The 72,089-nt window shown below is 39.9% G+C and overlaps 1 protein-coding gene across 1 annotated transcript; it reads right to left on the bottom strand.

Moving 5' to 3' along the window:
- Positions 1-13,701: 13,701 nt before the first annotated feature.
- On the bottom strand, positions 13,702-63,496 carry prdm5 (PR domain containing 5). The gene is made up of 16 exons (XM_017423575.3): positions 63,218-63,496; positions 61,387-61,470; positions 58,064-58,186; positions 55,357-55,522; positions 55,069-55,246; positions 54,168-54,260; positions 53,921-54,042; positions 52,246-52,325; positions 49,295-49,379; positions 49,047-49,204; positions 48,515-48,608; positions 43,612-43,772; positions 40,289-40,382; positions 26,468-26,553; positions 20,001-20,105; positions 13,702-16,312 (listed from the first exon to the last, which is right to left on the bottom strand). Exons 1-16 carry the CDS (start codon positions 63,314-63,316, stop codon positions 16,148-16,150), a joined length of 1,893 nt encoding a protein of 630 aa, XP_017279064.1. The 5' UTR covers positions 63,317-63,496; the 3' UTR covers positions 13,702-16,147.
- Positions 63,497-72,089: the final 8,593 nt, after the last annotated feature.

Here is a 72,089-nt window from a genome sequence, read left to right as displayed (position 1 = left end):
CCCACTGAGGCTTAAGTCCATACTGTTTATTAAAGTCTGTTTGACGCTGGGCTGCGATTGTTAGCGAATAACTACAGACATAAAATTTAAGAAATAATGCAAATTTTCACTTGGAATCACACTGAACTGAGTGTCCCAAGGACTCAGTGTAAGTTCAGAGTTCTGCCAATACACACAAAAAATACAGGCTGTCAACCATCTTCACTAACAGCACTGCTGACTGAACCAATGCCCTTCCCTCGCCCTGAGAATGACTCCACACTGGCCTCATCGTTTGACATGCTGCCCTTCCTGATGAATGTTCGTCTGCTGGTCAAGGTGGTCCCACGCTTTCATCAGGTCCTCAGCAGGCTGGCAGACAGCCGGAGGGAGAGGCACGAGCATCTCTGCTGCCTCTGCACTGGATGATAAAACAACCGCCCCATCGTGTCACCGAGCAGGAGATAAAACCAGGCTCCTCTTCACAGATCATACATCAACATTAGACCATCTGACGCCAGGAAGCAGCAGAGCATGCTGGGAAGATGACATACCTAGAAAGATAGATCTCTCTAATCTGATGAATGTGCACATAAATTTTCTAGGGATGGATTTAGGCACATGCCTGAGAAGTCGCTTTCAATTTACCTGAGATGTAGGAATTGTTCCCCCCCTTGGCACATTTACATACTGAGTCTATTTTAAATTTTGTTTGACACCAGCATCCAGCTAAGAATTAAAAAAAGGCGTTATATATCTTGTCTGTATTAACCTTGGTGGAATTTATCAAAGGGTGTGTGAGTGTGTGACATATCTGGACTTCACTAAACCTCTGGGACCTGAGACAGCCTGACAAGTACATATATAGCTGCATCCCTCATCACATTCTTCTTCTGGGAATCAAAATGCATCACGTTTTTCTCTCATGCTGCATGTGCACATCTCTTTAGGATCGACCGGTTGGTGATATTTCAGGAGACCTTGATCATCCTGGGGATGTCTTTAAAGGTCTTCATCTTCTGCTTCAGTGTACACACACACACACACACACACACCGTCATTTCTGTTCTCTCCGCAGGATGCCAGAGACACACACGACAGCTCTCACTCACGGACACTTACGCCGAGCTTGATCCTTCATTGAGCCGAGCGGTTTCCAGTCGCGGCCTGACAAACACTTGACATCAGCATCTCATTGTATCACTCCACAGTTCCTCCTCGTGTTCTCAACCTTTCAGACCTGATTATTCCTGATTGTTCTGTTATACTCGGAGCATACCGGAGCCACCTGTCATCCCTCTCGCCACTTAACTAAATGTGGTTTTCATCTCCTGGACATGGTTTTGATCTCTCCTCTGAGCTGAACTGCCTTCTCCCGTTTCCACAGCGCATACACTGGCTTGCAAAGAGGAACTGTTTATTTGAAGAACTGGAACTCACACCGTCTCAACAAGCTCCCAGTCAAGTGCACCGCAAGCTTTAATTGCTGTGTTTTCAAATGAGGCTCAATTAAAATGAATGACTTTCATTAAACTGGTATTAAGGGACAGATGCCTCCACTATAGCAGGGTGAACATGCAGTGAGAAGAGGGGGGAGAGCAGGAGCACTTGTCCAGACTTACAAGTGCCTGAATAAACAGCTCTGCAGGTTTTTCTTTCTTTTGCCCCCTTTGAGCGAAGCCCCACTGCGACTGCCATCTAGATTACAACCACCTGGCTGGGCGTCCCGCTCACCCCCCACCCCAAACATTTTAATCATGGATGAAATTCATTTATATGTTGCGATAATTGTTCCTAATTGTTTCTTTGAAGGAGAGTGAGGCCAGCCGCATCTGGTTGACATATGGCTTGTGAGAGCAACTTTGTGCCCAGCAGGAAACCGTGGGCCCGATCGGATCTCCACTGTGGCTCGAGCCGTACTTCTGAGTCAACAATTCGCCTGGACAAGGTCCCTTTCTCCATATGTGCTTGAGTGGATGTGTTTCTTCACATTAGGAATTTATTAGTGACAACTTGTTCACCCTGGTTCCCTCCTGATCCTCGCGCCTGACCCACATACCAGCTTCTCAACTTTGGAACAATCACAAAAGGGGAAAAATAAGTTTATGAAAAACTTAAAAGTCTCTGAGAAAAGTTTTGGATGATGCCCAAAATTCCAACATCACTTACAATAATCCAAGCAAAAAAATAATGCCTACATTTTGATGTATAAACTTTATAAAGACGTAAAAAACAAAAACAAGATAAAAAGAAATGCCAGAGCTTCTGTCAGTCGTTCATTATGGTCAACATTGTAACCATACACCTGCATTTCTCACTCACTGACAGCAAACAGGCAGTCTGAAAAGTAAGCCTCAAACAAACTAAAAAAGGTATCTTTAAAATTCTTGAACAGTGAAGGGCAGGGCAGAAGACTCTGGTGGTCACAGAGGATTTTTTTATGTTTCTACAGTACGTTATTTAGGAGATATGACAAGTTTCATTTCTAGTTTTGAAAAATATATATTTTGAGTTAAAATAAAAGTAAAATCAATGAAACTTGGATGTGCTCTTGTAAATTTTCACCCCAGTAATCTGAACCCTGGGTTAAACATACCTATACATTATTACAATTTCAAAATGCCAGTTCAGTCATGTAAAGTGTAATTTCTTGTGACTTGATTAAATGTGTGACTTTTTAAACTTTGAAATATATCTCTTTTGTGAAATAACCGAAAGAGGGCTGGGCTTTCTCTCTGTTTTTGCAAAAACTGCATTGTTGTCTATGAGGAAGGTTCTTGCAGTGTTATTTTAAGTGAATTATGTCTACAATGCATGACAAATTGTTACCAAAAGTCATGGCACACTATTAACAATCAAGATATGCATTTCCATGTATAATTTGCATGTTATTTAAAAGCTGTGGGGCTTGATGGACAAAGGCTGCGACAAAATAGCAATAAGGGTGCTTTAGTGCAGAAGCCTTGAAGCACCCTCAATAAATGTTTGTAAATTTCATTCCCATCTCATAACTCTGCAAACCATTGCTCTTGGTAAAATATAAAAAACAGACTCTTTGTAATTCCCATCTTGTCTCTAAACTAGTATTCTTGTTGGCTATTCATAGACAATAAGAAATATTAATGTTCTTTGCTCAACCTTAGCTTTATATCACACAAAACACTGTCACTGAACATTTTAGTCCAGGTATTAAGGGACTAAGATAAGTTCCTAAAGACAAGCTCATAAATACACAGCTTTTAAATGACTAAATGATCCATGTGCTGCATTTGAGTGTGTTTTGTGTCCACACACACCCACAGAGACATACTCTGATGTTGTTACTGAAACATGCATATAAATTATAAACTTTCGATTTGTCTCAAAGGCTACTATTGAAAGAATGATTATTTTTCTCTCTCCTGAAGTGATATTCTTGCTCACACCTTGAGCCTGTCAGTCAGTAAACCCCCACCCTCTCAACATCCCCACCTTGTCATTGATTGTCGTTGATGCTGACATGTCACATCTGGAAGCTCTTCTCAACATGTGCGGCGAAGACATTTCTCTGCTCGCTCGCTCTCTTTCTCATGAGGCCTGACTGAGAAGCTCCAGTAATGACATGCATAAAGGAGACTTGAGATGTCCACATAACAGCTCTGGACTGATGACTCCGACACATTGCTCCACCTGCTGTAACGGGATCGATTTCCTTTAACAATGGGAGGAATAGGAGGAGATCAAAATGGGAGCCATTTGCTGGAAGTCCCAAAATCTTTAACACCTCGTTTGGTGTGAAAGGTCAAAAAAGTGAAAGTCGTTGACAAGGATGAGAGGCTTTCTGTCATAGCATGTTAGCATCAACTATAGGCTAACCCTGAAATCTGTGAGATGTGTTTTAGGGCCTTGTTAGCTCAGCAGGCAGCACAGAGTCACTTCAAGCCGGTTTCCTGTGGAAAATATAGGCTAAGTGTGCTGCTGTGTTACAGACAAGGGTGTTTCCTTGGCAGGAGGAGAGAATGAAATAATCATTAATATGTCTAAAGGGTAAATGATGTCATACACAGTGAATATGTGTTGCTGTAAGGCAAAAAGACAGACACTTTGGGCTATAGTGTTTCACATGCACATGTTACACACTGGGATCTATATGTTGCTCACAAACAGCAGAGTGTAACACCCACACTCAAACACACAAAACATCTGCGGCCCGGTTTGATGAAGGTCGGGATGATCTGCTTCCAGTTAGGTTGCACACGGTTCCTGTTCGGCGAGTGTACAAAGAAGTGGATCCAATTTCAGGACATGCTTTTAATGAAACTCAAACTGAAACGCGTTTCTGATTGGAGAACAAAGGCAGAGAATCAAAAGCTGTTACAGAGGTAACCTGGGTTAAAGCGTGCTCCTAACTCCAAACACCAGCCCTTCACAAAAGACAAACTTCAAACAAGGCCTCGTTAAAGCATCCTGTGCCCGAAACGCCGCCAAACAGCCTGACAAAATAGCCAGACTTCATGCGTTTGCTTTCTAGAGTTACAGTTTGTTTTGAAAAGCCTCTGACATAAAGATAAACTCCAATTCAGTTTGCTTATGACTTTCAGGGATGTGATCGGGGCAAAAGCTGGGACTACTGAACCCTTGAAACACTTTGAAGACAAGAAACAGGAAAAATAGCATTTGAATGACCCAAAACTTCCTAAAACAACATACATATCATGATGTAAAAATTTATTTTAGGTGAAAACAGTTGCCCAGATGCGCTAAGAACTTATTTATCTGGAGTTTATTTTAAACCTGATTAAAGTGTTTACAGGAAATATTTGAAGGGGGATTATTTTAAACATTATGTTGTATTTAACATGTCATAGCCACAACATTCTGGTTTAGAAATACTCACTTTTCTACCTTAGTTTAACATAAGACCACTGAAAATACAAATCTCACTGAACAGTTGTGTATCCTAAGTCCACTCTTCCCATCAGGCCACAGGGCAGGTCAATTACTTCTCCCACAGAGGTGGTCATGTGCCCACCCTGTTTCCTCCCAGCTCAACCTGCACCTGCAGCTGGTTGTGTCCCGACTTCAGGGAAAGAAAACAAACACAGTAAATAACAGCCCCTCTGCCTAATGGAGCTTAAGAGCGGTCTCGCTCATTTACCATAAGTAGGAATGTTTAAAACGACTGTGAGCACAATGGCTCCCAACGGCTTTGGAGCGTCTACTTATAGTGTACATGAGTTACCTTTGATAATATCAGCTTGAACTGGGAGGTAGGTGGAACAGGAGCAGCTGTAAAGGTTTGACGAAGAGGTTAAATATACGAGTTGCCCACATTTGCCAGGAGAAACAAGCAGAAAGTCCTACACAAACATCAGTGTGTGCTACTGAGGCACAGAGACTGAGAGCAGCAGCATCAAAGGCTCCTTCAACGACATGAAGGTAAACTGTCTCAGCCCAATGCAAGCTGAAACTTGAGAATGTAAAGGAGTGTTTTCTGACTCACCATCTGGTTGAGAAAAGCCTTTTGTCCCCTTTGTACAGATACTGTCTTAAAAAGACAATACTTCTTCACTATAATGGCAAACAAAGGTGTTACTCTCAGTGTTACAGTCTGCCTTGATTTTCATTGCATTGAACAGCAGCTAGATTTCACCCCGCCTCCATTTCACTCTGCAGACAGCATTTTATTATAACAAGGATGTAATTTATGAGAATCTGAAGGCCCAGACTACACTATAACTTAGATCGGACCCAGTCATTCTTCAGCGTGACAGGCCTGGGCTCCTGGAATTATGGGACTGAGGCTGATGTCTGACAGAGCCCCGCTCGGAGGAACAGGTATCTGTGCTTCCCTATTTTATCCACTTTCAACAAGTGAGCATGAACACAGGCACCTATAAATCTTTGTTTCTGATGACAACCGAGAAGCAAGGAGGCAGAGCATGCACTGATGTAGTACATGTGTGCCATCTTTTCCCCCCTTCTTTAATGAAATATAGTATGAATCACTGAGCTCTCTACTGGCTTCTGCATAGATTTAGTACATCAGCAGGGTTGGGGCAAACTTGGCATTCCTAATTTGTTAATTAACAGTTTCCTTGTTCAAATATTTACCATTTAACATTAGCGTATTGTTTTATCATGCATCAGCACAGACATTGCCAGCAAATGATTAATGATTAGCATGTTTGTTCTTTGTTCTTGTTCAAAAGGATGATTCAGAGAAGTTGGGTTTCGTGGAAAGGTAATGAACAATTAATTTCTTACCTGTTGTAGATAGTTCTTTGATTAGCCTCAGTTTGGAGACCACATTTTTTAAAGTAGCATTAAATTATAAAATGTATTCTGTTACTGAAACCAGCCACTAGGGAGCACAAGTCAGTGTATCTCTTGTGCTGGTCACAAGCCCGGGGAAATTGTGAGGGTTCCTTCAGAACAGCATCCAGCATAAAACATTTTGCCAAAACAAACATGCAAGTTCATCCAAACGACATCATACCAAAGCAGCCGAGGCCCAGGTTAACCATAACTGCCACTGTTTCTGTTGACAAACGGGGTGCCGGCTGAATTTGTGTTACTGTTAGTTGAAAACCACAAGGAAGGAAACATGCCAGAAAACAGAGGAAAAAGAGGAAAGGCAAGAGTGTAGGACTGAGTGTAGAAACTCTAAACATAGGGACAATGACAGGCAAAGGTATAGAGCTGGCTGACATGATGCAGACGAGGAAGGTAGATGCATTATGTGTACAAGAAACCAAGTGGAAGGGCAGCAAGGCTCGCAGTATTGGGGCAGGGTTTAAACTCTCTTCCTATTCATGGTGTAGATAGAAATAGAAATGGAGTAAGGGTGGTCCTGAATGAGGGGTTAGCAAAAAATGTAGTTGAGGTGAAAAGATTGTCAGACAGGGTAATGTATCTGAAGGTCTTATGTTCAATGTTGTCAGTGGTTATGGTCCACAGGTTGGATGGGATGTCGAAGAGAAAGAGAAATTCTGGAAGGATCTCGATGAAGTGATAGAGAGCATTCCCAGGGAGGAGAGAGTGGTGATTGGAGTGGATCTGAATGGACATGGTGGTGAAGGAAACAGTGGAGATGATGAAAGGATGGGCAGGTTTGGTGTCAAGGAAAGGAACCAGGAAGGACAGATGGTGGTGGATTTTGCCAAGAAGATGGAAATGGCTGTAGTCCACACCTATTTCCAAAATAGGGAGAAACACAGGGTGACCTATAGGAGTGGAGGCAGGAGTACACAAGTACATTCTGTGTAGAAGAGGTAACCTGAGGGAGATTGTGGACTGTAAGGTTGTGGCTGGGGAGAGTGTGGCCAGACAGCATTGGATGGTGGTGTGTAAGATGAATGTTGTGGTGAAGAAGAGTAAAAGAGTAAAGACAGTGAAGAGGACCAAATGGTGGAAATTGAGGAAGAATGTTGTGAGGAGTTCAGAAAGGAGCTGTTGAAGGATCTGGGTGGTACAAAAGAGCTCGCAGATGACTGGGCTACTACAGCCACAGTGATTAGAGAGACAGGTAGGAAGGTACTTGGTGTGTCATCTAGACAGAGAAAAGATTATAAGGAAACCTGGTGTTGGATTAGTGAAGTGCAGGAAGTTATCCAGAGGAAGAGGTTAACCAGGAAGAAATGGGACAGCGAGAGGACTGGAGAGAGTAGGCAAGAATATAGGGAGATAAAACATAGGACAAAGAGGGAGGTAGCAAAGGCCAAACAGGAGGCATATGATGATTTGTACAAGAGGCTAGATACTAAGGAAGGAGAGGACTTGTATCGACTGGCAAGATGATGTACAGAGTTGTTGTATCATCTACAGGGGATTTAAGTTGATGAGCCACTCGATGAAGATCTGGGAGAGAGTTGTGGAAGCTAGACTTAGACAAGAGGTGACTATTCGTAAGCAGCATGGTTTTATGCTCAGAATAAGCACCACAGATGCCATCTTTGTTTTGAGGATGCTGATGGAGAAGTACAGAGAGGGTCAGAAAGAACTTCATTATGTCTTTGTGGATTTAGAAAAACCATACGATAGGGTGCTGAAGAAGGAGCTGTGGTGTTGTATGAGGACATCTGGAGTATCTTAGGCTGGTGCAGGACATGTATGAGGACAGCAGGACAATGTGCTGTAGGAGTGGCAAATAGCTTTAAGGTGAAAGTAGGAGTGCATCAAGTATCGGCTTTGAACCCGTTTTTGTTTGCTCTGGTGATGGACAGACTAACAGATGAGGTCAGGCAGCAATCTCTGTGGACTATGGAGTGTGGTAAAGAGGTGAAGAAGAGAGTCCAGGCAGGATGGAGTAGATGGAGAAACATTTCAGGAGTGATTTGTGACAAAAGGGGGACAGAAATTGTCAAAGGGAAGATTTCCAAGACAGCGGACTGACAAAAAAGACAGAGACAGAACTGGAAGTGGCAGAGCTGAAGATGTTGAGGTTCTCCTTGGGAGGGACAAGGATGGACAGGATTCGGAATGAGGTCATCAGAGGTACAGAACAGGTTGAAGGACTGAGAGATAAAGTTAGAGAGGTCAGACTGAGATGGTTTGGACATGTGCAGAGGAAGGACAGGGGGTATATTGGTAGAAGGATGTTAGAGATAAATCTGCCAGGAAAAAGACAAAGAGGAGATATATGGATGCAGTTAGAGAGGACATGGAGGTAGTTGGAGTGAGGACAGAGGACGCAGAGGACAGAGTTAGATGGAGGAGAATTTGCTGCGGAGACCCCTGAAAAGGGAACAGCTGAAAGAAGAAAAAGAGTGTGAAATCTGCATAAATTAATCCACTTCAGGTTTAAAAAAAAGACCCAAAAATTCATTTAAAGCAATAACAAGCAGCAACATGCACTTTTTTAAACAACCCTGTTTGCATGTATGCATAAACGTATTGCATGCATTTATTCAGGCTACTGAGAGTTTTTGTTTATCCAGCACAGTAGCCAAATAGGTGTGGGAGTGAAATGGCCATCTTTTATCCAGGAGACCTTGATGATCTTTCCACACTGCCCTTTCTGTCAAAGGCAGAAGAGAGGAAGAGAGAGTGAGCAGACAGACATCCGCGCTTGTTGTTTCGTGTCTGTAGGTAGTGTTGGCTGAGTGGTGTGTGTGTGTGTGTGTGATTGTGCATGAGGATATGGTCACAGTCAACAGGACTGGAACAATAGATTCATTGCATTTGTTTGACCAATAACTTCCTGTGGAAGATAGATGTGTTTTGGCCTGAGCAGCTGTTCTCTTTGACAACAGTCGCTCCCCTCACATGATGTCCTGTATGGTAAAGGGGAATTATCATTCAGAGCATGCCTGCCTATATATGTGCGAGTGAGTGTGTGGCCTGGGTGGCCAATTCACAGGGTCCAGACAGAAGCCCCAAACCCAGAAGGGACCACAGACACTGGAGGCCTTTTCCCCACAAAGTTTGTATCCTTGTGCGAGTTTGTCTCTGCATGTGTGTTTGTTCACTGGAGCGAAACCCAAATCAGCACATGAAAGGTGTGTATCTCAGTGTTGCTTCTCCCGCTGCTCTGACAGGAAACAGACGCTGGCTGCGGTGTTTGGTTTCTCCAAGCTCTCACACAGGACTCAATTTCAAACATGCTGCAAAATTCAAAACAGAAATCAAGCAGAAGTGGGGAGACAAAAGGGCCAATGTTATGTCACTACTTATATTCAATTCCAGTGATTGCTCACTTCTGTTCCAAAATCCACCAATGTGGCATGATTGAAAACAATAAAAGAAAAGTGCTGCATCTTTTTTAGTTTTTTCACGCAGCAAAGCTTTTTATTTATTTCATATGTTTCTGAATATTTTTAATGACTTAATCTCACCGCACTTAAGCTTTTCGGGGAAAATCCTCCTGTTATTGCGCTTCGTGTGTGTTCTCAACGGCTTTAACCCCGGTCCTCCAGCCCTGTGGGAGTTTAGTGTCATTTGTGTTGCACCAAGAAACACAAAGATTATTAGGGGTAAGACAATACAAGGGAGGGGGAGGATGAGCCACTGTCTGACCGAAGTGAAAAGAGAGGAATTATGTCGTATCTCTCACTTCATTCGCACAAATGTTTTGGCAAGACCTGCTGAGTTGTTTCAGTCAACGCTAATCACCTGAGATTAAATCCCTGAGCAGCTCCCTGGAAGAAAAGAAAGAACCAGAAAGACATGCCTGGCTGCAGGATGAGGTGTTCTTCTTCAACTTTTTAAATATTCACAAACTCATGAAAAGAACGGGCCGAGTTTGGTTTTTGGCAGCTCATCATGGATGTCTCCTCCTTCGTGGATCACGTTAAACCTCGGCAAAAAGTCCGAATCTTATTAGATTTTCTGTTTTGTTGAATGTTTTCTGCCAAGTTGAATTTTTTGCTTCAGTGGATGACATTGAACACAGCGGCAGTGTCGGAGGATAATGTAGGATATGTTGCTGTAACCCAAGCAGGGCCACGTAACGAGACTCCCACTTGTGAGTCTGTGCTGCCCAGCACACTGACACACGCTTTTATTAAACGAGTATTAGCCCCTCTGTCCTGCAAATCTCCTGTTTCTTCATAGTCAGGAAAAATTTAGGATTGTTGTTCATTTCCACAGACTTTAGCTATTCAGAGGGGGTTTCTTTTTGTCCGAGTGTTTTCTGTCAAGCAATTTGCATTTGATTATTATTAAATTCTCATCAGGATTCTGGGTAAAAATATTATATTTTCCAAGTGTTTCAATCGTGGTGTACAAGCAAACAAACAGCAGATAGTGTGGTTTGCCATGATCATAATTTATTCTAATTCAAAAAGTAGTTCTACTGTTTTAAAGTGAGGTCACATGAAGTATGTATGGGTAGTCAGTATCTTTAGACAGTGGTCAGAGCGAGCTCAGCTTGGATAATTGGGGCAAAGTTCGCATCAGGAGTGAAGCTAACCATACTAAGAGCAAAATGTAAATATCTGCCATCTAATACATTACTGAGTGAACAGCTTTGCATTCTCATGACTTTTGCATGAGACAGTTTTTAACTTTGCCACTATTTTTACAATCAACCAGTATCCATGTGACAACAATAGAGACAGCTAATACCCTACAGCTGATCAGTTCTTCCTCTGTAGAATCTGACTCATGCAGATACCCTTGAATGCACATTTGTATATTTCCCACTCTGCATTGTTAAAGTGGAATTGGCACCACATTTAACCCATGGAAAACCAAAGCAGAGAAGACAAAATATGAACCAAATTGTACTTTATGATTTGCATAATGAAGAAAAATTCTACGTATATTAACAATAAAACCTAATTAGATGGTAAAATCGTGTTAAAATTTTTAATTGCTTGAAGCAAATATTTAAAGCAGGTGATGACCTGACAGTACTATTCATGACAGTCTTCCTTTCTAATCTCTTTACAAGGGTCCTTAAACTGATAAATATTTTAAGTAAAATTATACAGTAAAATGAGTAATCTTTAGGCACATGAGGGCAGTAGAAACAAACTGTTATCCCTCACATAATCATACTTTGCTGCTTATATTTACATCTTGCAAACAAGTATAAACAAAGGGTCATATTAGAGTTAAATTCACAACTTTCTTGCGAGTCCAGTATGTTCATACGTGTAGCCTCTGAATGGAGGTCAAAGGGGACGACCTGTCAGTTTAGCAGGTAAACTTTCCTCTAGGTGCACCAGCTGATTTTTGATTGGATCTCTTCATTTGTCTCTTGCTGGAAAAGTAACATTTAAAAGTTTTTAAGGAACTGATCTGCAGAAGAACAGTCTGAGAATGAAAACACACACAAAAACAAAAAACTAAAGTTAGGGATTATAATACCAGGAACTAAAATGATTTAATAAACAGAATTTAATGTTTTGTTTTTTATTATTATTATTTAGAGCTACCTTTGCCATATATAGCTGTTTTAAATCAAATCTGAAGACTTTTCTATTTGCTGCTGCTTTTCCTTAAAACTGACTCACACTGTTCTAATCTGTTATTTCATTTTACTTACTTTTTATTTACTGTTTTATCTAAGTTGTTTATCTTGTTTCTAATAAAATGTATCTGTTAGCTGGCTTTTGATACTCTTAGTTAGCTTTACAGTACCTTTATTTTACTTATCTTAGTTTTTACCACGTATAGGCCTTTTATTAAACTATTAAAATGTTTTTAACTCTTAGCTGGCCATCGGTACCCTTAGTTAGCCTTTGGTATCTAAAATTCAGCTTTTATCACGTCTCATTAGCTGAGGTTTTTAAATCCTAGTCTAGTTTATGTTCACTTTCATTATATCCTACTTTGGTTTTCTTCAGTTTATTTATATTTTTAGTTTATTTTTAGTTTGATTTATTTTAGATAAGTTTTACTCTGTATTTTTATGTAACCTTGTATTGGGTGTGTGTTTTCATGGCTTCTGTTCGGCTGACATTTTTAAACTCTAGTTTAGTTTATGTTATATCGTAGTTTGGTTCTCCTCAACTTATCTTTGGTTTATCTTTAGTACGACTTAGTCTAATTTAGTGTCTCGTGTTTTAGATATGTTTAGCTCTATATCTTCGATATCGTTGTGTGTGTTTTATGACTCTGTACATTTATGTTCGCATGTTGTACAGCACTTTGTACTGCCCTGTTGCTGAAAAGTGCTATATAAATAAATTTGACTTTGACTGACTGCACATTGTCATAACACAGAGTTAACCTAGAAATGTTTTTAATGCTACTTTTTCAAAACTGAATTTTTATGTAGCTAGCTAAGTAAGATGTTATGCATGAGTAAAAAAAGAAATAAATCACAATAAATATTGTGTTATCTTCATAAAATAGTGTAAGATGGAGATAAGGAGAACATATGTGCTGCTCATGTTTCTATTTCCTCCTGATGCAATAATGCCTGTCTACCTAAATCAGTGCTGCTTTTGCCCGAAGTGGAGTCTGATGATCAGATAAGAACAATCTTTTAACTTACTGAGTAAGACAGACAGTAGCAAGACAGTCTTCTGAGTGTGTGTTCTTTGCAGATATATGAAAAGTTTCCAGTCCTGTTGACTTGGCCGTGTATCGGCGTCAAAGCTTTTTAGGTAACCTAAAGCCACCGTCTGCTTCCAAGGAAACACGGCTTTAATGGAATGATCTTTCCTGCCAAAAAGGTGACCCAAAACATTGAAACACACCCTGCTCCGTGGGATTAAAATTCCCCTGCATGGCACTCTCTGCTGGGCACACACGCTCCACATTTCTCTGGTTCATGGAGAGAAAGGCTACCTGTTGCCTCGCAACACCGGCCAAACACAGGGGTCAGACAAGCGTGCCTGTGTCATTCCTAACGTGACGGTGGCTTGCCATAAACCCGGGCTGGTGTGGTAATGATACTCCTGTGCGGTGGGCGGGGCTGGCCTTCAGCTCTTTGGACGCTGGTCGGAGCTCAGTCTGGCCCGCATTCACAAACGGGGAGGCAACACAGGAAACTGGGGCTTCCAGTAAAAACATGTAATTAGAAACAGATTGACTGGGAGCTCTGGCATGATACACCCATCGAAAAGAGAGAGACACATGAGGGCTGGGATGCACGCGGGGTTTTGAGACAGGAGTGATTGAAGTGAAAGGCAGTAACAATGGGTCACTGGGAAAATCCCATGATAAAATCAAATGCAGCGAGACCAAAATGAGACAGCAAAGAGGCATGAATGGTGACAGATTCTGATAAAACCTACAAAAAGCAGAGTTGCAATTGGAAGCAGGGACATCTTAACACCCAATCAGACCTGTCAGTCACTTCAGTTTAATATGTGGTCAACAAGCATGCTACAGTGCTTCATATCCCTGCTTGTGCTTACAAAGTGCAGGATAGATGTCAATGTGCTTAAGAGGGGGTGAATATTGTTGGAGAAGCAGGAGGCCGGTACCAGCTCAGCAGGCAAAAAGGACCCCTCAGCAGATCCAGGTGGATCAGGCCGTGCCCTCCAGAGATCAGATCCGATGCTAACAGGATCCCAAAGACATGCTGCAGTTTTTGTTTCTGAGCTCACGTGTTTTCGAACGCGAAGAGCAGAAATGAGTTAATTGTTGAACAAACAGCACACACTCAAAAAGAAAGACATGCTGCAACAGTTATGTGTTTTTAGGAAGCCAAAACCACACGTGGCAAGATTTATCGAGTTTGAACAGTGGCTCGAACGATGAGAATAACTCGCAGCCCTCCCACTGAAGTCCACCGCTCGCGAAATTCTCACACAGTTCAATCCGGAGATAAAGACGAGCCGCAGTTGGGGGATGGATGTGAGAAAGAGTCTCCGCATCCACAGAGAGAAACCATCAGAGGAGCTCTTTAGTGTGTGGCTTTACAGATCAGGCGTGTGGTGACTGTGGCCTCAGAAAGAGAGAGAAAAAAAGCCTTAATTAGCCTTCATTCCCATCAGACTGCCAACCTAAAAACAGGGATCAGATTAACAAGAAATAAACGCTTTTAATCAACTCTTAAAGCCATTTTTTCCCTTCCATCCCCCCCTCTAATGTCAACAGTTCACAAACATTTAATCAGAGCAAGTGGAGGAAATGGATGTGTGGTAGGTGATGAGGTTTTATATGTTTCAAAATACAAAAGTGAGAAGTGACAGTTCACATTTTCCAGAACATACAGACAGGAAGTTAGTTTATGGGACAAATGTGTGGCAAAGAAAAATGTCCTTTGAACTCTTCTCATTTCTATACAATGAGTTCTGGTAAAAGGGAGAAAAGCTGAAGCTGCTCCTCATGAAGGAATAGTTCAAATTTTTTTAATCTTGGTTCTGTGGAAAAGTTATAAACAATAAATACCTCACCTGCTGTACAAAGCTCTTTGAACAACCTTGTTTGGAGAAACTGAGTTTAATTGCGACCAGATTGATGAGCTAACGGCTAGTCCAAAACTAAAGTGCCTTGCTGTTGTCTTAAAACAACTCCAATCTCAGAAATTTCCAAGCGTTATTTTATAAAGCCTTACATCACCATTAATTTATCAATACATGGTTATTTCTGTTTATATATCCAAGCACATATAGTGCCAGCAGAAGCAGCTAGCTGTAGCACATCCAGAGCAGCCTGGGGCACTTCCTGCAATAATATCATCATACATCTGTTAGAATAACTGTACAATGAAACCAACATTGATGAATAGATTTATAAAAAGTATTCACATGAACAACTAGTTATTTCTGAAAACTAAAGTTGTTTTCAGATAAAAGCAAACCACTTTGGTCTCGGCCTCACTTGGGTTAGCCATTAGCTTGTCACGGCATTCAGAAGTAAACGATTTCTCTTGATTGAGGTTGTTCAATGAGCTATCTACAACAGGTAAGTTATTTCTTACTCATAACCTTCACAGATCAAAGGATCTGAACTACTGCTTTAAGCTAATAATGAAGGTCCAACAGCTACAGGAACAAATCCTACTTAGAACGAAACTGAGAATGTGTCAACTTCGGATTTAATTAAATCACCGTTTCTCTATGCAGATCCAAGAAAAGCTGCCTCCAAAACACAGATGACAGTAAGTTAATACTCTCTGACAGTTATGTAAACAAAAGCTGAAAATCAGGACCTGTGTCTGATTATGTAGCTGGTTACTGTTTTCAGATCTCCAATCCTCCATCTACACATCAACAATAGCATAAATAGTGTGCGCCTAAAATAATTTAATACATGTAAAGATGTCTGACGTTTCCTAAGAACAGGTGTAATTCTTGAACAAAAACATCCTGAATGAATACAAGTAAAACTAACAAAAAGGCTTTTTGGTTTTGCTTCAATATTTGGCAACTGGCCACAGAAGTACACTGAGCTTTTCAGACAACAGAAAAAGAAGTCGAGTCGAGACTTTCTGCTCAGTAACAGTAAAATCAGGAAAAGAATGGAAGTGAAACCGAAGACATTTCTGTGAGCAGACAAAGCGGCTCCGCTGGCAGATCAAACATCTGGGAATCTGTTTGTTGAAATATCAAAAACAATGAGGAAACAGGATGACGGGGGAAAAAAAATACACATGTACAATTTATGTTTAAATTTTAACATGCTTTCCTTAATGTTTCCCATATTCTACATGCATTTACAGTTAATAACATCACTTTTGCTATCTTCCATCTGTGTATGCAGCATGTTCATACTTTACTGGTACATAAAGAACGGGACAGAACTTTATCTCTGGAATCTCATTGTTGTGCTCCTGTAACTGGCTCTAGCTCTCCGTCTCCCCGTGGACGTTCTCCATGTGTACTTTGAGGTAGTCATTCCTGGTGAACTTCTTGTGGCACAGCTGGCACTCTGCCATGGGCCGGTTGGGGTTGTGGGTCAGCTTGTGTCTGCTCAGCATCTTCTTCAAGCTGAACGACAGGTCACACACCTAAGAAAATGGGACAAACGCACATCGCAATGGGAATAATTACAATAAGTACAGAAAACTTCAAAATTTGAAGAAATTTTGACGGCTACTACCCCCCACCTAAACTGTAACTGTATAAAAATCATTAAAGTTACCACGATGCCAATTCAGTCACATAAAATACAACTTTCTGTGACTCATTTAAACCTCGAATGATGTTTCTACTGTGAAGTATGGCTCAGCTATCGAGCTCCAAAGAGGTCTGGGTTTTTTTCACTCATTTTGGCAAAAACGTTCTTGTGCATTGGAAAGTTTTTGCAACTTTATGCAGATTTTGTCTACTCTGTACAACATAGTGCAAGCAAAAATGATGCTATTCTCAACTGAGCCTCGCATATTGATATCTTCTTATGCATGAGCAGTAGCAAGACAAAAATTGTGACGGAAAAGGAACTGCTGAATAGAAAGAAGGGTGGCATTCTTACTGTACTTAAGTATAACCATAAACTTTATTTACCAAGATTTTCTGCTAACTGCAGGGTTTAGCCTTATCAGAGACACAGACAGTGATGCAAACTGATTTCTCAGTAAGACACTCCATGAGAAAAATCCACCCCCAGGACTTTAACATCCATCCTAAAAGAGTCATTCTTCACTTTACAAATGACTCCTCGCCCCCTCTATCAATCACTTAAATCCACCATGGCTGGTGTTAAGTTTTGACACAAAGCTCAGAGATTCACAGTGTGTGTCCTCCTCGCCTCCATCTGTGAATTACATTGAAAAAAATCCGACACAGTACATCTGTAGCTACTCGGCATCAAACAGAAGCTTTGAAAGAAAGCAGGAGGTCAGTGACATCAAGTGGTTTACTGTGCTGTTGCTGTACACAGCTCGGATATCTACATATCAGATCCTGTGTCAGCGCGACGTTTTGTATTTTACAGAGTGACACAGAGACTAAAGCTGACGGGAGCAGCCTCGATGTCTCGCAGATGTGACTGAATCCCTCAAAAACATTTCTGTGCTGCATCCAGAGCGCCTTCAGCTCGACTGGAAAATGTTTCTGGAAGTGAGCGATGCTTTTGTCTGACTCAAAATAAACCTCCCAAAATCAAACCCACATGTTATCTTTATTATGCCTAATGGCTCAGGGTCAAATTAATTACATGAAAGGTCTTTTTCCAAGATGACAAAAAGAATCCGGACAAATGTTTATGGTCCATATGTTTCCATGTTTATGGTTAAATAATTCCTTCTTGGTGATGCTTCATTGGGGATGAATCTCCGAGAATGTGGGTGTATTTCCTGTCTCGAAACGTACAGAGCATACATCAAAAAATTTATTATTGAGAATCTAATGTCAATTTTGTTTTGATGTCAATCTGAAAATTATAACAGTGTTTGTATTTCCTGCAATAAACTGGGTCGAAGAAAGGTTTTTAAAGTCAACCACACTGATCTCAATGAAATGAGAAATCGTTTTCCTGACTGTTCACACATTCTCAGCAAATTAACAAGCCTTTATTATTACATTCAAATGACAGAAGTATGGCAGGAAACTGTTGCAGGAATTTCTATCTTCTGTCGTCTTTTTCCAAAGGACTTATACGCTTGTGAGGTTGTCATGGTTCTTGTTACTAACTTAACGCAGTAGGTGGTTTGTTACCCAGAACCATCAGGAAAATCTTCAGTGGAAACAGTTTGGAAAAGAGTAAGCCATTTCACTAAATACTTGGCAGGCCGGTGTGTAAAATCTAATTTCTGTAGTAGCCAATTGGAAGATGAGCTGAAATATATCTCCAACGTGGAAAACCTTCAGAGTTTATCTTTGGTGCTCTATCAATGAGGAAATAACTCCACTGGTTTATCTAATATACAGCAACTGACTCTAAAACCAACCTTTTGTTGTCAGAACAGGCTATAGATTGGTTCAAGGTCTTTTACCACAAATTTATAACCTGAAGCCTGACAAGACGGGTTCTATTTAATCAGAATATGGCAAATCTTGCAAGAGTCCAGCATCCCTGCAAGGTAAACTATTTGGTCCTCAATATTTTAGCCTAAATTTGTTCAGTGGTGGTGTAATGGTACACATAATCGTACTGAACCATCTCAGTACTGATGTCAGGACTTGGTGGATGCAATTAGACAGAGAGTACATCCGTCACAGGTAATCACCGCTCTTTGCTAACTGCCACAAAGAAAACGAGAAGAGGAGCATAATGTTTAAAGCTCTCTATGCTGAAGCAAAGCAAAAAGGGTGAGTTCAGATGAAACCCAGGAGCTCAAATAAGCAGCGTTCCTCGAGATCCACAGCAAAATGCAGCCAGCGAAGAGTGGATGTATGGAAAGCCAAATGGGTCATAATTTGTACATGGAAGACGTCAAGGTAAATAACTTGCTTGCTTTGAAAGGCCCTCAGGCATCTTATAAATGCAGTTAAATATGTGCTACCTGTAGATGATCAACACACTGGCACTCACCTCGATGAGAAGCTTTGAGTGAATATTTAACATTGTATTTATTTTATATTTTCACATCTGGAGATGTCATTTCATTCTGCACTGCCTTTTATTTTGCGTCAATTTTAGATCAAATCAACAAAAACAAACACTAATCAAAAGAGCTTCTGTTCAGTTTAGAAGTTTATTCAACTTGTTGATTGACATATGACCTGCTTGACACTGTTTACAGATAAATAAGAGTAGAAAATGAATTTATTTTTTATTTATTCTCTAAATGAAGAAAATTAATCACCAGCTGAGAAAATCTAACTTGCTGTAATGACCTCTCCACGAGCAAGGTTGGTTTGTTTTACTGTCTTTGGGAAGGGCTATTGTCTGTTTAAAAAAAGTCAGGGAATAATATCATTTTCAGTTTTTTTTTTGTACCAAACCGTGATTTATACATACAGTTATACCCTTGTTGTTTACATTTTGATCAACAGAAAACATTACCAGTAAACAAATGGCTTCTAGCAAAAAAAAAAAAAAAAACACTTTAAAAAAATGAATTCATGATATCTGATATAATAATGTTCTTGGGAACAGTTTGTTACACTGAACAATGACAAAAAACAATCAAAAACCAATAATTAGCTCATGTGTCTTCTTCCAGACACATCATAACCCCCTAAAACAATAGCAGAAATATAATTGTACAGTTCTCACAAATGTGAAGCATGACTCTGAAGCCTTTTTCAGTACCTAGCAGTGGCTGATTCCTGTTTTGATTTTTGTTCCAACGCAGAGAAAAAAACAAGTTCTCTGACTTGGACTAAATGTCATCTGATTTTCAATTAAAGACCTTTCCAACCCACAGCTGTGGCTTTCTAAATTAAAAACATAAAGTCAGAATCTGCAACATGTTTCCCATTTCCTCAAATGGTGCTGAAGTGCAGCATTAAAAAAAGTTTGTTTAAACACTAACAGCTAATTCTGTTGCAACCACCCCCCCCCCTTCTTTTTGAGGATAATTATTACTCCGACAGTATTATAAGCTGAGGGTAATTTATCCCTCTGATCCTCTCAATGTGTTTATGTGAGATCAACTCACTCTGCCTCTTCAGAGAAGCAAGATCCCTATCTGCTTCCGACTGAGCTCCACGTCTGGCCTCACGCCAGAGCTCCATCACATTTCCACACACGGACGAAAACAAGCAGGAATCAAGAAGAAATGGCGGAACAGAGGCTGCGGAGGCACTCACGTCGCACTGGAAAGGCTTCTCCCCCGTGTGCGTCCTCATGTGCTCGTCCAGTCCTCTTTTCTGGCTGAAGGCCTTGTTGCACTCACTGCACTTGTAAGGCTTCTCCTGTAGTGATACACACACACACACACACACACACAAAAAGTGGATTTTAAGAGGGCACTTCATATGACAGAACTGCACAAATAAACATCACATATGGACAAAACATGGAGGGGGGAAAAAAGAGTAATGGCGCACACATGTTCACAGAAATAAACAAACAAGCACGCACAGAAGATGTGGAAGTATCCCTGTAGCGCACACACATACACACACACACATTCACTTTCACACTTGAATGGTTTCCAGCTTCACACCTCAGAGTTCTCCCTGTGTGTTGGAGAAGATATGAAATGAAAGTGTGTACAGATCCCGCGGTAGGGAAGAAATGGCCAACACTAAGGCCATCAGAAACACATGGATTCCTAAAAGGAGAAAAGAAAACATGGAACAGAAAATCTCTTTGAACATGTCTGAGTGTGCTGGCACTGCAGGGCTGAAGAATATCAATCCTCTCTCTCCACACTTCATCAGTTTACCAGAAAACCTTTCCTCTACAGCTTTTGGAGGCCTGTTTCAGTCTGTCAAAGCAGATATCTCACTGAGTGTGTTCTCACAACTGTGTGTACAGTGTGTGTGACGATAAAGAAGGTAGGCGTGTGCTGCTCAGCGCTGACACCTTAAAGACATAAAGAGAAATGAGAAGGAGATATTGAGGAGCTGGTTCCCTCGGCGGCTCTTTTCGGGAAGCTGCTTTTGACAAGTCTGGCCTGATAGCAGAGGTTCTATCCATTTTTAGGCTTAGTTGTCATGGGAACCGGGTGAATGCAGGAAGCAAGGGTCCTGGGAAAAGCACTATCATGTGGGCTGGGCAAGGAGTGCCCAATGACACAGGATACAAAAGGAGGTAAAGATCAGGTTCACTGCATGTGAGCCTGCAAGGGCCTTTAAGGATGCAACTGTTTGTGAGCGTGTGACAGAATAAAGGCCAACAATGGGAATAAAGACCCCTGTGTGTGAAAGGAAAAACCCACCCCACAGAAACAAATTCTGTCCTGATCATTGAAATGTAATTTGTTACTTAAATCCTTCGCTTCAACTGGATTTTTTTTTCTTTTTCAGTCAATGTAAAATAAAAGTAAGGTGATAAAGTTTTAGGTTCAGAAACAGATGGTTGGATTTGGGTTAAGGAGAATACCCAGAATGCATCACAGTGACCCTGGTAACATCAAACATCTGTACCTGGTGACCTTCACTCCTCAGCAGCTGTTCACCCGCTGACCTCTGACCTGACCTCTCCTGTGAGCCGGACTCCTCTGTACAAAGAGCACATCTCGAGATGTGAGGCTGGAGTCTTGTTTACTTTCTCAGATGCAGAAAATCTTCTCATGTGACATGTTTAAATATGCAGGTATTTGTAAAGCGGCATGGCAGCAGGAAGTCGCCCTCAGGCCAGTTAGAAATCAATGACGGAGCTAATGATGGAGTTAGGGGGTTTTAGAGAAGCTGGCAGTGTAACGTCAGGCAGTCAGTTTGTCAAAGAGGCTGATCCTCCAACTGCAGAATGGCTTACTGTCATATTCTATCACAAAATACCATGAATTGATCTGTTCATATTCTGGTAAATTTGAGCATCTGTAGTACACAGAAAACAACTTTATTATATGATTATACTCAAACTTTTTCTAGAGTCTTGGCCTTCAAAGATTTTTTCCATTTCCACAATATCCTGAGGTGAATTTGTGCCAGAAATTATGCAATGTCTTCTGGTACCACAATAAGATCATATTGTTTGAGGTAAAATCTCTCAGGATCAATAAGAAAATTGTCTCAATCTTTTCTGTCTGGGTTAGTGTTGTTGTTTTATTTTTTTACTTTTGTCCGGTGCCAAAGATCAGAGTATAAATTTGTCTTGTGCTTTGATTTATGAGCAAATCCTTTCAAAAATTGGAAGCATGCCCATCTGCCTCGAGCCATGTTCAAACAAGAAGACAGGAGATTTTCTGGAAAAAGTGCTCGATGTGGACTTGCTTCGCAGCGAGAGGTTCTGTGCTGGAGATGCACTCTCACGGCTCTCACCAAGATTTTGAGTAGAAAACACAGAAGGCAGGACAAGATGAACAAACACTCCCAGTGTTTAGTTAGCTCACTCCTCGAAGAAAACGGTGGATCACACTGGATGACCATTTTGTGTTGATTTCAAACACATGTAGATATAAATGTAGCTACATAATCAGAAAGCAAGTTGAAAACTCATCGATTGTTAAGTAGACTTTTAAGGATGAACACAACTAGGCTGAACTTCATGTTGTAGAACTCTACGAGTTAAACAAGTGCTTTCCTTTATTCTGGAAATGATTGTCACTGTGCAGAACAACCCACTGAAAATACTAGATTTAGGCTCCCCTGTAAAACAAATACGACCCATAACACTTTCTATGACCTCGACAAACTATAAAAACATGACTGAATTGCAGGAATTAAAAAATAAATAAATAAATAAAAAAACCTCCAGTGTGAAATCATTATGTTCCTCTCAGTACTTGTAAAACAAATTGTTCCTCACTATTTTCCACATACCTGGAGACACTATTCTGCACCCTCACTACATACATACATACAACAGTAGCGTGTTCTCATGAGGATAATGAAGCCTAGGCATAAATTCAGACTGGAAGACCTGCTTCAGCCTCACCTGCATCTAATCGCTGCGTCGAGCACCTCCACTCCAGCCTATCAGCATCAGACCGCACCTCCATCTCAGCCCATCAGCATCCGACCGCGCCTCCAGTGTCCGCCGAGGTCCAAGCGCCAAATATCTTATTCATGTCAAATAAAACCATTTATTTGCAGCTTCTCTTTGTCGTGAGTCTCTCCAGGTTGAATTATCATGTGTGCCCTGACACGACTCTCTCATATCACATCAGGATGGAGCTACGCTCTAGAAAATCCCTCATGCCAGCATGATGCTATTGAGCTTCATTGACCAAGTAACACCGGTGCTTGCAGGCCTTAACTCATGAATACACTGTCACACACACCTACCAGGACCCTGATACTTTGCCAGCTCAATAATTAACCAACACAATCTTTCTATGAAAGTTTTGTACACGCTCAAAACCATCATGAACCTGTCATGCTTTATTATTCATAATGAGCTCATTAAACACCTCACTCAGTCACCTGAGTCAGCTGGTTTTTCTTTTCTTCGCACTGGGGTTAACAACTCCAGCAGTCAAAGCATGAGAGGCGGAGTAAATGCTGAACAGGTCACCAGTTCATCCCAAGGACACAGAGACAGACGACCATTCATGCTCAACTCTCACACCTCGAGACAATTTAGAGAGGTCTAATTCTTTATTTTATTACTGAATGCAAATGTATTCCAGCAGACATACGACTGCTCCAGTTTTTGTTAATTTGTTATCCAAATCTAGAAACAGACCCATCATTACGTAGCAAGGGATATTCGGAATGCAAAGTTGTTTAAGCCTGAACTACATATGCTGTTTGAAATGATTCTGATTAATTATAAGGTAATTCCTGTAAACTGAGCTTCAAAGTTGTCAAACTATCTTTGACCTTAGGGCAAAACAATTAACAACCTGAGGACAGAAGATTGGTAAATATTTTTACAATCACTGAACCTGTAATACAAGAACATCCTCTTACAGCTGAAATTTAAAACCCATCTAACATGCAAAACAACAGCCGCTCACATCGGAATCAGATGTGGCTTTTTGATTTGCCAGTGATGTGGTTTGTGGTGTAAAACACACAAACTGCAGTCACATCCATCTCCAATCATCTGTTCATTAGCAGCGAGCTGCGGCTCCTTTGGCCAAACGACATTAGTTTTTCTCGACAGTGACTTCATCTGGTTCTGTTGTCTGTAACTGCTCAGCCCATATTTCAGAGCGCCGTGAGCAAAGGCAGATCCGGGAACATTCGGAACAAAACATCAGTCAGTTTAATCAGCAGCACAGGAGAAAATTATACCTGCCTGTTCCTACGGAGGCCCACCAACCTGAGCTGGATACCTCCACTACCAACACTGAACTCTGGACAGCTTCAAAAAAAAAGGACAGATTGTTGCAATGAGCTGTGCTGACAGGCTACAACTGTCTCAGTGAAACTGACGATGGAAATCTACTATAAAACACGTACTCAGAGTCATTCGTCAAAAGTGACACATTGACACACATGTCCAGACGCTGACAAAGAGCTCATGGAAAGTTTTGTTTTGGCTGAAAACTTCAATAAGTGAAAAAAAAAAAAAAGAAGCGGAAAAGTGTCCTCGCTCCGAAAATTAACAGACGATCAAAGAGAAAGTTTTATTTTCTCCCCCCTGAACACTGCCTCGCTTCATTTTTATTCTTACAGTTAACGTTTTCATCATACTTTTTTTTTTTTCTTTTTGCAAAGAATATTATCCTTCCTTCTTGCACGATTTATTAAAAGTAAACCCACAAATGTGATGAAGCCAACATGATCCAAGTTAAATGTATCAAATTAAGTTCCAAGCTGGAAAAAAAAATGTCTGGAAGATTTATGAGAGAACCTGCACACAAAATACATGATTAAAAAAAGAAATCATCGGGTCAGTTGGAAACCCTTTTGCTGTTTCTGTTTCTTTACCAATTCTCTTTCCTATCATTTTATCAGTATATGCATTTAGCAGATGGAATAAATTAAATCACTGTATGCACTGAAGCTCATATATCCACTGGTCAGGATTCACAACTGCTGCTCGATTTAACTCTTGAGGTCAAAAAGAATTTCATGTCAGCTGTAGTCACGGTTAACTTTCTGAGTCGTTAACTGAAAATGAAGATGAGTTTTCAGGAGTCATTTTCAGCAGAGTGTGTTTTAGTTATTCTTCTCATCTTCATAAATAAAAGGGCATATTTGTTGTCCAGAGGCAGGAGCAGAGACGTGCAAGTTCACGTCCCACAAGGACAAGCTCAAAGTTCAGCTCACACACATGAAACCTGAACTAATTCACGTTCATGGTTCAGTTTCTCACAGCTCAGAAAACAATTCAATCTAAAAATGAACTAGTTGATGTCTACCTAACATTTTTTATAAGATACTGTTTGCTCTTTTTTACATTATATGTTAGAAGAATACATTTTAATTCTCTTTGACTAGGTCAAAATGACCTTCTAGAAGAAATTGCACCCACCCCTGATTCAACGCAAAAAGTGACAGTGATGTAAAGGTTTATAAAATGGTGTATATATATATATAATTTTTAAATTACAAGTTGTTTTAGCGCATCAAAAATATGTTTTGGTCTTGCTCCTGCTCTAACAAGCTGTTAGCTTGTATCTGAAGGAACCTCTGCCTGATATTCCTGGCTGATAGATCACTGATAGTTACTTTTGCTGCAGGTAAGATATTGATTATACCACCTCAAAAGTCTCAAAGATGTTCTCTCCTCCCTTCTTCTTTATTGCGGTTCCTGCAAGTCCAGATCTGAATGCCCTCTTCATGATTGAAGCACGTTTCTCTGGGGTGTAAACAAAAGCTGGTGCGCAGGCACAACCTTGCACAAGCTTCCAGGTTTTAGAGATGTGCACTTTATTAATAAACAACGGGTCCTGACGAAGACAAATCTTTGCAAATGTATAACAGCCAGACCACACACTGCAAACATACAGCAAACAACCAGATCCTGCCCTCGAGAGCAAATATTGTGACTTTGTTCTGCATGAAGCGACCAAGCTTTGTTTTGAAAGTCCATCAGTCTACGGCAATGGTTCAGTCTGGAACAGATCATTTAATGGCACCAAAATGGGGCACAATCAGCTCAGTTAACATACTGTATGTCTCATTTAGTTCATGTTGACAGAAAATATCAATGCTGTTTATTTGAACAAGATCGTCCTCAACACAGACATTACGTTAGTGAAAAGGTCTTTACATTAAAACTGATTTGTTTTAGGCATTTCTATTTCCCATTATCTGCAACAACTGTTTATGAAGGATGGTGGAAAATAGATAGAAACCCAACAAATGCTTGAATTAGAAAATTTATGATTAGTGTAACAAGTTCATTGTTTGTTTTTTTACAGGTTATGATGATATCAATGTCAAGATGACTATTAACACTTTGATTTATTGAATTTATAAACTTTTCCTGTTAGTTTGTTCTGGTGTTAAGGTTTGCCGTTAAAGTTTTGTAATCCGTAGCTTATTCATTTTTAATTAACGTTCTGTAACAATAACCTTAACTTCAAACTCACAAATTTGATTTCATTCCTTCTCGACTCAAAGTGCAGATTTGTGCAACATGATGAAACCTTCATCAGTGTGAACCATGAAAAGTACACAGAGGAGAACGGTGGTTTATAGCAATGGAGCAAACAAAAAGAAGTGACGCTCAGTCAGTCGAATGATATCAAATAAGAAAGAAGACCTACCCGAGTGTGAGTGCGGATGTGCATCTTCAGGCCGTCGTTCTTGCTGAATGCTTTGTTACAGTAGGGGCACGGGTACGGACGCTCACCTAAAACATGAAAACCACAAAGTGTAAAACTCAAACTGCAACATGAAAATGTAAACTTCTTTTTGAAGGGATAGGTCAGATATTTTGAAGTGCTATATGTAATATATATATAATATATTTATTAGCATTTTGAAGCACCTCCATTTTGAGAAACTGAGTTTAATCCTGACCAGATCTTTGAGATAATGACTAGTCCAGATGCAGCTAGGACCAAAGTGAATTACTGGTGTCTTAGAACAACTTCAGGCTCCAAAATCTCATGAAAGGTTCGTGTGAATGTTGTTTTTTACACTTTACGCCATTCTCAGTTTCACATTACACAGTAATGTGCATGATTCAATGGTTATTTACCAGCACAAATAACTGCAGTAGCGGTGAGTTGTAGAACTTCCAGCGACAATTTCATAATATTTACGCTGAAATAACTGTGTAATGTGGAATTGAGAGAGGTGAAAAGTTTCATAAAATAGAGTTTGCATGATTCGTTATGAAGTTGTTTCAAGGCACCAGCAATGTGTTCGCACTATTTGTTCATTTCTGAGTCCAGTCAGACCTAAACTGTATTTCTCCAAACTGAGGTCCTACAAAGATCTATTGAATGTTCGTAACTTTTCTACAAAACCTCACTACAAACTGGCTGAACTATCTTTTTAAACTCACATGCAGCAAAAATTCATCAAAAAATTAAGGTGCCATGATGATTTCAACCTATTCCTCTAAAAGATGTTTCCAAAGTGCTCAAACCACTGGTGGTCAAATGGGATTTTTCTTTGGAGCCGTCCATCTCAGATTCTCACTGATTTTCCACTGCAGAAATAAACCTTTTGTGTTGGCTACAGTTCGCGGCCTGGTATCTGAACACCATTTGGCCAGCTGTTTGGAGAATTTTAGAAGCAATCTGGCCTCTCCTGGTTGGATCAAAAGCAGTCCAGCCAAAGCCTTAAAGATCCTATCTGAGCAGACGTTGCTGATGACAAAGAGAAAGTGACAAGCTGTCAGTCAAACGCGCCGCTGACACATGGATCTGTTTACTTTGTGCTGATCCAATGGGCAGATAAGAGCCACAGAGCTGATTAGTGATCTACAGAAGGTAGCCGAGGTTAACAGCCTCTAATACTGTGGTGAAATCCACCTAATAGATAATTGAGGGTCCAAGCCCGCAGAGGCAAGGAGCTAGAAACCCAGTTGAAACTGTTCCATTTTTTATTATTCTTATTCCTATTACTTTCCATTTTTAGTTTTCTTCTGTAAATAAAGGTCATACTCCAGCCCAAATCGCAAAGAGGTTTAAGATTATTTTTACATGGTGGTAACTATGGCTTGTGTATGCGGCTCACAAAAATAATCAGATGTGTCCACCCATACAGGGTGCTATCATTAGGATTTATGTCTTTTGTCAAGTAACTTTTAAACTGTAAGTTGCACAATTTAAGGCCTTATATCCATGCGTTCCCTGCACTGTGCTGAATCACATGGCATAGGCCACACCCATTTCCACTAAAAAAAAATCTTTTTTTTGCTAAGTCACAAAATTTGCAAAACCTACTTCAGACTTTTTCTCGGAGGTTTAATGGTCGAGCGCTATAAAATTCACAATGTTAATTCTAGATACCAAGCTTAATACCAGTGTCAAGGACAAGTAACTATTTTCAGAAATGTGTAAGTTATCCCTCCACAAATATCTAATGCTAGCTAGCATAAAACATATTTGGCCATATCTTCAGAACAACAATAGCTCATGAGATGAATTTTAAACCACAGGAAACTCTGAATTACTGGACCAAAATGAACAAACATTGTGCCATAGGGGTGGTATGATAATAAAAAAAATTGTCACACAAAAGTGGCTTATCGGAACTTTATCAAATTCAGCACAGACCTTCAAAACATGACTTAGAGGTCAGACCTAAAAAGTCAAATTACTTTAAAAAAAGTTGGCGTGGCCTATTGTGTCTCAAAGAAAAATCTTCACAAAATCAAACACATAGTCTAAACTGTGTGAGATTTTGAGAAGTTTTTCAAAGGAAAATTAAAGTATGCTAACTCCTGTATAACATTAGAAAACTACATGCGTCTACCTATAGGTGGTGCTACTACTATGGGCTTTAACTCATCTCCTAATCGTTGAACCTTAATGAATTTTTTGCTACATAAAACTTTGCTTTGAAAATGTAATGTTTATGCAAATCAGCAAAATGTGAAAAATCTTTAAACATTATCTCCTCTAAGAGCTTAAACCTTATCAGCATAAAACTTTATCTATAACATCTTGAGTAGTAACTTAAAAAAAGTTTTTCAGGAAAACTTGTTTTGTTTTTTTATGACCGAGTTATGTTTATGCAACTTTTAGCTAGCTCGCTATCTCCATGTACAAATGGTCATATCTTATTTATTTCAAGACATATAAACATCAAATTAATACCATAGGTCCAGTTTGTCATTCTTAATAGATGTTTTGAGTTTTATAACAACCAACCCTATGGGGCACTGTCAACCGGCAGCCCTTCGTGGTTGGATTTACAGAGAGAATGATGATCCATGCAGAGTCAGGTGGAAGTCAGAACAAGTTTTATTCTGGTGCTGTACCATCCAGCCTACCAGCATCAGGCAACAACAAAAAGAACCCCCCACAAGACATAATTACAGCCTTAAATAGTCACAGCTGATAGTGGACTAAACCATTCCTCACGGGGACATTTACCAATTTACTACTTCCATCTGTAAAATACATTTTATTAAAATACCACTATATTCCCAGTTAATTTTTATAAATATTTTATATTTTAAACCTACACCAAAGTATCATAAAACACCATAAAACTACATGCAAACCCTCCCACACACACTTTTCCATGGCCTCTCCCGGAACCTATAAAAGGTGTCTGAACCCCCGGGGAAGTATTTGTCCAAACACCCTGGAGAGGACACAGAAAAGACAGGTGAGTTTTTAACTTTTAGCACCACTACACTTCTCCTGCACTCACACTTAACATGTTTTACACAAACATTTGCTTAAGTTTCTAAACAGTAGACCTTATTTCCTCTGACTAACAATTCTTTTCTTCTCACAGACAACCACCTCACTTCTTAATGAGGAGCAGCTGTGCAGAGCCTGGAACAAAAGGCTACATGCTAATTATTAAAATTCTCAATAAATATTTAATAAATAGTTAAAACTTCTTGTGTGCAAATGGTTCTTTATGTGCAAATTCATGCTTAAAGTGCAGTGCTAAACAAGGTGCTTGTTAAAGTGCTAGTTAAAGTGCAAAGGTGCTCTTAAAGTGCTATACAGTTTATATTTATAAAAAAATAGTCCCAGTAATGAAGACCTCTTCATTACATTTCCTCCCCCTTCTCTTAAGAGGGCAGTACCTCAGTCCTCTGCTATCCTGGATAAACAGTCAGCAACCACATTGGACTTCCCTGGCCTGTACTGAACTGTGAAATCAAATGGCTGTAGAGACAGGTACCATCCAGCGATCCGAGTGTTGGCATCCCTCATGCGTCTTAACCACTGAAGGGCACGATGGTCAGTCTCTAGAATGAAGTGACGTCCCAGAAGATAATACCTGAGAGCCTCGATAGCCCACTTCATAGCCAAACATTCTTTCTCCACTGTTGAGTACCTCGTCTCTCTGTCGAGCAGCTTCCGACTCAAAAACACCACAGGCCTTCTTTCACCATCCACTTCTTGTTGAAGGACAGCTCCAAGCCCCACTCCTGAAGCGTCAGTTTGCAAGACGAATGGCTTGCTGAAATCTGGGCTGTGTAGAACCGGATGGGTACATACTGCTTCCTTGAGGTCTTTGAATGCTCGATTGCATTCTTCTGTCCAGCACACCTTGTTGGGAGCTGCATTCTTCGTTAGGTCAGTCAGTACAGCTGATCGCTCTGCAAAAGAAGGTATAAATTTCCTGTACCAGCCCACCAAACCAAGAAATCCTCTCACCCTCTTTTTTGTAGTTGGAACTGGGTAGGATTGAATTGCCTCCATCTTCCCAACTTGAGGCTTTATCTTCCCAAAACCAATAACAAAGCCCAGGTACTCCACTTCTCGCTGGCCTATTGCACACTTCTTGGGGTTAATAGTGAGCCCAGCCACTCTGATGCGGTGTAGCACCTCCTGTAGGTGAATCACATGCTCCTCCCAGGACTGGCTATACACCACAACATCATCCAGATATGCTGCAGAAAATGCTGACACATCTCTCAGTACATGATCCATTAAACGTTGAAATGTTGCTGGCGCACCCTGAAGCCCAAATGGCATGACTTTAAATTGGTACATACCAAAAGGAGTTTTGAAGGCGGTCAGCTCTCTTGCCTCTGGTGCCAAAGCCACTTGCCAGTATCCCTTGCATAGATCCAGTGTGGTAATGTAGCTTGCTGAACCGACTCTCTCCAACAGGTCATCAACCCTGGGCATTGGGTAAGGATCAAAATTGGACATAGCATTTAAATATCTGAAATCGATGCAGAATCTGAGGGAGCCGTCTCTCTTTGGTACCAGCACAATTGGGCTGCACCACTCACTGCTTGACTCCTCAATTATTCCCAAATCCAACATCAACTTTATTTCTTTTTCCAGCACTGGCACTAATCGCTCTGGTATCCGATAGCTCTTTTGACGGCTAGGTGCATCTGCTTTTACCCGAATCTGGTGTTGAACCAGTGATGTGAATCCTGGAATTTCTCGGAAGAGCTGAGGATCCAAAAGAGGATTTATATTGTCCTGCTCAAGAGGAGACAAATGAGAAAGGTCAACTGAAGCACTATCTGATATGCCAGTTGGAAAGAATCTTTCAGTCACCTCCTCATCCTTAACTGCACGCACCAACAACCCCTGGTGCACAGGCTCCTGTCGGCTGTGGAACTCTTTTAAAAGGTTGACATGAAATGTTTGATATTTCTTAGCTCTGTCTGGCATGTGCAGTTCATAAACAACTTTACCCACTTGTTTAGTGATCTCATATGGTCCATGCCATTTTGTCAGCAGCTTGTTATCGCTGGTAGGAAGCAGTAACAGTACCTTCTGTCCTGGAAAGAAGACCCTGTCTCTGGCCTTCTGGTCATACCAGGCCTTTTGATGTTGCTGAGCTGCTTTCATGTTGTCCTGCGCCGATGATGCCATTAGATTAGAACTTTTCATAATTGTGGAAATTCAAACCCTCATCCAAAGCTTAGCAAAGTTTGACCACACCCACCATAAATAAAACGCAACAACTACATATAAACAAAAAACTGACTAAGTTCAATTTTTTGCTCCATTCACTGGTATATTTTCCTACAAAAAACAATAAATTATATATCTTCCACTAATACACTTTTAGTAATTATATAATTCTAAAATAAACTCTTTTTTGACACTGAACAAAAAAAATAGCTGTCGTTTATATTGGGAAGGGACACTGTGTGAAGTAAACTAATCTTCAAACTCTTGTCAGTTTCTTGAAGACACAAATAGGCAACAAAATAATTGTGTGTGCGTGTGTGTGTGGGTGGGGGGGGGTTGTTAGGTGGCATGCGTCAAGAGGCTTGGACCCCGATGATTACTGCTTGCAGTTCTAGTGTCATATTTATTTCTGATTTGACAATCTTTTGCAAACTAATATATAACTTCCTTCAAAAACTTCTTTTGTCAAGATAATGGAAATTTGAAAAGCCTATAATGTAACTTTCTGCAGAAATGAAGATAGCACAAAAAAATTTAAACATTTCACAAAATAAACATTTATACAAATACAAATTGCTGTTCAGCCTTTCAGTACAACAATCAAATCTTCCCAGAACAATAATCTGTCTTCTGTGACTAAATGTTGAAGAGGCAGGCAAGTAATTTTATTGATGGGGGAGACGTATTGCCCTTTTAGGTAATAAGGTTAATTAGCTGTGTTTCTGTGGGATTCAAAATGCAAAGATGCTTATTAAATCAGAAAATCCATCCGGGGAAAATATGAGAAAAGTAATATTTGCCCCTACTATAAACACATTTGTGATGAGGGAACATTTCTTGTGCGTTTCTCTCTTCAGACCAAAGTGTGAGGGCCCAATCAGTGCGTGTAGTAAATATTTAGAGGGTGCTTTTTATACGATTTTATTAAAGGTCAACTCACAAAAACCCATGTTCAAGGGCTTTATCTTGACACTTTATATTTACATCTCGGAAAGCCTGTCTGTCAACAGAAAAGTTACAACAGCTGTCATGTAGCAGATATACAAGTCGACTTCTAAACCCACCCACCATAAATCCCCCTGCAGGAGCGCGAGGAAGAGCAAAGTGTCACGGAGTAATAAAACGACTAACCTCAGGTTAGTGTGGAAAGGGTTAACGTGACATATGTGGTCTGATCATACATACCGAAACATGTGCACAAGGGCAAGCCAAAAATCTGGCTGTCCCCACCCCCCATTCCCCACCATTCTGCACAGCTATAGCCTCTAGGAGGCTGATTTGTTGACAAACAGCAAAATCTGAATCCCAGATGTGTTTTAAGAAAGAGGGGAGCAAATCCTGTGTCATATGTAGCATGTGTGGTAACGGGTTAAAGCCCACTGTTGGCCTTGGGAAGTCCTGGTGAAGGCATTAGTGTGCTAATAGCACCACGACCCAGTGCGCTGCTGCACTCTGCGGCTTGGACTAACATTCATCACAGGAGTTAGTTATTGTCTGTTAATACACAGCTCAGACTACCACACCCTGCAGCTCAAGCCCCACAATAAGTACACACTTAACCTCTTCGGCTCTGAACATGTGGGTTTCATCGAGAAAAGAGAGAAAATTATTGTATTCAATATTCTGAAGAGGTCAGTCGCAAAGATGGTCACTTATAGTTCAATTGAACCACTCAAAAGTATACCCAGCTTGAATTAAATAAGCAACTCAATCTCTTAGTGAAACAGGAAATAAACAAGTGCTACTTGGAAACTGTAACATTCCTCCATCACTGCTTTCCATTATGAATATGAGAGGCTGAGGGTTACTGTAACTAGAAACCCCCCCACTTATTCTCCAGATTGGGCCAGATTGTTTGGGGATTACGAGGGGGGTGGCTGCAGCTCTGAGCCGGGGCTTTATGTGTGTGGAGATGGTAACTGATTTAGCATGTGCTGAAACAGTACACCGTCTCTTTGACCCTGGGTGTCTCCCCCCGCCCCCCCGCTGCGGCCCTCACACTCCCCGTCTGCTAATCGATCTGTTTGGCACCCCTTGTGTGTTGTGGATGTGTGCGCGCACGGCTGTGTGTCTGGTTAGCAGATGGCCGGCTTTGTCGTTTTGCCTGCCGCGCTGCGTGCGTGTTACGGAGAACTCTTTGTAGCTTTGGGGCTCCGGTCTGAAAGACATTAGCGCTGTCCGTCAGAGATTAATTCTCGGCTTCCTCCAGTTCGGGCAGACAGCGGCCCTCCACTGTCCTGGCCTCTGCCTTGTGTCACATGCCAACAGGGGGCACGGAGGTAATGTGATATCAGCGTGCTAAAGATGATAAGAAATTGCCTTTGATGAGCCAAAAGGAGCGCCCAGCAACTTTTACACTTGACCTTGCCATTATAATCAGGGTCTCAGAAGTTTTCTCTGCTTCCTCCAACAATTCGTTTAAAGTCGCCTGTGTGAAGGAACCTCTCTCAGATTTAAAGCTTAAATGTCCTGTACTTAAATCCAGCATCTCAGCACTCAAAGACAGGCCCTATTCATCAAAGCAACAGACAATAACTCAGTACACGGCAACTTTGCTTTGCAAGATTGTAACCATGACCACAGTTAAGACAAACAAAGTCATCTGCACGTAAATATGAGGTTCAGTGACTCCAGAGTTCTGCCAGATGTCGGCTGGGGGCAGATGTTCTGTCACAGGCTCACTTAAAGCCGCAACTTTAGAAAACATCAAAATAGGGTTGTATATAATTAATTTTAAGAAATGGCACTGGAAATGTGGACAGAATAAGTTCAAAACAGAAAACGGTATTGTTATTCATCACTTCTTGTCTCCCTGAGAAACTAATATTTGAACAAAGAACAGAGTCCTTCTTATCTCGAGACCTCTGAGGTCGTCTGGTTTAAATCTGTTCTCTGTCCCCAGAGTCAGAACCAAACATGCAGAAGCTGCATTCAGCTTTTATGCAACAAATATGTGGAACGAACCCCAAGAAAACTGTCGGACCGCTCCCACTGCGATTTCCTTTAAAACGAGGTTGAAGATCGTCCTCTTTGCTGCTGCCTTTATTAAAGCAAATAATTAGTTTATGCTGTATTTTATATTCCAATTCTTAATCGGAGCTTTCTACTAGTCTTTAATTTTATGAAGTTTCCCTTTTTGGAGCATCAATAATTTTACATTTTTACCTGTCTATGTTTTTACTCTTCTTTTGCACTTTGTCAAAATGTTTTTTTTATTGTTTATGTAAAGCACTATGAGTTGCTCTGTTGCTGAAATGTCCTACACAAATCCAACTACCTTACCTTATCTCGTGCCACAGAACAATCTCTGTTACAGCGCACAACAGAAAACGTACAAAGAATATAATTAGCTTTTTTGCCAGAGCCATTTACATAATTACACAAACATTTCAAAATTTACATGGCAGTAATTTCCTTATGTTAAAGAGCTACATTTAGCCATAACTGCATCTCTAGCTTTTAGGTTCAGAGCAAATGAACCAGTATTCAAAGTGTGAGGAAAACCAGATTTCCTCTGCAGGTATAAACTCTACTGTAAATAACTTGTTAATAACAGAACTAGGGTTTGGCGATAATTACTACCTGGTGGTCTGGACTGGTATGATTTCTGCCCTTTTGACCTTCTATTTGGGTCTAAACTTAACATTTTATGAAACAATGCAGCACAAATGCAGTGTTTGCATTCAGTCACATATGGCTTTATTCAGACGTGACAGGATCTTATGGAAACTCCAACATGTGGAAGCAGTGGTGCTGCAGGAAAACTGTATGAAGACGAAGATGAAATGATCGCCTATCAATCTGAATTACTGAGTGCTGAAAGCAATAGTTCAGATCTACAGTAAGATTATAAACAATTGATATCTTACCTGTTGTAGATAGCTCTTTGAACATCCTGGAGAAATTAAGACTATTTCTGACCAGACTGACGAGCTAATGGCTAGTCCAAGCAAGGACAAAACCAAAGATTACCGCCGTCTTAGACAAGTCTAATCTTGTCTAAGACGGTGCAGCTAGCTGTAGCACTTCTGGTGCATCCGTGGAAGTGGCCTGCTGGAGTATCATAAAATTTCTGATGAGATAAGCATGAAAAAAGAAACTGACGTCACTATAGATGTTTATAAAATAACACTTGCATGAACCACTATGAAATTTAGGAGATTGGAGTTGTTTTAAGATGGGAGCAATCGAGTTTGGTCTTGCCTGCGTTTGGACTAGTTGTTAGCTTGTCAACCCTGTCAGAATTAAACTATTTCTCCAAATCAAGGCCGTTCAAAAAGCCATCTGCAACAAGACATTATCATAACCTTTCAACCAAACCCTATTTTAAAAGACATAAACTATACTTTTAACAAAAAGAAACACTGAACACTATAGGCAAAGTTGTGAAGTGAATAATTTTTCTCATCGGTCTAACTGTTTCTAAACTATTAAATTCTGTCGTTTAGTTGATTATTTCATCTCATCTACGGTACATGCACTAAGAACGATTTTGATAGATATGTAATTCATCACTCGTGCATCTGGTAACGACTAAAGCTGAAAACATGAAGACTGAGACAGCTGTTGGGATTATTATTGAGGCTGTCTGATCTTTTTTTGTTGTTGTTGTTAAATCACCTCTCTCAATTTTATCTCTGTGCAAGAGGAAAATGGTTTTATAGGGTAATTTGATATTCAAAGAATCTCCACAACAGGCTTAAATTACCACGCTGAACTGTCTCATTGACAGTGTTTCATGGTTTATTAAATTGATTCTGCTACAGTAATTGTCTCTCTAATGTCCCTCTGGATGTTGAACCTCGATCTACAGCAACCTCTATATTAAACTGATGGCATTCGTTCTCGGTGTCAAATTTGCTACACATGTTAAAACCTGCCAGAGATGAATTTTTCAGAGCGTTGAAAAGCTCACCCCAGTTTGCTGTAACACAGCTTATGGGCAAACACTGATCCTTGTTGCCAACAGGTCTTATGATGTCAGTGTGACGGCGTGTCGTTGGGTCCTGTCAATATTTCCCTTGGCACAAATCATTTTCATGACCCCCGCTTTAGTTATTCACCACATCGTGGCATGCATGGTGGGAAAATCTGCTCTCACTGCGCTGTGATGTGGGGAACGAGATATCTGCTCCATCACTGGGCCAAGGAGAATAATTTAGAAAATGATACAAACATCCATCATGACTGCTGAGCTCCATGACGTCCTCGTCCAGCTTTTTGACAGCTCACATTTTATGGCTCGTCTGTGATCTCATAAAGCCTGCCTCCTCAGAAGACGCCAGCCTCTCTGTGGCAATGCAGCTAATTTGTTTGAGCTCAACACGATGTTCCTACCAAATAAAACTGGAATTAAATCCAACCCAAACACACAGAACGCGCCTTTTGTGCTGCCTAATGTTGCCACGATTTTCTTTGAAAATTTCCCTTTAATCCGTTTCACCCTTCATCGTCATTACTCGCCGACTCTGCTCATGAAGCTCTATAGTGTTTGAAGTAAAACAATAGGGAGGGGAGTAATTCTCCAGGGAATCCTAACAAAGTCCACAGTGTTTAGCAGGTAAATAATCAATGCTGACTGGTTCCTGTGAAGCAGGAAGACAAACAAAATCAAGCTTTCCTGTCTGCCATCCAGAGGAGCGGGCCATTTAAAGGCCTCCACCTCAGCCGCTGGCCTTCTTCAGGAGATCACAGCCAGGAAAGTACGCCGTCTTTAAGATTTCACTTACAGTACTAAAGTCATTTTACGGTTTGCTGCACAAACAACTATACATGCTTAAAGATGGGCCGAGATGTCTTCGAGAACAAGATGAATTTTTGACAGGAAAGTACTCACTCAGGCTTAATCCACCCCCCACATAAAAACCAACAAACAAACAAACAACAGAGGAAATAACCTCTCTACAAAATGAGGGGACAGATTTACAGCCAGTCGAGGTCACAGGTCATCCGGTTAGATGCTTTCTCAGAGTTTTCTCTATTTGCTCCTTTCTTTCTGTTTAGGTGTCCCTTTGGCTCCCACCCCTCCCCCAGCATTCCTCTCTTTTGTTTATTCCATATAAATACAATCAGACGGACCACACTGGTTCTGTTGGTTTGTCCTTCACACATACACATGTACGCAAACACACTGATACACGGCTGGCACACACACAAGCACAAAGGGAGCTGTTGACAGAGCGTGGAGGGCTTGTTAACGGACTCAACATACGCAAACATTCAACACAATAACTTACAAGGAACAGCAGTGAATGTTTGATAGACTTCAGAAAGACAACAAAACTCTAATTTAAATGGTTCTGTGCATGGACTGAGCCTAAATTAGCCTGGTTTTACAACAAAACACATCTATGATGCTAACATCAGGTGTGTCTACGGTCATAAATGGCAGAGAAGAGAATAAGAGAACACAACAGAGGAAAAGGCAAAATAAATAAATAAATAAGGAGGAGGATGAGTTTTAGGTGGGAGTGGGAAAAAGAAGAGGATAACCAGAGAGACAGGGAAAAGAAAAAAGGAGGGAATCAAGCCAAGAAGTGTCTGTGTGGCTGTGCCAGGTCTCTGGACCAGTCTGTTGTTAAGGAAACACCCAGGAATGTGCAGCTTTCCAGTTTAAGGCAGTCTGATGAAGATCCAGGGTTCTGTTTATGTGGGGGTGCAAAGACTGGTACAAGAGGTGCTATAACATGTAGCAAGAGCTCCAGTCATTTGCTCCTTACGGTTGGCTTTAAAGAGATATTCTGGCTATTTTGGAGTAAGGTTCTGTGTAAAAGTTATGAACTATTAATATCCCCACTGTTGTAGATGGCTCTTTAAACTCTCTTTTTAAGAGAAACAGAGTTTAATTGTGACAGAACTAATGAGCTATTGACTACTCCGAGTGAGGCCAAGACCAAAGCAGACTGCTGCTGTCTTAAGCCACGCTAATCTCCATAATTTCATGTTCATGCAAAAAAATTAAATAAAATAATAAGCATTACAGGGTTTTTTTACATAATGTTTTGGGGTTATTTTCTTGCACAAATAGTGGCAGCAGCAGCAAGCTGTAGCACTTCCAGTGTAGGCTGGGGCTCTTCCTGCAGGAATATTGTTATTTTTGCAGAAATAATTGTAAAGTGCGAAACTGGCATCATTGTAAGTTTATATATTAGCGCTTACATGAATCGATATGAAATGTAAAAAAAAATCTTGTAAATGTAAAAAAAAAAAAAACTTGTGCTGTACTGACGAGCTTGTCTAAGAGGATAAATGTTGTTTAAAAACAACTTCAGTCTTCAAACTTTCCTTTCAGTTCATGCAAATTCCATTGTATGAACATTTTTTTTACTTTGTATTATAGTGAATCCAACAGAAATATTATGGCATTTCTGCAGGAAGTGCTCCAGGCTGCTATTGGAAGTGCTACAGCTAGCTGCTAGGTGCTGCTGCCACTCACTGCATTTGCAAATTACCACTTAAATAACCAAGAATTGAGAAACTGAGGGCAGTGTAAAGGTTTATAAATTAGCGTTTGCATGAAGTACTATAAAATGTTGGAGACTGGAGTTGTTTTAAAATGGCACCAGTCAGCTAAGGCATAGTTGGATAATACTATATGGATAAAAGTATTTGATCACACCTATTAATTGTTGAATTTACTTACTGTAGGTGTGTCAGTCAGGGTTTGGGCTACGTCCATCATTTCCAGTGATGGACAGTCCTAATGCTTCAGCAAACAAATACATTTTGGACAATGTTATGTTTCCACCTTTGTGGCAACACTTTAGAGAAGGCCTTTTTTATTCCAACATACCTCTGTCCCAGTGCACAAGGCATAGACTATAAAGACATGGTCTAATGAATTCAGTGTGGAAGAACTTGACTGGCCCACACAGAGTCCTGACCTCAACCCCATCAAGGTCCTTTGGGATGAACTGAAACGTCCAACATTAGTATTTGACCTCTTAAATGCTTTACAGAATGCATGGGCACAACATCCCACAGAAACACTCCAAAATCTTGTGGAAAACCTCCAAAGAAGACTGGAAGCTGTTGAAGTTGAAAAAAGTGCGACCAACTCTGTACAGTCCATGTTAGTGTGATGATGCGTCTGTCCTATAATATACCTACAAGAGATAAGATATTAACTATTTACAACTTTTACACAGAACACCACTTCAAAATGTCCAAAAAAAAAGATTTTCTGTGTTTGGAGTGTAAAGCATGAAAATAAAAGAGGTGTATTTACATAAGGTTAATAAATATGTGTGTTGGTATCCGATTCTTCACTGAGAACTAATGATCATCACTTCTGTTATTCATGAAAGATAAGATAATTCATCTAAATAACTATTCAGTGTTTTTGGTTCATTTAAGGCAAAATATGTTTTGTTTTCTATGGGATACAATGGGTATTTTTAACCCCAGAGGATTAACATCATCATAAATGAAGTAAAGAAAATCTGTACTAAAAAGAAAGAATGCCACTTAAATAATTGCACTTACCTTAAAACTCAAATGTGAACACTGTGAATACTTTTTTGTTTTTTAAACTGCAGCAGCTGTGTTTAACAAAGCACCAACCTGTATGGCTGCGGATGTGAACCCTCAGCGTGCCGTTGCTGGCAAATTTTTGTCCACAGTACGGGCAGATCTTCTCTTTCTCCCCCGTGTGAGTCTATCAGACAAATGATTAAAAACAGACATGGGGTGCATTACAAGAAATATATATTTGGACCATTTATCCTCACATTCTTTCTAGATTTAAGGAAAAAAATGTAATTGACTGTGATGGATTGTGTTTAATAAAAGAAAATGTATCTGTCGGATCAGAGGCTTATCAGAGTTGTTCTGCGTCTTCAAACATCGATTCATCAAAACAAATCCAATTTTGCTCATTTTTGTGATAAAAGCAATTCTAGATCTATCTCTCTTTGCTATTAATCATGCAAGGGGATCAAATATAGCAGCATTTGTTCACGGTAAGAATGAATACAGATGTTAATATCAGAAAGCTCTGAAGAGTTTCCAGAGTCCAAAACCTGAGGAAGTAAATGATAAAGTCCAGGTAAAGATCTTTCTTTTCATCCTGCTCCTTTCTTCACTTCCAAACAATTTATGGAGTCAAGCACAAGCAGATCTTCTCCTCAGTGTAAAATAAGTTCCCCGTCTCCGCCTGCTGTAGCTTCTCTAAAATAATTGTGGGAATAAAAAGCTCAAACTTAGAGAGACAGTTTCAACAGCGGTGCAGCAGAACAGAAACACCTCCTGTTCAGGCCCCATCCTTCTCCTCACCACCCCACTGCCTCCTTCTGACACCTCAGGTGTTTCGTTATAAAGCCTCCATACACACACACACACATTAGCAAACACATGCCTGCACATTCACATGCACAACAATGCGAAAACAAATCCACTCATATGAACACATGCGTTTCAGATGGGACAAAAGTTCACTAGATGCTGTTTGTACAACAGAAAAAAACATTAACAGTACTTTACCTTCAAACAAACAGCCAGAGGGAATGCCTGCTATTTCAAAAGAGAACATCACAGGTGTACAATTTACTGATGCTTGTTTGTCAGAAGTATTTTTTTATATCTCTATAAAATACTTTCTACGTCTGCTCCAAGCGCAACCTGCCAATTTTCATTCATTTGTGCATTCTTCCAGAGCTGAGAATAGCTTGTAGAAAGCAGACAAAGCATGCACGTACATGCAAACAGCCCCTCATCTAACACAAACCCAGGTTATTGAACAAAACATTTAGTGTAACTCAAGAGTAGAGCACTCCTGCAATAACTTCAGTCTTTGCAGACTTATTTGGAGTACTGCTGTTGCTCATCAACAACTGATATAATTTATACATTCGGCCTGAAATGGCAGGAAACCATTTTTGTTTGCAACTTCTTTAAACACAGTACGGCAACAAATTAGGGTCACTCAAAAGACTTGGGTCTGAGTTTTAAAAATAAAGTTACCATGTTCAAATTAAAGTTGAAATGCTGAAAATAAAATCAAAATACTATTTCATGAAAAAAAAGGTAGTATTTCTTTAATAGAATCACGTCAAAATGAAAAAGAATAAAGTTGCAGTTTTGAGATTAAAAATAAGAGTCAAAAGCTAAATTGGTGCAAAATTTAAAATAGCTGTATGCTTTGTGTAAAGAGTGTCAAAACTTCAGAACAGGTTTCAATAAAAAGGACCATTTTTAGCACACTGACTGTAACTTTCATCTGGAGCTGTACACAACCTGTAAAAAAAACTTCACAAAATACTTAATGGTTGAGACTGTAGGATGAGTTTTACTGGATAAAAAAACAAATAAGAATAATAATGTAAAACATTTTGAAAAGCTTCAAATGTTTTCAGAGTATTGTGTGGTTAAAACTCATTGTATGTGTTGGAGACTTATTGTGAAGTACACACCTTAGACTTGTTTAAAAAGGCTTTGTGTTGTTATTTTGTAATTTATTTACCCAGTAAAAGTTCATTTATGATCCTTGGCTATAAAAATAATTTAAAAAAAACACAGCAAATACATTTAGGTTCTGGGCACAATCAGGTTCATTTCATTGAGCTTGTCTCTATTCATGAAATACTATTTCATCTTTATTCTCAACATTTCATCTTAAAACTAGGAAATAAAAAAGTGGAGGTTTTTTTCTGAATGAATAAGAATGAATAAGAAAACATCTTGATAAATTGATCGTTTGTTGCTGAAAAGCTTTGTTTTTTAATGAATAAAAGAACTTCAAATTCAAAACACTTAATTATTACAATATAAAATATGATTAGATTAAGTTAAGAGCAGCTCACACAATTACACAAGTTGTGTCAAAAAATAAAAATTTTAACGAGCAATTCTAAAAGTTATACAGCATGTGACAGGTTATGTGTTTTTTAGACAAAGAAAGACAAAAGGTACTGTTGGAAGCTTGTTCAATGCAAGAATTAGCATCGTTACAAGTCAAGTAAATTTGTTTCAGGCCATTTCAACCATTTAAAAATATAAATTTGTGCATTTCATGTCATTAATGGAACTAAAATGATAGAAAAGAAAATCATAAAGATATTTATAAAGCCTCATAGGTTCATTAAAAAAAACTGTGAAGGTCAGAACTTTCACAGATGTTTAGTTAAAGAAACATAACTACATTTCAGTATTTGCTTTCGTTTTTCACCTCGTCTGCAAACCAAACATGGTGCACAGACTTTTACTTATCTTCCATGTCTGTGATAATTGTCCTTTTCGGGAAGCCAAGTTTGGGCAGAGTATCAAAGCACAAAGTAAATAAGATTTCAGCAGCGCTGTGGCAGAAAGGCGGGCAGCTCTGCACACGTAAACACCGCCAGAAACATGTCGCCTTTTCAAAAACCTGACTTTGATCAAGGCTAGGCCCCCAAGCAGCCTGCAGACACCGTCAGCAGCGAGACAGTTTAGCACGCCTGTCTTCAGTCCTACTGTTCTGTGACATTCTCTTGTGCTGCGTGCCAACAAGCTGCTTGGTTTCAATCTTGCTCCATAAGCGCACCGGACGCTGTCAGAGTCGGGGCTCGTAATCTGCGGAGAGATCTGTGCGCAGCTTTGAAACCCTGCGGAGCTAATGGCCTAACTGCCATTTCAAATCAATAAAGGATTTGATTTTATAAAGCAGCAACAGCCCAAGATGGACGACTCAGGCAGGTTAGATAATCCAAGATATTATTGAAGTTAGCTGCTCTTTTCCATGATGTGCGCCTTTGACCAAAAATTTAAGAAAAAGTTTGCAGAAGGATATTTTAGTAATATTTCATAATTAGCTTTTTAAGTCTTCAGTTCAAATTTAGGGAATTTTAAACAACTGTGGTCGAACTCGCCTTTAAACAGGCTGCAGACGTGTAATCACGGTGTGAGCCACTCACCTTCTTGTGGCTCTTGAGGACCGAAGGAGTGACGAAGGCCTTCTCACACAGGTCACACTTGTACTTCTTGTGGCCGTCGTGCACCACCTGAATGTGGACGTTGAGCGTGTCCTTCCTCTTAAAGGTGGCGTCACACTGGTCACACTTGAAAGTCCTCTCACCTGCGGCAGGGGGCAGAGGATCAATTGGAGGGAGCTGCTTTCTGTTAGCTATTGTTGAGTTTCTAAAAACACAGTCATCACGCACAGCGAGAGGAGACCCAATTTCACCAGAGTGATTGTGTGGGCAGAAAACTACATAGAGGGGTTTTTATTGCACCAGACAGCTCCATACAATGGTCTTTTTTTCCTTCTGAAAAACATGGCCTATTTTAATGATCATTCTACTGAAGAGTCAGACAGCTCCATCGGGGCACAATCTCAGCTGTTCGCAGAATAAAGCCCGGTGTTTACTGCCCGCCTCCGCTCTCTGCCTCCACACAACAGTCGCTTTTGTTGTAGAGTCCATGTTTCCATTATATGGAGATCATTCAATTTTTAGAGTAGTTCAGACGGAGGCAGCAAGTGGATACAAGCCTGCGCTCCACTCTCAGATTACCAGGCCTGATGATGGTCAGCTCAATAAGATGGAACACCAGAGGAAGCTGAGGTTCGCTGTGTTTTCAATCAGCCCGAGACGTTCACTGGATAATAATTAATGTCAACGACACCCCGCGGACAGATTCCATTAATACGAAGAGCAGAGCTGCTGATATTAGGCCACACAAACACGCTCAGTCACTGTAATCTACACACACAATCATAGAGGGTTATTTGACTCTCTCACTCATTTCTGTACCCGCTTAAACCTGCTCAGGATTCCAAAAATGGCGGGTGATGATCTCTAGCAGCCATTGGGCGAGAGGCAGGGTACACCTCTGCCACACACGACAACTAGACACACACTAACACCTAAAGTCAATTTAGAATTTCCAGTTAATCTAACATGCATGTTTTAATTGTGTGAGGAAAACCAGAGCACCCCGACAAAACCCACACATGTACGGGTAGAACATATAAACTTCACACAGGAAAGACCCAGCAGAGAATTTAATCTGTGGGCTTCTTGCTGTGAAGCAACAGTGCTAACCACCTTCACCAACATGCAGCCAGGGTTATTCTAAAGGTCTTAAAATAGTTGAAAGACTAGCCCAGGAATGAGGCCAGCGTGGCCAGTCCTGCTTCAAATTCTCCACGAGAAAGCCACATTGATGCACACGGGGCCCCACATCATGGATACGCTGCTACTTCTTCCACCATGCTCCACTGAGTGCTCTGATACAATCCCACCCCTATGATAAACCTTCCCAACCTCACTTTGAAAGTTTTGCACATACTCATGTGTCTGGAGACCTTGCTAAGACCCTGCAAAGACCATCCACATTCTGACTGACTTTTTACACAATAGGGTCATTGCTGAGTGTGACAGGGGCCCTAACTTGCTTAAGTGTTTTTAAGTTTCTCAGAACTGTTAAATGGTAAATGGCCTGCACTTGTATAGCGCTTTATCTAGTCCATGGACTCCAAAGGGCTTCACACTACAATCATTCACCCATTCATTAATAGTTTTAGTCTTGACATACAACGCTTGTACACAAAATACAGATATCCCAACTAAAATCACAACTCCCAGCAAAAATTTCTGGTTTTGCACTTTCATCACCATTTTTTTATTCCCTTTGCCACTTAACTGAAAGACAACATGCACACCACCTACCAGTAAAATTAACAACTAATATATCTTGAGTTGAGACAGTTACATTAAAAAAACACTTATTATTTGCACTACACTCTGATTTTAGTGAATTAAAGTTACACCTAGTGTGGAAGCATTGAGCCCCAGAGTGTAAATATCGAGTTTTGCATTCTTAGAAATTTAACATACATTTATTTAACTCTTACACACACAGCAGAATGAAATCACACACTTGATTCTTAAGCCCTAGATAAGCAGTCTAAAACTCAACACATAATACAAGTTGGCATGGGACAGAGACAGGAAATACCTTCTGCTTTACAATCTCTTTTGTTATCTGCTTCAGTTTGGGAACTTGGAGCTGCATCCTGCCAAACCCCAACCATAACCAAGCGTCCTCAGAGAAAGTATCTGTCAGACCGATGCACTTGGAGAGGGAGGACACGTGTTGTTAACTAAAACATTAAACAGCGGAAAGGGTGAGATGACAGCTAATCTAGGCTGGTTTTAAAGACAACAGTTGTAGACTTTCTAATGAGAGAACATGGACAGAATCACTTAGGTCATTTTTTCCTGACAGTACTTGAGCTAACAAAGATCAGGATTTAGATTTTGGTGTGCCTCACTTCAAATTCAGTTTTTGTAGAAAATGAAGCCGAAACGAAACAAAAGAAAAAAAGAAAAAAAAATCTAAAGCCTTCCTAATATTCTTAATCAGCCGTAAACCTACAGCTTGTTCAGCAACAAATCAACATTCCACTGTGAAGTCTCTTAAAGATGGCTTATAGCAAGAATGTTACTTTTAAAAGACATTGCAAGAAATTCTTCTTACAGAGACGCTGAATTCAGAGGCAATTACATGCATCATTACTCTGTGAAAATACACTCAGGAGTTTTGCAGCTGCAGCCTTTCTTGGGCTGGTATGACCGTGTGGTGGCTACTGTCTGCTCAAGCTGGCTAGCTTAGAGTTGGTATAATATTTACTTTTCCAGACTTGTTTTTCTAAATTTGTGGATAAGCGCTTGCATCCGCACAATATACAGTTAAAGCACTTGAAATGTGCTTTAACTGTGTCTTTAAGGGCTCTTATACTCCAAACTGAAGTCATCAACATGAAGCGATAACATGCTCCCTGCTGTGAGTTCTTTTTGACTCAAGCTTTAAGACAAAAAAAGCATTTCAACACACTGCAAAGTGGTAACTTGTTGCATGATTTATGTCCGTGCGGGAGAAGCTCAACTTTCTTCAACACAGAAGAGAGTTAGAACAATATTCTTGGGGGAAACTAGAAAATGTCAAGATAAAAAAATAAAGTATGGTTTCTGTTGCTGCTGCTTAAAAAGAAGGAAAAGTTGATCAAGTCCAACTGAGACGTCAGGGTTTTATATGTTGTCAACATCAGATTGTCAAAATGTTGCGTAACAGCTTTAACTCTTGTGAGCTTCAACGGGGAAACCCCTCACTAAACTTTATTTTTCTTAAAGTGTTAACCTGTAAAACGCACAACTTAGCTACCACCTGAGCAACAACTGAAAGGAAGAAGACGTCTGTTTAAAGGTAACACAAATACTCGTCTTTTGTCACATCATGCTAGGAGTTATAAGACTTGGTCTACTTTAAAATTTCTGTATTTGCTCCTAGAATATATTCTGAATTTGGGGGGAAAAAATGAATAAAAAAACATTTCTTTATATCCTCCATTGCAGAAAACCCATCAGCTTTCAGACACTTCCCTCTATTCAGACTTTGAGTCTCTTAAGAACCCAAGAGAAGCTGTCTTACTTAGCTTTCCTAACTTTATCGGAATTGAGGCTGTATTTATTTACTGCAATGAAATTTTTATTTGAACAACTTTTTAATGTGCATAATTTGCCATTTTGACCAGAGCTCCCTGAAAGAAGACATGCCTTCCTGGTTAAATGGAGGCAAAATTGATCAAATTAAAAAGTACTACAGACTAATAAATACTTACTTATGGCATTGGAACAAAAATATACAATAAATGCCATTTACCAGTGATTATCAACTAATGGCCCATGGGCAGCAGGTGGCCTTTCTGTGTGTCACTTGCGGCTCACAACATTGAATTTAGGTATTTTGTAGTGTGACATTTTTATTTTCCTTGACTAAAAACAAAAAAGTTTATCTTTTTCTTTATGAGAAACATTTCCAAACAATATCCAGACTGAATATATGTTAAAACACACACAAATGTCCTGCCGATCAAGACTGTGCTGTGCAACTATGTCTCTGAAATTACAGAATGTAAAATCTCAGGGAATTACTCATTAAGTCTGCAAATAATTACCATATAAAACATGATTTAAAAAATGATTAAAAGAAACATATTATATATATAAATCACATGAAATACAACCTTATATATTCTACTTTTATTGTATTTATTTAAATTGTGTCTCTGTAAAGCACTTAAGGTTGCCTTAAGCTTAAAAAAGTGCTATAAAGATAAAGGCTGGTTAATCAATTTAATGAAGGAAGGATAGTACTAAACTGGATATTTAGGTCTAAATCTATCATTCATTTATTTATTTATTTATTCGTTTATTTATTATTACTACCAACTACACCAAAGGCTGGCTTCCACAAAGATTTGGCCCCTGAGGGAATTTTGTTGGTGGCTCCTACGATATACTTTCATGTGACCCCCTGACCTCTCAGTGGGCAAACGTCCTGGAAAACACGAGGCACTATCATAAACATATCTGTGAAATGGCAGCAAAGACCAGCCACATCCCGCATGGATGAGAGCTTTCAGAAATGAAATGAGCATCACAGAACCAAAACAGGCGTGGAGCAGAACTTAGCTGCTTTTTTGTATCGTTTTAAAAAAATGATAAATTACATCAGTTTCACGATTCTTTTTGTGGTTAACTCATTTTTTAAACTAAGTGCAAAGTTGCTATGAGTCATCAACAAGCTTCCCTTGATAATAAATCTGTTTGTTGTTTAACCCGGCGACCTGGTGGTCGCACAGACCATCTATCGCCACTTCTTCACATTAATGAGCCACAAAGTCAGCTTACTTTTTCACACGTTGACCCTTACAGTTTTTCGCAGCATAAAGGCTCCCTGCCCCACTCACAAATCAGGTGTATAAGTCCCGGTTTGAAGTGTTTAGTGAAAGTGCCTACTAACTCTCATACTTACTGTTGTGGATGAGTAGGTGGCGCTGTAGAGAGAAGGGGGTGCGGAACAGTGCCTTGCACTCCTCACACTGAAAAGGCCTTTCCTCTGAGTGAGTCTGCAGAGAAGAGTTGAGCAGCATCAGTGTGTCGTCTTTGAGGGTGTTTCATGAATTGATGAGAGTGGTTCATGTTTGATAGAAGTAGCTAGTTTGCTTTGCTGACTTGATAAAGATGAGCAGCTTGAGAGGATTTAAGTTCAAACTGCTTCTGTTTGTCTGACCCTCCCTGCACCCTCCCGACGTCGCCACCTGCCTATCTATCTGAATGACACAGTAATCCCAAAAGTAAACATGGCAAACCCAGGGGGGCTGGAAAGAGCCAAAGACCCCACAGATAAGAGTCACCAACAAGACCCTGATTTATTACAGACGAACTGATGATCAGCTTTGAAGAGACAGGACATTTTTTATGAAAACGCTGACAAAATCTCACCTAATTACTACTCTCATTTTTTTTTTTCCACAGAAATTACATCAGATTCTACTTTTTCTCACCTTCTTGTGATTCTTGTACACATTGCGGTGAGCAAACTCCTTTCCACACAGCTTACATTTGTACGGTTTGTCCTCACTGTGGATGATCTTATGAGCTGTCACCTGGTCCAAGCGCTTGAAAGATCGACTGCAGATCTCACAGGTGTACGGTCGCTTCTCTGACGAGGGACATTTTGAGAAAACAAATCTTTTCAGATGGGAGACACGATGCTTTAAGAAGCCATTTATCTGCTGTGGTATTTTCTTACCGGAGTGTGTGATCATGTGGCGTTTCAGCTGATTGGTAGAGATGAACTTTTTGTCGCATGCGTGGCATTCAAATATTTCATGTATCTGAAACACAAAAGCAAAATTAGGAGAGATGGGTTTTTTTTTTCATTTATGGTACAAGGATGGGAGTCTGCAGAAGGTCAGAAAATTTTTGGCTGTTTTCATTAAACTGATGTCCATACACCAGTAGAGTCCAATCCTGGTCCTGGAGGGCCACCAACCTGCAGGTTTTGGTCGTTTCTCTGCTCTTCAGCAGGTCTTCGAGTTCTGCAGAAACCTGCCAATCACTCATTCATTCAAAACAGGTGTGTCAAAGCAGAGAAACACCTAAAACATGCAGGATAGTGGCCCTCCAGGACTGCAATCCACAAGAAGGTAATTCAAGTGATGAAAAGTTTCAATCCTATCCCTGCTTCAGTGTGTGCATCCAATAATAGCAACATCCAATGGCTCCTACAGCTACAATAGCATATGCTAATATATCCCAGCTCCTCCTGTCAGAGTTGCTTCTGCACAAGCTGGCTCAGTTAAATGATGATAATGCAGGTTTTAAGCTGCTTTTGAGCTAAACTGTCGTCATGGAAAGTTGAATTGCTCCCCCGCATGAAAAATACTTCACACTCCAACGGCTTTGATTGAAGCTATAAGAACATGCCATGTTTCACAGTCATAAATGTGCCATCTTCATAATAACACCTTGTGTTTAGGTAGGAAGCAATTTCTTGGAGCGTCTTCATGTTCCATAAGAAAGGTCGTTTGTCAAAACGTGATGAAGTGATGAGGGCCTAAATTATGTCGGCACATTGAGCCTTTCTGGTTTATCATTTAAGAGTGACAGCAGATCACACAGTGTTTGTAGTTATACTGGAATTACTGCATGTTGTTTAGTGTGTTACAGTACTGGCTTAAACACAGACAGCATTCAGGCCTTTCAGGATTCAAATACTGTGCACCGACTTTGAATTAATTTAACCTTCCTTGCAAAAAAGATCATAACACAGTAAAACCACTTTTTGGCACATATCTCCTCATAGCTATTTTTATTTAGGTCCCTTTCACACTGGATGATGAACCTCCATGACTCAAAAAAAAAAAAACACCTGAATTCAATAATTAGCAGGTAAGTCCAAATAGTCTTGTATATATAGTGCATGAAGCATGTTAAGGGCACAGGAGAGCATCTCGAGTACACAGAAAATAGCACGAAAAGCCCTTTTGGCGGGTACTAAGAGTGTAGCGGTGTCACAATTGGGGTCCCACTGAAGGAGGCTTTCCAAATTTGATTGCAAGATTGTCCGGACCACATGAAACCGTGTTATCAACATACAAATATATCTCTCAGCTGCAAATCCTTTTATATATGAAGTAAAATACCAACAATCGATGAGCAAATGGATGATTTTGCCCCAAAAGAATAAAGTCTCTCAAGGTTTTTAAGGGTTTTTATTTATTAAGACTGGGGTGAATGCAGATAGGGTCAATCCTGTTAAAGAATGCTTCTCACCATGGTTGTCAACGCCACAAAGTGACGAAAACCCTTTTAGTTCCTAATTAGCTGCAAAGCAGTGAGACCAGCACATAAAAGCATTTGTAGGCCACAAAGTATTATTTTGTTCTTCCATTTTAAAATCCACAGGAGACATGAAACAGCTGAAGGAGATTATATTGTTCACTGTCTGTCACAGCTTCCAGGTGACTTTAAATGTTACATGGTTTGTGGTCTGAAGATGAAGAAGCTGATGGGGTTGTATTAATGTCTGCATTTTAATCTGGATGATAGATTTTTAAGAGTAGTAAATTACTTTTCACAATTACCAGTTTTAATGAACATTAATAAGTGTCAGCAAGTATGATAATATATTTGAGACCGTTTGACTGATCACCCAACATAATCTAAAGTGCTGCTCTGACCCAGATGAAGAGCTAACTAACGTGAACACATTTAATTAATACATTTCCATCTGCACACATTAAAAAAGATTAGTCAAAAGCAGCTTAATGTGTCTTAGTGAGGTATTGCGGCCACCATGTGTCACAACAGCTTTAATGTACATTAGCAATGATTCTACGAGTCTCTAAATCTCTACTAGAATAACTGAACATCATTTTAAATATAGATATTCTCATATTTATTGTTTTATTGACGATGATGGAGCCAGATGTCTGACAAGTTGGCCCAAGATGTAGCGAACAAGGTGAACCCTGACCTCTGAATGTAATCTGCCAGCTGAGGACTGCAGCTTTTGAGCTAAAGCAAACTGTTTCAAAATGTAATGTGGCCTTGAGTTATCCTTCCGATGTAAATGCCAGTTTTCTGTTTACTTAGTTATTGTCATAACAAAAGTGTAATCACAACATGTCAGCACCATTATTACGAATAATTTAATAGCAAGTAATTACAGTCTAATTACATCCATGTAAAGCAGAAGAATGTCTGAAGAAAACTTGTGCAAACATAAGTGACCAAAGCAGCAAAAGTATGAACTAAAATGAGATGATATTCACAGTTACAGCACAAATATTTATCTACATTAACTTTTTTCTTAAGAAGAGTATTTAAACAGCTGTGTTCAAATCTGTAATCCATCAATAAGATGGAGAATCCCGACGCCAAGGTTAAAATCGTTCAGTCTGCCAATAGAGCCTCTTAAATTTCACAAGACCTTTTGGATGAGCTCGTGAAAAAGAAACCATCCCGGAGCTCCGTGTCACCCAGAATAAATTTGCAACAATTTGATCATAAAGGGGGAACAACTGAACATGGGAGCACGTGAAGTGTGATGTGATACAGAAACAGCACCAAGGAGACAACTTTGTAAAAAATGGATCATGCAAAACTGCCCGAGCTGTGTAAAATCCTCCCCGATCCGCTGCAAAGTATCCGGCTGGGATTAACTGAGGTGTACGGAGGATGATGAACAAGCCTCACCTTTCTGTGTTCCTGTAGATTCAGAGAGGAGGAGCATTTTCTGTTGCAGATGGTGCACGTAAGTTTCCTTCGTGCACTCCCTAAAAAAATCAGAAAAATATAGATCTCGAGCTATAAATTCTCGAACTAGAACTAGAACACTTCAGAGGAAATTTTGAAGGGTATCGGTGCAGCTGTAGTCTGAAGTTCCAACATTATTTTGATGCATAAACTGCATAAGAATCGAAATCAAAAGAAATGTTAAAGCTGCTGCCAGTGGCTCAATAGGGTTACCGTGGTAACCATACACCTGTGTCTTTCACTCCCTGTTAGCACTCTTAACAAAACAGAAAGTCAGATTCGTAGGTCAGAAAGTAAGCCTCAATTAAACAGTTATTGTATGAAAATAACAAGTCTGGAAAAAATTCCTGAACTGTAAGTGGCAGAAGCATCTTGTCAGGTTTTAATGGGTCTACTGTGTTTGACTAGTAAAAAAGCCTTCACTTTCACTTTTGAAGAGAAAATTCTGAGCTCAGATGCAATGAGAATCAATGAGAGTTTGGATGTGCCTTTTATGAGAGAAAACAGTAAGTCTTATCGAAGTGAGAAACTCACTGGATGAAAGATGACAGAGATGCCTACATTTTAATGCATAAACTGGATAATGTGTGTAAAGACTGATGATAAGAAGAGTTTGGAAAGTTTACAGCTCAAATGTTAGAGTGTGACATCATCACTGTAAGTTAAACATTCTGTGATAAAACTTTCTAAAATAATAAAACCTAAAACCTTTAAAGATGTTAAAATGTCAGTTCAGTCATGTAAAGTTCAATGTTTTGTGGCCTGTTTAAACTTTGAATGATGTTTCTACTATGAAATATGCTTGAGAGCTCCAAATAGGGCTTGGTTTTCTTACTCGTTTTGCTGCGGTGTATGTGGAAACTTCTCACAGTTGTTTGCACATTTCGTCTACAACGTATGATGAACTGATACCAAGAGTCATTGAGCTGCACATTTTGATGCATTTTTCGTACATTTTTTTGTTTTTTCCAAACCAGCGAGAGAAGTCACAAATTGAAAACTGGGACTGAAACAGAATAGTAAATAGGGTGCGTCCGTGTTTATGCATTGGCACCATTAATTACAGCCATAAATCCAGTGATTGCACCATTTTTAGACCAGTGACATCCTCCTTTTTATCTCCCTCTAAATTATCAACATCTGTTGTGTCTGATCCACTTTCCCCTTTGCTACCCCCAACACACACACACACACAAACTCACAAATGTTCTTTGTTCTGACCACAGCTCTGCTATCCCCTCAGACAAACATCCTAATCTCCGCTTGAAACTTGTTTCATATTTGAGGCTGTGCAGACTCTCTCTGCCCTACATCCCATCATAAATAGCTTTGAGAGTCCAATTATCAGACGGAGTGAGCCGCCCCGGAAAACACAGGTCCAGCAATTATGGAGCTCAAACAATTAGAGATGTGACTTAAGATTGGCGATGTTTTAACTAATTGAGGTCAAGCGCTGTTACTGCAGTTCTTAGAGTTGATGTTACTAATGGGCAGATTTATTTAATACGAGGTGTTTAAAAAGTGATAAGCCTGTGAATGTATGTATAAAACGAAGAGAGACGGTCGACAAACATCAGAGAGAAAGATGCTGAATGAAGTAAATGCAGATTCCCACCTGTGTGAACGTTGCCTTTGTGTTTCTTCAGAGCGTCTTTGCTTTTGAATCTTTTTCCACAGCTCTCCGCTTTACAAATGAACCTGGCGTCTCCTTTACATGCCTCTTTATGCTGTTCAAAACTGTGCACATGAAAGACAGATTAAAACAAGAAGAGGAAATGGCATTATAAGACTGGAACCTGTGAAACTATGTATTTTATGGAGTAAATGCATAATTTGACACTGCCCTATACAGTGTAGGTCACCTGGACTCTGAGCTGAAGGTATTGTGGCAAAGGGTGCACTGGTGAGCTTTCGACTCACCCGATGGATCGAGTGATTCAGAACAATGCAAAACACTAAGGAGAGAATCAAAATAAAAATAAATCAAACACCATGTTGGAATTAGTAAAATAGAATCAGTCATTTTTAATAATTTAATTAGAAGAGTGCATAACATGTAGATTTACAGCAAATCAGGAACAGAGCCATTAGCCACAGCCGATAAATCATCGCTCTCATTCTGAGGAGGGAGATAATATTGTTTTATTTTTTTGTTTTTTTATTTGCTTTTTGCTAACTGCTAAGACAGAAAAGGAGCACAGAAAGTTATCTATACTACTGTACAGCCCCATTCACATAGGAAGCAGTCTGCTACAGTAGAACCTCTCTATTGACAAGCACGGTTTGTTTTTTCATCTCTGGTTCTGGGAGAGGTGTTGTTCATTTACAAAAACAAACAAACACATAAACAAGCTTTGGTTCTTGTTCTCTTTTTCTTGTTGTGCCAAACCGTGACTTAGGTGTAACGTTACACCTCCATTATGTTGTGTAAAATCCAAAAATAATTGATTTGTGTTCGTATAGGAATATTTTGACATCACAACAAGTCCATCCTAAACTGATGCCACACTAGTTGTATCAAAACTTACTATGACTGTGCTAAGATAAGCTAATACAAGCTAATTAGCACTTTGTTTAACAAGAATGATGGTAAACATGTTGTGTAATTCACAGCAAAAAAGGAAATTGTTTTATTTCCCAACTACAGCTTTAAGTCAATATGTCACTGTTTAGTTAATTAACATCCTAAACAGAATCTGAGATGTAACATGGGCTGATTTAATGCATTCTGTAAAAAAACAAATGATGAAACAGTAAACCCACTGGCGCTGCAGAGCTTGTTTGACGGGGAACTTTTTGCCACAGTTCCTGCATTTGAACTCCTTCTCCTCCATGCTGGGTCTCTGGTGCAGGGTCTGGAGGTGGGCGGCCAGGATCTCCTCGCTGGGAAAACTGCTCTCACACAGCAGGCAGGGGTGGTCCTCTTTCTTTATTACAAGTTCTACAGACGCACAAAGAACACAAATCGGATTGTTCTCTTACATGCGAGTGTCATACATCGATTACCTATAACTGGAATTTTAAAATCGATGAAAGGAAATCCCGTTGTACCCATTTCCACAATATGCTTGGCCTCTTTACTATTTTCATCATCATCTTTAATGACTTCTTCCTCTTCTTCCTCCTCTTCCTCCATATCACTGTCCAGGTAGCCAATCAGGAGCTCGGTGTCTGTTTCTATGTCATCAACAGCCAGGTAGAAGATGTTCTCTCCATCCTAATTATAAAAACATGGCAAAAACATGGTTACATCCCACCTGACAGAACATGACGACATGTGGTGACAAAACAAACTCACCAACAGCTAAATCTGTTAGAAGCGTTTATGTTCAGACACACTTAAGGCTTATTTATACTCCGCAAAAAGTGAAGAAATCTGATCTCATTCAGGTAGTTGCATGACGAAAATCCCGTCATTTTGTTCTCACAGGACCTGCAGGAACCCGTTCTGTGCACAAGATTTGGGCAAAACTTTTTTTTAAAGGGGTATGCGCTAAGTCAGGGGTGGGCAACCCTTGTCCTGTAGAGCCACTATCCTGCATGTTTTACTTTTTTTTCCTGCTCCAACACACCTGTTTCAGTGGGTAAATTACCTCTTCTTGTTCTGCAGAAGCCTGTTAATCACTCATTGATTCAAATCAGGTGTGTTGGAGCAGAGATACAAGTAAAACATGCAGGATGGTGGCTCTACAGGACCAGGATTGCCCACCCCTCCGCTAAGTACTGCGTGATTGGTCAGAAATTTGTGGGCGTGTTTGTTTCTGCAGAATTGCCATTCAGCTGCAAAGCTGTCATTTCGCTTCAACTGCTACGCTTCCAGAAGCCAGCTATTAGCAAGATGAATAGCTTTAAGGAGCAGCTGGCCGAGGCTATATACATCTTTATGACTGTTCCATCAAAATGTATAAAGATAGTCGCTGTGTTGTTGATTCTGTTGGATAACCAAACCAATATATTCTTGGTGACTGATGTGTGCTGCAGTTGGATGGCTTCCAATGAGTTCTGAACTGTAGGTTCTCATTAAATATAAAATAATCATGCAAAAAAGACCGTCTCCCAAGCTCGTGGGCGAGATGAGATTTCTTCACTTCTTACAGAGTATAAATCCGTATTGAAGCTTGCGGACGGTTGAACTCATTCCACTCAGACAACAGTCAGTTACAGCCTGAGTGAGGCCACGGGTCAAAAGCAGGGAGCCTTAAAAATGTGTTCATCAACTTTCCTGTCCTTAAAGGTCACGTTAATAAAATCAAACCGTCGTTTTGTTTTAATTATGGGATTCTAAATGTACATAAATAATGATTAGGAAGAGGGAAACTAAACAATAAATGTCACTGTTGATGAAACGCAGAGATTTAACCCACATGCATGACCTTTAAACAACCAATCACGTTGTGTGTTTGAGTATTAATGGCAGGAACTTGGCCCTAAGACCTGAAGTGTTCATATTTGTCTATTTTTCTTCCACCGTGAGAGAGTAATCCCTTTTGTCTTTTAAACAGAAGTGCAAGACGTGATGTTTCCCAGATCCAGAGAGCAACGTTCACAATGGTGTGAACGTCCATTTGTTGGCTTTCAGATATTGTGCTTTTGTTTTTCTTTTAAATTTGTCAGATTTTCAGGAACTCATAGGCCTGACTACTGTTGTTGACACATAGTTTATCAATATAATTGTTACAAAAAAAGTACTTGGACTATATCAGAACTATAACATTACGATAAGGAATTTCATTTCTTATTCAATTTTACACACAAATTATACTAATTTCTCAATGATTTTAATGGTTTAAACATCTGCTGACAGAGGAACTTGGAATCAAAGTGCTGTTTTGTAATGGATTTGAACTTAAGGCCTCCTACTACTCCTACAATGTTTAACTGTCTGTTTATTTTAGCTGTTTAAATCTATAGCAGTTCTTGAAGGTATGCATATTGCCTGCCACCTTTCATTCCAGAGGTTTAAACTAAGACTATCTTATGTTGAGAAATGACTGCATTATTGGTTATGTTATTAATATTTTAAGACTGCTAAAATCTTGAAACTAGTTATGCGCAATTATGCCTGATATTGTGAGGTCTCATGTTATCTGCTGGCATTCACAGTTTGTGTTGGAGATGATTCTCAGCTCCTACCACACCAAATTTCAGCACAATATCTGTATAATTACAACATAATTACTGAATTACAGCAATTTTTGTGTTTTCTAAAGTCAATTGGCCGTGGCGATTGTCTTGAATCAGGCTGAATCACGTCACCATTTGTAGATTTACATCCAATTATTGCTTTCTATAAAGGTTTTACTACAACTTACATAGTGGCTGATAAGAATATTTGCTAACAAACAAACGCACAAACAGAAACCTACGCAGGCAAAAACATTACCGTCCACGTTTCTTCGGCGGGCGATGATAAAAAGAATTATCTTTCAATTGTTTGTGGTGTTACAGACTAATCTTTTCCAATCAACACACACTCTTAATTTTGTTACAATTTTATAATCTCACAAGACAGTTTGAATGTTTGACAAAACAATCAACAAGAAACTTATTTTATCTTGAACTAAAGAAGCAGAAGAACAATATTTCTAGATTTTACTCTGTAAGTTTTTCATGTCAAAAGGAAGAACTCAATATTTATCTATGTTGACGCATGTGCTTTTCTGGTATTATTTATTTTATTTCATAATTATTTATTATTTATTTTGGGGGGAGACATGCAGCAGTAGAGAGATTCATTGTCTACAGATTGGAAATGCACCTGAATGGCTGCCAAGTTCTTCTGCTCCTGTGAAGGCGCCTGATGGACAAACCGCAGCCAGTTGGCATAGCGAGGATTACTCGCATCCAGAATATACAGCACATCTCCTTTACTGCCACGAACCTGAAAGAAAAACAAACAAAAAAAAAAACAAAAACATAGAAACTGAAAGAGCTGTCAAAAGCAAAAAAACTGATTCTTCTTTTTGAGGTTTGTCCTCTGTACAACAAAGTGTCCTGGTCTTCTCTTTGGTCACAGGCACAGTTCTATACCTCACAATGTGACGGCTACAGATAACTGCAGCATTTTTGGTTTTTTTTTTCCAGTTGTTACCATCAGCTGCTTCTCTTCTACATGTGATCAGAGCTATTTTATATCAGCCGGTCTGGTTCATTGATCTGCAAAATAATTAAATGTTCTCTTTATCACAGAGAAACACACGGGATAAACCTGTTTGTCCAACCAGCTGTGTCATAAGATAAAAAATGAGGTTTTTGTTTGTTTCCCTAAATTTCATTCTGGTCCCTAATCAAAGCATTTATTGTCTTTGCACTTTTATTTACAGTTACTCTAAATAAATAAATAGTTAAATATATAATAATATTAATAAAAATAAAACGTTTATGTATCATCTGTTGTAGATGTAACAAACAGTTTCCATGATACCTTAGTAGTTTGTGTAACAAACATATTGGCGGAGACACAAAACATTCATAACGATCTCATCTTTAGTGTAAAATCACATTATTTTTAACATAACATTCCCATTACATTTGTTTTATTCCTTAGAATAGGCCATTTGTATCAGTAAAGTTCTTGTAGTGCACGGAAAACACAAGCAGTGGCTCTATAATGGTCCTTCCACGTTTATTTTGTGTACCTGTGCTTTTCCAGAGCCCTTTTAAAGCTGGTTTAAAAACCTGCTAACTTTTGACTTCTGAAAGCAAAAGAAAAATATGAGTCTAACATAGTTGAGAAACATTTAAAGCCCCCTTCACATTGGATGACAACCCCACTATGACATAAAAAGTTGCCAGAATGTGAAATGTCTTTTCAGGATTTTGGTGAGGTCTTCCAGGGCGTATTAAGAACCAAGTGAGCTTCACCATGTGTGGTGGAGCGTGATAGGTTCATAGGGGCTTTCAGCGTGCATCAAACCTCCATAATGAAGTTGTGGTGGTTTCTCATTGTAGTATTAGTGTACTAAGGTTCTGGGTGGAGCATGTAGCAGCAGTAGGAACATAAACATGAAGGAGCCTAAGAGCACCAGAATGTTTGGTCACTGAGAACTTGAAACAGGACCGGCAACACAGCCCTCCTGCCTGGAATACAATCCCATCATGCCATCAGCGTTATGCTAGCGTGGCATGATTAGGCTGATCAGCAAACCAACAAAAACTGGGATAAAGAGCGTTTTTGTGTGGGACAACGTGGGACATGTTAAATGCTGTAAGGAAGTCAAATTTGGATGTCTAACTTAAAAAAGAAAACACTCAGTGGGATATGCACATTATAAACAAAGCTTTTAAAATTCCAAGTACTGAAATATATGTGAATATAAATACTACTTTCCCCACAAAACAATAACTTTAGGGAAGTTAATAAAGTCACCATACTTTTTGTTAATAGTAAAACTGACCAAACTGTGTGAAGTAGCACAAAATAGAAATAAATATTATGCTCAAATGATTCAAGTTACAGCGTTCCAACTTTCATGTGTTTAACTAATAACTTTTAAAAGTGAGCCAGAATAAATAATGACCCAACTCCTACAAAAAGAAATCCAGTATATTTATATCATGACCATGTAATGTTCCTTTAATCTTTGTATGTCCATATATCCATCCATTTTCTTTTCCCGTTTTTTCAAGCAGGGTTGTTGGGGAGCTGGTGCTCCAGCGGTCAGTGTGCGAGAGGCGGGTCGCAACTCCAGCAAGACAGACAACCATTCACTCTCAGTCATGCTTATCTTAGGGTTGTCATTTAAGCTAGCATGCATCTTTTTGGGGAGAACATGCAATCTCCACACAGAAAGGCCCCAGGCCGGGAGGTGAACCTACCACCTTTGTGCTGGGAGACTACAGCTCCAACCACTGTTCCCCCATGCCGCACTAAGTGTTCATCTTTAATTTACCCAGAGGTTCTTATGATCTTGTACGTTAGCTAATCCACCACAGTCATGAATCCACAGCAGGATTATATTTAGCAACAGTAAAGCGTTTCTAAAAGAACAAATACTGAAGCAAACTAGCATTTACTATTAACTTTATATATATTTCAGTTCTGCTCTTCAAATAAAACCATGTGCAAATAAATATTACCTTAAAAAAACAAGTAAATGCAAACCAAAATCATTTAGAGAGCAGCAAAGTAAGACTGCAACTAAAACTGCACCATCACAATAAATCCAACCAGATTGTCCACCAAAACAGTACCAACCTGGTATCAAACCCCAACACCAGAGGCCCAGAATACTCTATACCAAACTCCAAACAAATATCATTGTTCTTTAACTACTCCTCATCACTTTCTGCTTTAACTTCTTATAAATCCTTCTTCCTGAGAGAAGATATGGAAATACTCACAACTGTACCCAAAGCTGCATCTAACTTGAATTTCCCTTTAACTCCAGAAAACACTGGCCCTCCCCTTCACGCAGTTATGATTGTAGCTTTGTTTTTCCCTTTCTTTGTTATTTCTATGATAGTCAACAGAAACACATTTGTGATGGCATGTTTTTTTTTCCATATTCTCCATGCTAAGAAGAACTCAAGGCAGCAAAGGTAGTGACAAGTTGCTTGTGTGTTTGTTTGTCTGTCTTGATAGCAAAATATCACGTGAATGATTTTAATAAAACTCTCAGGAAGTAATCACTGGATGTACATCTACAACTGATTAACTTTTGGAGTCAACTCAATTCTAGACAGCTTCTAGGCAAAATTAGCCATCGCAAAACTGGCGCAGCTGAGTTAAATTTGCAAATATTGAGCTAAAGTTTGATGTGGTAGTAGCCAAAAGAGCGCTACTTTTCAGCACTTCTCTCTCAGGTCCAGCAGCTACATCAATATTTCACGTACAGCCTATAGTTTCTACAAAAGTAACATAAACGTGCAGAAGCAGATGGCCCTCTGCTTGATGCATGATGGGAACTGATCAAACTTTGAAGATGTGATCCCGGTGCAACAGGCATCCCCAGCTTCAAAAGACACCTACCAAAATGATTTAAAAGTCCACACCTTCATTCAGTCTCACTTTCAATGTGCATGCCTTAAAATGAGTACAACTTTAGCGATGTGTGTGTGTGTGTGTGTGTGTCTGTTCACCTCCCACATCAGCCTGGTGTCCAAGCTTTCATCCAGCTCACTGGGAAGCTTTTTCTCACCAGCAAAGGGGCCAAACTTTTCTCCCTTGGAAGTAAACAAGAGGATTAACTTGTCAAACATTTTTGTAAAATATAATGGCAGACAAATGAAACACACAAATGAAAACACAAAGCACTTTAAGGGTACTCATTGCAAAATATGCCCAATATTTTTCCCACCTGATTTTGTTTACCTAAACTGTCTTTAAAAGGATATTCACCCCCTTGGATGTTTTATGCTTTTATTTCTGTCATAAGTCAGTCATAGTGAATCTAAACTGACTGCATGAAGAAAACTCATATTAAATCTTGACTAGTTTCTCTTGACACACCCAAGTTGAAATTTAATGAGTTTTCGTCATCAACGTCCTTCTCTTTGCCACTCTCCAATAAAGCTCAGACTGGTGAAGAACCGTCAGTCTCTCCCATCTCATCTGAAGTTAGTAACACTAACAGAGAGCTCACAGGTGTCTTGGTCGTCTCTCTCACTATTCTCCTTCTTTACGCTCACTCAGTTTGTGAGGACGACCTGCTCTTGGTAGATTTCCCATTTAGCTTCCATTTCTTGATGATGGATTTAACAGAACTCCTGCGGATGTTCATGACCTTGAAAATCCTTTTGTATCCATTTCCTGACTTCTACTTCTCAATAATCATTTCTCTGAGTTGAATAGGACAGCCACTTTCATATGAATATTGATATTTAGGCTGTCACTTATTTTACATTACATATTTATATTTAATTGGTATCACTCTGTACAAATTTCATTTTGACGTTGAAGATTTTTTTTGTTTTGGTTTGTTTTTTGTAATATTGACCATGATTGATTTATGACAGAAAAAAAAGCGTAAAACTTCCAAGGGGGTGAATACTTTCTATAGCCCATGTATAGAAACCTCCAAAGTGACTGAAAATAGTTCAACAATGGCGACGTCCATGGAGGAACCGTTTGGGAACGAGAGGTCCAACAATTTTGATGCACTGGTATGCATTTACACTCATCTGATAGCTGATTTGTTCTGACAGTTGCTTTCTTTTACGTTTATATTTCCACCTAAACGTCTTTTACGAGATTCCACGCCTGTCCAGATTCAGGCAAGTGCTCTGTTTACACTGAGTGCTTGGAAAAACAGAATGGCATTTAAATATATCTGGAAAACTACTACAGTAAACTCTTTTAAACTGCACCATTTGATAGAGTTCAGGATGACCTTTTTATGTTTTATTTTGAAGCTTGCAATGCGTATCTTTGTTAATCAAGGATGTGCTTTTTGCACTGTGGACAGATGTTGAATGCCTATAGAGGACACGCCTGCTGCGTCATGTAACATGTTTCTAAACATACAAGGGGCGTGGTCAAAATATTCATCCTCAGTTACGTTCAAATACACGAACCAAGTCGAGTTCATATTTTACAGCTTCATATATCTGCTTTAAGTATCTGAAAATTTGTCAAACGAGGGCATTAAAGTGTGTATGGTAGGAAAAGTGGCGCTCGGACTTGAAGTTTTTTAGATAAATCTAACATTATTGTGGATTCAGGACCACGGTTTTTCCTCCTTTTGTCGACATACATGAATCCCCGAAGTGAGCCCGGAGAAAACCGCTGCAGTTACTGCAGCTACGTGGCACTTGAACGTCACACAGCTCTCGGTTCAGACTGACAGCGACTGCACGGAAAAAAGGGCGAGTGGAGAAAAATGTATCCACGAAGCAACAAAAAAGTGCCCAAAAACTACCTTTAAACGCGTCCAACTCGGTGTCAAACCTGCCCCAGTCAGAAACTACAAACCTTTTTCACTCGCCTCGCCGTGTAAAGACCGATTCCATCCTGGACCTTTGAAGATTTCAGGGAGAATCTGTCTGGCACGTACATACCCAACATTGTCATCACTCGGAAACGTTTTTTTCCCCCCACTGACAAATCAGTCGGTTGCCATTAATGCCACTGGAAGTGGAGAAGAAGTCATGGTCAGTTTCAGGTTAAGGCGGAGAGTTTCTTCGGAAAGCGGTCCAGGTTAGGCTTGTCTCGCTCGCGCTGTAGGAAATCAAAGCGGCGCTCTGATTGGTCCAAAGTTTGGAACCAGAGGGGGCTACCTTTGTGTGCGCGTGGGCGATCCGTGCAGGCTGCGCTCGCGAGCCTGCAGATGTTAGGACGTGCAGCTTTCACACAGAGATGAACACAAACCAGCTTTAAACAAAAATAAGACAAGAAAAAAGACCCATGTAATAATAGAACAGCAAATGCCCAAGGTAAAAGCACACAGAACTGACATATTCACAAGGTACTAAATTTTTATTATTCATAATAATAATAATAAAAGGGTCTAGCAATCCTTAAAGGAATCATATACTGCCTTTCCTGCCATAGTTTACACTAAGGTCATTTTGTACTGAGGGAGCCATTTTGGTCAAACCTTGAAAATAACATTAAGTCAGTTCACGCTCAGCGTTGTAAATGACTCTCAGCTACTACCACACCAAACTGGAGCACAATATCTATTAAACATTATCACTTGTAACCACTTTTGGGTTTTCTAAGGTCAGCTGAATTATTCTGGCTCCAAAAGGTAAGCAGTCATAGAGGTATATCTACCAATTATTTCCTGAAAGTATCATTAAAACCCATCCTGTGGTTCATGAAATATTTTGCTAACAAACAAAGGTAAATCCAATGGTTAATGGCAAAGTTTCAAACAAAGATCTGACGCAATGAGTATTGCGTTGGGAATAACTTTCAGCTCCTACACCTAATTTTAGCTCAATATCTGTAAAACTGTCTAAGTTATGCTAATGTTTGTGACTGCCTCGGTCAGCTGGCTGTGGCGGCCATCTTAAATCAGGTTCACTCCAGAAGTTAATCACTTGTAGATGAACATCCAAGGATTTTTTTTTTTCTGAGTGCTTCATTAAAATCTGTGCAGTGGTTCATGAGATATTACTTCAAAAGAATTGTGAAATCTCTACTGTAGAAGCTTTGTTACATTTTGTTTTTGTTTTTTAGGTCAAGATAATGTATGGCAAAGTTTAAATGCCAATGCAATTACAGAGAAATAGTTTGAGCACTTTGCTGCTTTCATGGATTTCAGATAGCTCAGGAAAACCCCACCATCTATTTCCCCCCTTCAACATTCCCCTTAAAACCTTCAGGATGTTTAATGTTCTGTGTGTCTTGGCTTTAATTTGGTATCTTCTGGTTCCTGTGCTTCAGGCGTGAAGCAGGCAGCACGGCAACCACTTAAACCAAATTCCCTCAGGAAGACAAATAAATCAGGACTCATATTCAATCTGGAATGAACCAGGCTGAAGATAGTGACAATGATGACGCCGATCAAGATCATCATGAAGTTAAACATTATGTTTTATAAATATATATATATTAACTTTACCATCTTTCTGGGGTTGGTAGCAAATATCTGAGCATCTCAAGTCTTTACCAAGTCAAAAGCTCTGAAAACACACAAGTCTGTTCATTTGTTTTGGACCATAAATTGAACATTTTTTTTATTTTATTTTATTTTCAGAGAATTGTTTAGATTTGGAGAGGAAAAATATGCTATACTCTTTAGAGCTGGAAATTCAAATTTTCCATTTGTCATTGGATGGACGGTTAGAGCATTAACATGTGTAGCCATAAGGAAATAAATAATAAACTTTGTTCAAATCAAGAGCACATTAGCCTCTGCAAACTTAAAGCAGGGAGGAGTGAAGCCAAGGGTTTGTTCGCAACTAGATTGATCCTAAAAGATGGCTCCTTAACAACCATCCCTCATCGAGCTGCAGAAAAAAAGACTTGCAAATATTTGAGATCACATTTTTCTATCAGTTTGCTGCATGTTTCTCTCACTGGTTTGCAATCATTAGATTACAACTATTGGAGTCCAAATGATTCAAGATGGCCGCCACAGCTAGACAACTTTAGCAAACACAAGAATGGCTAAAGCTCAGTCAGTTTTACAGATAAGGAGCTGAAATTTGATGTGGTAGTAGCTGAGAGTAGCTCGTCCCAGCCTACACTTTGAGCGCTAACAGATCACAAACAAGCTCTGTTTAAAACTTTGCCATCAACTCTGTCTGTTAGCAAAATGTCTCATGAACCACTGGACGGATTTTAATAAAACTTTCAAAACACAATCATTAGCTTTACATCTACAACTGATTGTAGTCCTTTCCAAATTCTCCCGCAGAAAACAAAGCTTTTGATTTAAGCAGCAAGTTCAAGAACATTCAGGACAATGATACACAGTAATTGCACTGATGTTAGTTACATTAATATTCCATCAGAAATTGTCTTGTGAAATTATCCTGTTAAAAGTGCCCCAAGCTGCACCAGAGGTGTTGCAGCGAGCTGCTGCTATTTCCAAATAACCAAATAATTGTATGTAAATAACCTTATAATACAAAAAATTATGACAATAAAAAGATTTATAAAATAGAGTTGTTTTAAAACACCATAAAAGCTTTGAGATTGGAGTTGTTTTAAGATGTTAGCAATCCCCTTTAGTCTTGGCCCCGCTCAGACGATCTATTTGCCTGTCAAAATTAAATGATATTTCTCTAAACCGAGGTCGTCCAAAAGGCCGTCTACAACAGGTAAGACATTAATTGTTTGTAACCTTACCAGAGAACCCCACAACAGATCCGAGCTCTCGTTTTAGGTATATTTATGTGCTCCCTGTAGATTTATGAAAAAGACACATTTTTGTCAGTATGTTCTGAAGGCTTGTGGCTTGTATGAACCAGATTCAATCATTTTCTGACTCTGACCTAAAAGAATTCCTCAGAATCTTTCCCTGCATTGTGTCAGGATCGTGAAGTCCCCAGTAGGTCAACAACGTTTTCTTTAATAACTAACAAGGATTCATGTGTCTGCAACGACAATAAAAGTAGCATTACGTGAAGGAATGCATATCACCCACTGCCTTTCATGTCAGATCTTTCTATGATAAGAAATGACAGAGTCATAGCTGTTTCTGTCAAACCTTCTAAATTACATTATGCTCAATCTCATGCTATATTATGAGATTTTGCAACATATGATAGCACTAGAAGAATGTGTTGAGGATGACTTTCAGCTACTACCACACCCAATGTAGCACAACATCTGTAAAACTGATTTATGATATAATTTGCTAACAGTCAAACAGGATTGGTGCCAACAAATTAATGTCAAAACCTTTGAAGCAAAAATAATTCACAATGTGTAGTGTTAAAAAAAATGCTCGGACACTACCACACCAAATTTTAGCTCAATATCTATAAGACTGACACAGTTATGGGCATTTTTGTGTGTTCTAAGGTCAGTTGACTGTGGCAGCCATCATGAATTGATGATATGTCATGAATCCACTGGTTCATGACATATTTTGCTAACAGACATAGCTGATGGCTAGCTTTTATAAACAGATCTCATTCAACCTGTTAGCCCTGAGAGTGTGTGTGTTGAAGATGACTCTCAGCCTCTACCTCACTAAAGTTTAGCTCAGTGTCTGTAAAAATAACTGGATTACAGTCATTTTAGTATTTGCCCTTCGTGGCAGAGAGTGATAAAAAGTGAGCGATGTTGACAATTAGCATTTCCAAAGGCAGACATAAAGGAGTTCAAGCTAAACTGTTTGGACAGAGTCAACATGGCACATCAAAAGAGAAGCATGTAACGTTCTCCAGCTAGCTTTTCATGTCTGAGCTGATGAAGTGTTTAAACACTGAAGAATGGAAGTAGTTTGTGAACAGGCTGGTGTAAAACCACAAACAGACCTCACATTATCTCCATCATATTCTCCCTGTCTTCAGTCACCTTGATTTGTTGACTTTCACCCTGCAGGGGGAGATTAGCATCATCTCCTATCACTGACTGTTTGTGTACGTTCTGTTTTCGGACACCTCTTCAACAAACCTCTCCCCTCTTTAATCTGCAGCATCATAGGGTTCTCTTGCTTTCTGTTTACTGTGTTTGTGGCTGGTGTTTATACCGGCGGCTTCCTGTTGTGTTGTGGCTCTATGCCTAACTGCTCTGTGATTGGTCCAAATGACAAGCGTTGGTCCATAATTACAGCAAAGGCTGAATCACGACCTTCGTGTTTACATCAGAGTCAATGAGCTCGAGTGCCCAAACGACTGTTTTTGATTGGTTTACATTCAAAAATGGAAGTAAACATCTTCTTTAATTTCTGGGAGGGTTGTCTTCTTGATTTAAGCCGTAGAAGTGGATCAAGCCTGGGTTATAAGTCTGATCACAGTTCTTAGAGGGTTTTTGAGTGAATCGACCACACACATCCTTTTTGTTCATTGCTGTCCCTGCTGACTTCTCTGTCAGTACCTCAGTCTGTCAGGGCAGGATGGTTAAAGTTCATGACCCATTTTTCCTCTGTGCGCTTTTAGGACCCTTCATCCCATTAACTTTCACCCAGCTTTTACTGAGTTCGTGGGGCTCTCCCCACCGCCTCTGATCTCCAACACCTGCACAAGAAGACAGAGAAGCACTTGCAGGGGGTCTTTTTTTGGAAAGCGGGAAAACGTATCACAAAAACAAGATGGGAATCCAAATTTTATGAGTCTAAGATCACGGACAAACTAAACTGGCTTGTGCAGAATCCACAGGGAAAAAAGGTCACTCTTTCATAGAAGACATTCTGAATAAAAAATGCTTATCAGCTCAATAAGTGTAAAAACATGCATGTTAGGCTGCTTTCTGCCCAGGCCTCCCTTGAAAAAGAGATCTGTGATCTCAAAGGGATTTGCCTGGTTAAATAAAGGATAATAAATAATAAAAGAAGAATGTGTTCATAAAAGTCATGAATAAAACAATAAGATAAACTGAGAAACAGCAGACTAATGATGAACTGATGAAACAATAAGATCACAGGCAGAATCAGCTAGTAAATAGGAGCCAACATTATTAACTGTTGCCACGCCAGAGCTCTCACTTTAGGTCAGTGATTAATCCAGTTTTTTAAGGTGCAGCTTGGGATCTAACAAGACTAATCCAGTCACAACAATGATCTTGTAAATGTTGTTAAAGATTGAAGGGATGGAGTTAAAAATACACAAGAGAGAACTGGCAGCTCTCAGCATTTGATGATCTCCGAGGTCTTCCAGTGTGTTCTCAGTGATTTTTCAGTGAACGGTAAAGTCACCATGGTCTGCATCAAATTTTTAAATGGTTTATAGCAGTCTATAACTTTTGTCTGTTCTGGGAGGGAAACAGTATTTCAATTAATGCTCAACAATCTCTTAACAAGCTCAACATTTTTGGTGAATTCTTAGGCCCAACTTGTCACCTGCAACTGGTACCAAGGGGTCACAGCCAACTTGAGCTCAACCTGGATCCAGACTTTCTCTCCAATTGGTACAAACTTTAGTGATTCTTGGGCCAACCTTTTGCAAGAGCTTATCAAACATGACTGGCTCACTGTTAAGATGGCTGTCGAAGTTAAGTCAGGGGCTGATCCAGCACCTTGGTCTCCTTCTGCGCTTCAGCACCTTCCTCCCAATGGTCATCTTGTTCTGGAGGAGTTCTTGGTGACCTAGTAGGAGAGCACTGTGTATCAACGGTTTATTGTTAATCTTGGATTATTCCCCTTTAGGAGATGTTTCTTCTTCAACACTAGTCAGAAGCTGACGGGAGAGCACCAGAATCAGCTCATATTTATGCCTCGAGACACATGGTCTCCCAAGGGATGCTCACCGATCACAAAGGTTGCCTGAGGATTTCTCATTGGTCTTTAAGAGATCTCTGTTGGTCTCTTAAAAAGCACTGTTCAATGGTCTCTGCAGGGAAGCATGGTTGCTGTTGGTCTGTCAACAAATGCTCAGGAATCATTGTAGAACTAGAACAAGTGCTAACGGCTCTCCAGAGAGTTTCCCCAGAAACTTTTTTTTTTTTTTTTTTTTTGGGGGGGGGGGTTTAGACTGCTGGGTGATCTGGACAATTTTTAGTTGCTCAGTGATTGCCCAATTATCTCCATCCTGTGGAAAGGAGCTATTAGTAGTTACAACCAGGAAAGGGGTGGAGATGCACTATATTTTTTTAAAGTATTCACTCATCTCCTTTCACACAGACATGAACATGAGTGACATCCCATTCTTAATCCATAGGGTTTAATATGGTGTTGGACCACCCTTTACAGCTATAACAACTTCAACTCTTCTGGGAAGGCTTTTCACAAGGTTTAGGAGTGTTTATGGGAATTTTTGACCATTCTTCCAGAAGCGCATTTATGAGGACAGACACTGATGTTGGACAGAAGGCCTGGCTCACAGTCTCTGCTCTTATTGATCCCAAACGTGTTCGATCGGGTTAAAGTCAGGACTCTGTGTGGGCCAGTCAAGTTCTTCAAAACCAAACTCACTCATCGTGTCTTTATGGACCTTGCTTTGTGCACGGGTGCTCAGTCATGTTGGAACAGGAAGGGGCCATCCTCAAACTGTTCCCACAAAATTGGAAGTATGAAATTCAAAATTGTCCAAAATGTCTTGGTATGCTGAAGCATTAAGAGTTTCTTTCACTGGAACTAAAAGCTGAGTCCAACTCCTGAAAAACAACCCCACACCATAACCCTCCCTCCACCAAACTTTACACTTGACACAATGCAGTCAGAGAAGAACCGTTCTCCTGGCAGCAGCCAAATCCAGACTCATCCATCAGGTTGTCAGACAGAGAAGTTTGATTTGTCTCTCCAGAGAACATGTCTCCTCTGCTCTAGAGTCCAGAGGGGGTGAGCTTTACTCCACTGCATGCAACACTTTGCACTTGGTGTTGGAAGGCTTGGCTTCAGCTGCTCAGCCATGGAAACCCATTCCATGAAGCTCTCTGCTCTGTTCTTCAGCTGATCTGAAGGCCACATGAAGTTTGGAGGTCTGTAGCTGTTGACTCTGCAGAACGTTGGTGACCTCTGTGCTCTTTGCTTCTCAGCATCCACTGAACCCGCTCAGTCAGTTTATGTGGCCTACCACTTCGTAGCTGAGTTGTTGCTGTTCCCAATCGCTTCCACTTTGTTTTAAAACCATAACAGCTGACTGTGGAATATTTAGTAGCGAGGACATTTCAGGACTGGACTTGTTGCACAGGTAGCATCCTATCACTGTACCACGGTGGAACTCACTGAGCTCCTGAGAGCGACCCATTCTTTCACAAATGTTTGTAGAAGCAGTCTGCATGCCTAGGTGCTTGATTTTATACACCTGTGGTCATGGAAGTGATTGGAACACCTGAATTCATTGATTCGGATGGGTCAGTGAATACCTTTGGCAATAAAGTGTATAAGTCTGGATATACAGTAATTATTTTCCATGCAAATTAAATGAGTCAAAGGTGCTGAGTTACTTGTAAATCTCTGAGGGTTTTTTTTTCTTTCTTTCTTTTTATAAAAAAGGGTATTTTTTATACCCACGCTTAAGGTTTGTAGGGTTTAATAAGGACAAGGCAGAGTTGTTTTTTTTTTAATTGTCGTTGATAATTTTAAAGAAGTTTGATAAGCACAGGATCAAGACTTTGAACCTGATCATTTCCAACTCTGGAACTGAGCCACCCGGTGGCTAAGCTGTAAGTCTGTAAGGGCCAAAAAAAATACAAAAACCACATTGAGGTCATGGTGAAGGAAAAAACTGTGCTGAAATAAATACTTTTTGAGTTTTTTGGGTTTTTTTTTTTAAGGAAATATTTTCAATCAGGGGAAACCTCACTTTGGCAAACATACAAATGGTTTTATACAATATTTTCCAAATGAATCAGTGCATTTTTTTTCTAAATTCTCCCAAACCTGATACTGTAGATTGAAGGGCCAGACCACCTTTTGTTTCATGTTTCACAAACCCCCGCAGCCCCTAACCACAGCTCCCTATTTCAAGGCTGTTCTCTGAATAGCCAGCAAACCATTTCCTGAAGTTTCGAGGCCACTGGCTAAACGATGTTTTCATTCGACAACCTCAGGTCGCCACTATAGGGAGGGTCTTCAGAGGGAGCCTTTTGAAATTACAATACTGATGAAGCGTGAGAAATTACAAGCACTTAGATGTGATTTCATGAGCGCAAGAGAGCAGGAGGACCACCCCAAGGCAGATCATTCAAGAGGGAGCGGTGGCGCTGAGTACACAAACACACACAACCCTGCAAGTGAACAACACACACATGCACCGAAATCCCATTTCAGTGCAGACAAATCAATACCAAAACAATGTCTTTATCCTGAAATATGTTTCATGTGTGGGGGATTATTCTAATATGATGATACGATGGTATGATAATAACAGTGACCTTACAGTTTAATATGCTGTGGTATCGTCTGAAAGTTATACAGGAGGCAGTTGATGGTTTTTCCACTGCTTATCTGACGGAGATCAGCGATGATGAGCAATGCCCGAGGGCCCTTGGTCCCCCTCCACCCTTCCTGGGAATGGGATCGTGGTCAGGGTGGGTTTGGAAGGAAGCCCCTGCTTTTTTTTTTTTTTCTTGACCCTCTGGTAAATCAGAGTTGTGTTGAACTGGTTTGGACTTGAGTGTTTAATAATGAGCTGCTGACTCCAAAATATTTTCTTTCTGTTGTACTCCTTCTACTTTCCAGCTGTGTAAAAACTCTCATTTCATTCTCATAATGTACACTGCTTATTTCCTGCCACAGTAAATTGGTGTCAGGTAGAATATTTTCATCTCACTTCCCTCTTCA

This window comes from Kryptolebias marmoratus, linkage group LG24 (assembly GCF_001649575.2).
Source record: "Kryptolebias marmoratus isolate JLee-2015 linkage group LG24, ASM164957v2, whole genome shotgun sequence".
NCBI lineage: Eukaryota > Metazoa > Chordata > Actinopteri > Cyprinodontiformes > Rivulidae > Kryptolebias > Kryptolebias marmoratus.
This window is presented reverse-complemented; position numbering and strand designations above follow the sequence as displayed.

Bases quoted from the DNA above. Each gene is read 5' to 3' on its own strand.
- prdm5 (XM_017423575.3), bottom strand. From the start codon at position 63,316: ATGACAATGTTGGGTATGTACGTGCCAGACAGATTCTCCCTGAAATCT. The intron at 26,554-40,288 runs GTTGGTGCTTTG...TTCATGTTTTAG, and splicing joins TCACATCCGCAGCCATACAG to GTGAGCGTCCGTACCCGTGC. The intron at 16,313-20,000 runs GTGAGTGCCTCC...CCATTTTCTTAG, and splicing joins AGAAGCCTTTCCAGTGCGAC to GTGTGTGACCTGTCGTTCAG.